The following is a 59,524-nucleotide window of genomic DNA, read 5'->3' as shown; positions in this document are numbered from 1 at the left end:
ACCCCTACCTTGCTGTGGTGACCCCAGCTTGCCATGGCATCCCCTCCTTTCCATGTGGACCCCTGCTTTGAGGTGTGAACCCCATCTTTGCTTTGGGGATCCCCACCTTGCCCTGCCCTGAGGAGCCTCCCCTCCTGCATCCCCTCCTGACATCCCCCGAGCTTCCCAAGCCTTCCCAGGGCACATTCCCACCCTCATCCTGGGAGTCTGGTGAGAGGGGACGCTGAGAGGGGACAAAGCCAGCTGGGTTCCGTGCAGAGGAGCTCGGGTTGTCCCTGCACGTCCCCAGGGACGGGCTGGGAGCTGAGCTGAGGCTCCCGAGCTATTTTTTAAGACAAGGTGGGTGCCTCCCACAGCCGCAGCTCCTGCGGGCGCTCGGCAGGGCGGGAGAGCTCCCCCCACAGCCGGGGGGGATGGGAAGCTGCGAGGGGACAGGCTGGGGACACCCTGCCCCTGAGCAGCCCTCCACGGTCCCAGCTGCCCCAAATGTCCCTTTGCCCTTCCAGGAGGGGTTTTTTGGGCACAGCCTAGCCTGGAGCGTTCCTGCCCATGCCATCCCCACCCGTGGCACAGCCTGGAGGGTGCCCAGAGCCACCCCACAAGGACATTTTGTGGGCACCGTGGATGTCCCAGGGACCTGCCAAGAACTCCAGGAGTGCTGGGGGGAGATACCCAGGAAATAAAAACTTTGGGGTGGCCCAGCAGGAAGAGACAGGATCGTCCAAATGCAAAGGAAGCTCCTGCAGGAGTGCCCCGTGAGTGGCAGTGACAGAGCAATCCTGGATGAGCCACAGCGGGTCCAGAGGGAACATGGAAATGCTCAGGGGGCTGCAAGAATCTGGGGAAAGGCTGGGAGAGCTGGGGCCATCCAGCCTGGAGGAACCCTTCTGGCACCCTGGTGGTACCTGAGGGATCTTGGAAGGGTGACAGAGAGAGGCTTTCTCCAGGAACGGTGGAGGCAGAGAAGGGGAAGCAGTTTTCAGCTGGAAGAGGATGCGTTCGGATGGGATAAAAGGAGGAATGGCTCTGTGGGGTAGCTGCAGGAGCTGTGGGTGCTCCGCGGGGCTGCAGCGGCCCGGCCCGGTGTGAGGTGTCCCCGCCCGGGGCAGGGGTGGCACCGGGGGCTGCTGGGGACGAGCTGAAGTTCCGCTCCCTGCGGGACGCGTTTCCCCAGCCCCACCCGAGCCCCCCGGGTCCCCTCGGGGGGGTGGCGGCTCCCGGCCGCCGTGCCCGCGGTCACCAGAGGGCACTGCGAGCCCGAGCATCCCTGCGCGGCCCCGGGCCCAGCGGACACGCAGCGGGCCCGGCGGCGGGGACACCCCGGGGGCGGCGGCACTCGGAGCCCCCCTGCTCCCCAGTGCCACGGGGACAGCACCCTGCGGCAGCCAGCGACAAGGAGGGGACACGGGGGACACAGAGCGCCGGGCACGGCTGGCTGCTCGGGGGGTGCCCAGGGGTGCCCAGCCCCACGGGCTCTCCGAGGGCTGAGGCCACTGCGGGTGCTGCGGGAGCCGCTCCCGCTCAGCCCCGGCTGCCGTGGCTGCTCCACAGGGGCTCCGGGACCCCCGGTGGCCGTGCCCCGGCCGCGTGGAGCGAGGCAAGGCAGGGCTGGCGGCGCAGCTGGTGCCGGGGTTTCTCCGGTAACACCAGTTAAGGTGGGTCGGGGGCTGTGGAGGGCCCGGGGAGCTGGCATTAGGGCAGGCGCTGCCGTGTGCCCGCGGGGGCGGTGGCACCGTGCCCACCTCCCTGCATCCCCTCATGTCCCAAGGGAACATCCCCGCAGGGTGCTGGGCACCCCGCTGGGCCGGGGATCAGTCTCGGTGGGGAGAGGTCCTTGCGTGGGGACAGCAGTGCCTGGTGTCACCCTGCCTCTGGTGCCACGCCTCCCTTGGTGCCTCCTCGCCCCCGGCACCCGGCCAAAGCCATTGCTGGGGTCCCTGCCCAGCTCCGAGCCCAGCCCGTTCCTCACTGTGTCACCGGCTCGGGGACCGTGTCCCCGCCACGCCGGGGTCTCTGTGACCTTCGGGGGCACAGCCAGACCCTCGACCCAGCCACCCCCGGCACACCCCGGGCTCAGCTGCTGCTGGGCTCAGCACGGGGCCAGCGGGCAGAGAGCCGCCCAGCCGACCCCCAGCCCAGCCCCCCGACACCCCGACACCCCGACATCCCGACCCGCTCCACCTTAACCCACTGCCCCTCCGGCCCCTCATTTGCCACGGATTCCAGCAGCATGACTTCTTTCAGCATCATTTCATGGCCGGAGGGCTGTGAATCCTCCTCTCCCAGCCTGCCTCCCCCTCCTCTTCCCCCCTTCCTCTCTTTCTTCCCACCATCCCAATTTACAATCCCTCATTTCCATTCCGCTCCACCCTCTGGCCGGGGACTTTGTTCCCGGCCTGTATCATCCCATCCCAATTGTTCCGTGTTTATTTCAAACATTTTGGCGGGCTGTCACTGGATGGAAACTTAATTAATGGTGGGGTCTGTAGTGGTGGCACAATAGCGGCTGGGAGGGAGGGGGTGGAAAGAAATGCCCAGGTTTGGACGGGGAAATTCGGGGTTCGGATGTGCTTGACCCCCGTGCCAGGCCCGGAGCCACGTGCCTGGGCTCCCCCGGTCAGAAAATGTCTCCGTGGGGAGGGGGACGCTGCTGCTGGTGGGGGGAGGTTATAAGGAGGTTGGGGGGCTGTAACTTTGGGGGTACACAGTTCTGGGGGGTGTAAGGCAGGGGGTTGCAGTGTGGGGTTGCATAGCCTGGGTTGTCTGTAGCCTGGGGTGTGTATGGGCTGGGTTGTGCAAAGGTTGGGGTGTGATAATTTGGGGGGTATAGAGCCTGGGGTGCAGAACTCAGGGTGCAGGGACCCGTGCTGTGTGCAGCTCAGCGCTGGGGGTGTGTGACTTTTGGGGTGCACAGTTCTGGGGTGGGGGTGTGTAAACCAGGGGGGCTGTAGTGGGGGGTGTGCACAGATTGGGGTGCAGCCAGCCTGGAGTGCTCCACGTGTGCATGGCTTGGGGTGTCCGTGACCGTGGGTGTGCATGTCCTGGGGTGCGTGCAGGTCTGGGGGTGCACAGTTCTGGGGGTGCACAGTTCTGGGGATGCACAGTTCTGGGGGTGCACAGTTCTGGGGGTGCACAGTTCTGGGGGTGCACACTTCTGGGGGATGCAGGCTGGGGTGTTCACAGCTCGGGCTATGCCTGTGCCCAGCTGTGCAGAGCTGGGGTGTCGATAGCCAGGGCTGGCTGCAGCCGGGCTGTGCAAATTTGGGGTGCACCTGGCCTGGGGTGTCTATAGCCAGGGGTGTGCACAGCTTGGGGTATACAGTTTGGGGTGCACAGTGTGGGGTGTGCAGAGTTTGGGGTGTGCACAGTTGGGGTGTGCACAGTTGGGGTGTGCACAGTTTGGGGTGTGCAGAGTTTGGGGTGTGCAGAGTTTGGGGTGCGCACAGTTTGGGGTGTGCAGAGTTTGGGGGATGCACAGTTTAGGGTGCACAGTGTGGGGTGTGCACAGTTTGGGGGATGCACAGTGTGGGGTGTGCACAGTTTGGGGTGCACAGTGTGGGGTGTGCACAGTTTGGGGTGTGCACAGCTGGGGTGTGCACATTTTGGGGTGTGCACAGTTTGGGGTGTGCACAGTGTGGAGTGTTCCCGGCCGCTGGGGTGTTCCCAGCCCGGGGTGCTGTAGCCGCGGCTGTGACAGACACGGCCCTACAGAATTCAGGGTGCACCCCCGGGGGCGGATCTGACCCCTGGGGTACCCCAGCCCTGCTCCGGGTCCTGTCCCCCGCCTCAGCCGTGTCCCCGCCCGGTGTCCCCCGTGCCGCGGGCTGCGGAGAAGCCCCGGGGGGCTCCGGGGATGCCGCCGCTGTGGCCGCCGGTGCCCCCGGCGGTGGGGAGGGGGCTCGGGGGCGGCTCCCGTGCCCGCCCCTCCGCCGCCATTGGCGGAAAGTTCGGGGCGCGACGCGGGGTGGCGGCCGCGCTCCCCCGTCCCCGCGGCCCCGGCCCCGGTGCGGGCAGCGCTGCGGGCAGGGCCGGGCCGGGCCGGGCCGCCCGGGGCCGCCGCGGGCGCGGCCATGTGGGCGCTGCGGGCGCTGTGCCTGGCCGGGCTGGGGGCGGCCATCGGCGGCGGAGCGGCGGACCAGTGCAGCTGGAGGGGCAGGTAGGCACCGGGAGCACCGGCACCGGGAGCACCGGGACCGGGAACACCCCACCGGGAACACCGCACCGGGAACAGCGGCCCCGGGGGCGGCGCGCCGGGCGGGCGGGGGTGGCACACGCTGGTCCCCGGATCGGGCAGGTTCATGGGGGAGGGGGAGTCTGCTTTCCCACCCCCCCCTTCCATCCTCAGGGCTGAACCCCTCCCGTATCCGTGGGGAGGGTACGGGTGGGACGCTGGGAACCTGCGCCTGCCTCAGTTTCCTCACCCCTGGGTGCGGCTCCCCCCCGCTTTCAGGGATGCTGGTCCCCCTGCGGGGCTCCGCGCCTCTCCAGGACCCCGAGCCCCCCACCCGTGAAACCCATCCCCGCGGCCGGCGGGACCCCCGGCCCCCGGCCGGGCCCTAAGCATCGCCCGAAGGCGCCGGACTCCGAACAAAGAGCCGGGGCCCGCCAGAGGGGCTGCCCCACGCGGGGGCCTGGGGGGACACGGGGGCCACGCAGCCACCAGCGTCCTGTCAGGGACAAAGCAGCCCCCGACTGTCCCCGCTCCCCCCAGGCTGGCGTCCAGGCCTGTCCCCCCCCAGTGCCGCGGGAAAGGAGCGGCTCCAGGCATCGTGTGTGAGAGTGGGACCCCAGCATCCCCCGGGGATCCCCAAAGTGGGAGCAGGTGACCCCGAGGTTGTGGCACTCTGGGGGTGCTTTGGGAGCCCGCGCTGGGTGTGAAGGGGGCTGTGCTGCTGCGCCCCTCGCCCCCCCCCCCAAAAGGTGCTGGGGGAACACAAGCACCCCAAAACGTCGTGCTTGAACCCCAGTCCAAGTCATTGAGGGTTTGGTGCTGTTCCTGCCTGTGGCCATCTCGCACACCTCTGTGGAGGGGCTGCTCGGGAGCCGCTGTGCCGGGGGACACGGGCTGGGGGCTCCCTGTCACCTGGGGGTCCCGGCTGACGAGGAGCTGTGCCCCACAGCGGGCTGTCACAGGAGGCTGGCAGCGTGGAGCAGCTGTCCCTGCACTGTGCCGAGGGCTCGCTGGAGTGGCTGTACCCCACGGGGGCTCTCCGCCTCCGCCTGGCCCCCCGCCTGCCCCCCACCAGCGCCGCCGTCAAGGGCAGGAGCCCCCCGCACGTCACCGCCTGCATCAAACCCACCGGCACCTTCCGGGGGGCTCAGCTCTACCTGGAGAGGGAGGGGGGGCTGGAGCTGCTGCTGCCGGAGGCCCCCCGGCCCCACGCCCGCTGCTTCAGCTGGCTGCCCCAGGAGAAGGTGGCTCTGTTCCTGCAGGCCACCCCGCAGCCCGACATCAGCCGCCGCATCGCCGCCTTCCGCTACGAGCTGCGGGGGGACTGGCTGGCCCGGCCCGCGCTGCCCACCGCCAGCCTCGGCGCCGAAGGTGAGCGCCTCGCCTGCCTCAGTTTCCCTGCCCCTGCCGCGTGCCCGCAGCGGTGAGGAGGGGCTGGGTGGGTGTTGTCCCCCGGGGGGTGACAGGCTGTGCTTGGCCTCGCAGGTGCGTGCCGGCCGTGCAATGACACCGAGATCCTGATGGCCATTTGCACTAGTGACTTTGGTGAGTGCAGCCCCGGGGCTCGGGGACCGGGGTGGCCCCGAAAGTGGCACTGGGACAGCTGGGCTGGCTGGGCCGGGCTGGGCTGGGCTGGGCTGGGCTGGGCCGGGCTGGGCTGGCTGGGCCGGGCTGGGCTGGGCTGGGCTGGGCTGTGCAGAACACTGCTAGGGATGGGGAAGGGGGATGGGAAATGGGAATGGGATGGGGATGGGATGGGATGGGATGGGATGGGATGGGATGGGATGGGATGGGATGGGATGGGATGGGATGGGGATGGGATGGGAATGGGATTGGGATGGTATGGGATGGGGATGGGATGGGATGGGATGGGATGGGATGGGATGGGATGGGATGGGATGGGGATGGGAAATGGGATTGGGATGGGGATGGGGATGGGGGTGGGAAATGGGGATGGGGATGAGGATGGGGATGGAGATGGGGATGGGGATGGGAACAGGAGTGGGAGTGGGAATGAGACAAGAACGGAGACAGGGATAAGGATGGGAATGAGAATGTAGGTGGGGACAGGGACTGGGATAGGGATGAGGATGGGAATGCACACGGGGACAGTGATGGAGATGGGGATGGAGACAGGCACGGGGACAAGACTGGGGATGAGGACGGCAGTGAGGACAGGGACAGGGCCATGCTGACGCCCCTCCCTGCCTTCCCCCCGCAGTCATCCGCGGCAGCATCCGGAGCGTCTCCAACGACGCAGAGCTGCAGGAATCCATCATCGGGGTGAGCGCCACCCGCATCCACCGGCAGAAATTCCCACTCTTCCAGGCGGGCGGGCGGCCGGGGCGGCCGGTGGGCAGCATCCGCACCCCGCTGCGCTGCGGGGTCAAGCCAGGACCCGGCACCTTCCTGTTCACGGGCTGGCTGCACTTCGGGGAGGCCTGGCTGAGCTGCGCTCCCCGCTACCGGGACTTCCAGCGCATCTACGAGGGGGCCCGGCGCACACGCCAGAACCCCTGCGAGTTCCCCGTGGACTGAGCGGCTCCGGGAGCGCAGCCCGGCCCCGCCGGGGCACCACGCTCCTGCCGCCACCGGCAGCACCCCCGGGGACACGGGAACGGGGCCCGGAGGGAGCGTGGCACACGGGCCACGGGTGTGGCAGCACCCGCCGGCGGGCTGGGGGGGTTCTGGGAAAATCCTGCTGGAAGGGAAGGGATTTTCCCAGGGCGTGCGTGCCCAGGGTGCCCAGGGAGCCGCCTGGGTGAGGGGTGCAGCAGCGTGGGGTCGGGGCTCCCAGGGGACCGGGGTGCTGCATGCTCAGGGGGTGCTGTGGGCACAGTGGGTCTGGCACCGGGGGGCAGCCGCACCCCCGGACCCGGCAGGGCTCGGGGGCGGGTGGCCGTGGTGGCCGGTCCGGGGACACGGTAGGCACAGAAGGGAGTGGAAGGGCCAGGAGATGGATCTGTAAGGTTGGGGGTGGAAGGGGGAGCAGGCAGCGGTGAGCCTGGCCCTGGCACGGGCAGGAGCTGCGGGGCGGATGCCGAGGAAGAGGAGAGAAGCTGAAGGGAGCGAGGGGAGCGGTGAGGTGGGAGGAAGGCTGGCGCGGGGGGCAGAGGTGGCCTTGGCACGGTCAGGGCAGGACCAAAGCGCCGAGCAGGGAGGTGCCATGGGAGCAGGGAGGGGTGACCGTGCCACCCAGCCCTCGGGTGAGCGGGGCAGGCCGTGCCAGCCGCGGGGAATCTTTGACCGTGGGGGTGGGGGGGCATCGTATGTGCACTAAAGTTATAACGATACCAAATTTGTGACTTCTTTTTTATAAACTGAGCTGTATTTGTAGCGTGTGCCTCCTGTTTTTAGCAAGCCGAGCAGCACGGTCACCGACAGGCACTGCTCCCCCCTGTGCCAGCTCCAGCTGTGACCCTGCCTCCCGCGGGGCTGGAAACAGCCCTGATCCTTGGACATCTCTCTCTGTGGAGAGATTTATTGCCGTTTGCACGTTCTGCACCCCAGTGCTCCCCAGCATGGCTCACTGTGGGGTCCCTTTCCCTGGGGATCCCCGGGTGTGGGGACCAGGGCCGGGTGGCCCCGTGCTGGGTGGGTGACCCTGCTGCTGCAGCCGCTGTCAGGACTGATTCTCGTCAGAGCCACCGGCCACAAGGCCTCATTGTGCCCGACTGTGCCGCGCCAGCATCCCAGCCCTGCCCGCCGCTGCCCCTCCGGCCCCAGCAGCGGCCCTGCTCCCCTGGGAATGCCGAGGGGACGGGACTGGGACAGGGAGGGGACGTGGGAATCCTGCGTGGGGACGGGGAACAGAACCCTCGGTCAGGGGAGGGACACGGGAGCCCCAGGCAGGGATGGGACATGGGGCACCCATGGGACAATGGGGCTCAGCACCCCCAGCCGGGGACCTTCCCTCCCCACCAGTGAGGCCACAGGGCTCAGCACAGGAAATCTCAGCCCCTGAGCCCCCCAAACCCCTCGAGCCCCCCAAACCACTCAAGCAAAGCTCCTGCCACATGTCTGCTTGTACTCAACACCTTTCCCATTTTGTTTCAATGACACCTTTTCAAATAGCACCAGCCAGGATGAGCTGCTGCTGAGTGTTCGGTGCCTCTGCTGACCACAATGTGCTTTTCCTTGCCAAAAAAAAAGTTTCCAAAGAATGCCGTGGGCTTTGGAGCATAATTAAATATAAATATCTATATGTGTGTGTGTATAGAACGATCTGGCTGTGATAAGATCCTGGTGGGTTTGATACACAACACATGTTTTCCCTTGAGGAGAGTTTGCTGCTTACTTTATGCTTTACTGCCAATTTTATACTTGGATATTTTGATTTTATCCTTTTTACTGCCCCATTTTGGGGCCGGCCTGGGCTGTGAGGGCTGGATCTGGCCCTGGGGAGGCTGAAGCTCCACGCTGGGCACTGGAGGATGCCAGCATCCCCCTGGATTTTGGCAGCAAGCAGGAGCCAAGCGAGGCAGGGGGAAGGGGGAAGGAGTGGGAAACCCAGCGGAGGAGGAAAAATGAAGCTGGAAAAGCAATAAATGAGGTGCAGAGGGAATTGTGCTGCCCACGGCATCCTCTGTATGCGCGGGGGTAAATCACGGCTGCTCCGACCCCGCCGCAATCCAGCGCATTCCTCCCGGCTAAAAGTCGCCGTTTAACGCGAGGCATCCGGCACTTCTGTGTCCAGCAGCAAAACCTCTTGTTTTTCTTCCCATCTGTTTGTTTGGCCAAAGCAGCTCGGTGCGCTGCTGCGGAAGGGCTGTTACTCCGCTCGTGTTCTGGCACAGAGGTTTTCGGGCTGTTTTTGGTGCCCTCTGCCCCCTGTCAGGTTGGGTCGCCCGCCCTCGCTCCCCCCGGCTGGCGCTGGGCCCCGGCCAGGGCACCGACACTTCCCGTGGGATCATCCCACGGGACACCCTGGCAGCCCGTGCCTCAGTTTCCCCTCTGTGAGACGGGGCTAACAGCCCTTCCCAAGGGAAGCAGATGGAATCCCACAGCTCTGGGATCTCTGCCGTTCCAGGACCGGCCATCCCAGCGTTTCCCCGAAAGCAGAGTCCGGCCCCGGCCGAGCCAAATTCCTGCCCGGCCTCTTGGCACAGAGCAAGGCCACGAAGGGTGAAAACACAATGAGACAAACTCCATCCCGGGGAATATTTCCTCCACAGGATGGAAAATGTGGTGGGAGGCAGCGGGGTGGGGACACCGAGTGGAGCTGGGGGGGTCAGGAGGGGCTCGGGGAGGGGCTGTGGCAGCCCCCGGCAGGACAGGGCAGGGTGGCCCTGCCTGTGGGTGCCATGGTGGGGATGATCCAGCCAGACCTGCTCCAAAAGCCCCCCCGGTCCCCAGCCTGCCCACCCGGGGTGGGCTTTGGGGGAGCCCCGGAGAGCAGTGCCCCAGAGCAGCTCCCTCGGTGTGGACGTGCCCAGGGATGCCCCTGGGGCTCCTCATTCCGTGGGATCAGCCCCACTGTGGCCCCAGACACCCCGGGAACCTGCTGGGCACTGCGGAGCCCTCCAGCCACGCTGTGGGTGGGCGTCCGCCTCGGGACGGAGCGGTGGCAGCGGCGGGTGTCCGCGGTCCCTGTCCCCGTCCCTGTCACACAAAGGGAGTCGCCGTTTCCCGCCATTTCCCCCCTCCAGCCCCTCTCCCCCCTCCCCTGCTCCCTTCGCCTCCTCCTCCCCGGCTGCCGGATGAAAGCCCGAACGTGTGAATCGCGGGGCACAAAGGGGAGGCACAAAGGCGGCCGGGCCCGCTCAGCCCTCCCTGCGGCCCCAGCACCGAGTGGGGACCCCCAGGGACCCCCGGGCAGCCTGCCCAGCCCGCCGGCAGCACCCCAGAGCTCCGGGCTGCCGTGGGGCACGGGGGTGGCCCTGAGACCAGGGGACCCCCACTGGGGTCAGGGTGATGTCCCTGGGGTTCAGGGAGGCCCTATAGGGCCAGGATAAGGTCCTGGGGTTTAAGGATGCCCCATAGGGTTGGATGATGCCCCTGGGACCAGGGGAAGCCCCATAAACTCAGGATAAAAGCCCCGGGGCTCAGGGGTACCCCTTAGGGTCAGGATGATGCCTCTGGAGTTTAAACTCAGGATGAAGCCCCGGGGGTCCAGGATGAGCACCTTGGGGCCGGAGGAAGCTCCACCCCACAGCCCTCGGCAAGAGGAGAAGCGAAAACCCGATAATTCTGAGGACACCCCCACAACTCTGGGGAGCTGTACCCCAAATCCTGACACCAGGTCTGCTTCCAGCCCCATCCTCTGACCCGGACAAAGGCAAGGCAGCGCCATCCCAGCGCGGGGAGCGATGCTGGGGCTGCAGCCGGACCCCGGCCCGCAGCGGGGCCCCCTCGGCCCCTCACCCCGTCCCCCGCGTCCGGCTGCCGACAGCTGGTGGGAAGCGGCTTTCCCAGCACATAGCGACAAATTCCTGGCGGTCGGGGCTGCTTTGCAGCCGCCGCGGCCCCGGCGGGGGAAGCTGCCCTGGAAAGAGGAGGATTAAAAGCTCTTCGGCTCCAGTGACACATCGCAACCGGTCCCCTCGCACGGCCACCTGCTCGAGATGCTGCGGGCACCCGGGGCAGGGGCAGGAGGGACCGGCCACCCCCCTGCTAAATCCCAGGGGCCCGGCAGGGAGGCTCAGCCCTGCCCGGGCACTGCCCCCCGATTGAATTCGCTCTGCAGCACCGCAGGGGCGCTCGGGCGCTCCAGGAGCTGCTCATCCCCACGGACCATCCTCCTCCTCCGCAGCCCCCGGCCCCCGGCTCCGGTTTCCCTGGATTTTCTGCTTTAACCAGCTCCACCTGCCAGCGAGAAAGAGCAGAAAGCGGAAAATCGGGGTGATCCCCGCAGCCCCGCTTTGGCCACGCCGGGCCCTTTGGGGCGGCAGGGGAGGGAGCAGCCCCGGGCTGTGTTTGGGGGCGGCTTCACCCCCCGCTGGAGCCCCACTGCTGCTCCCGGGAACGTGATTAATGGGATCTGGCGTTGTCAGTGCCCTGAGCTGTGTGTCTGGGGGTAGAACACGTGTGTGGGTGTGTGTGCATCCTCATCCCGCCCGGTTCCCACAAATCAGGGGGAGGCGGGGGCAGGAACACTCCTGCCCTTGGCTCATCCCCAAAGAGGGGCTCCGGGGGGCTGGGCCTGTGCCGGCCCCAGCGCTGAGGAGTGGGAATCCCAATTCTGCTTCCCTGCACCCCAAAGCCATTCCCAGCACGGGCTGGGGTCTCTCCTCCGCTGGGAACGGCCCCAGAGACACCGAGGGACGTGATGAGGCTGGTGGTCCTGTGGCAAGGACACGGGGGCCACCAGACCCCCCAGGCCCTCAGGGGACACCCCAAAACGCCGCGGGAGGAGGACACCCTGCAAAGCCCACAAATGCTGACCCAAGGCTGAGGAGAGACGGGGGGAGGTGACAGCAGTGGCATCCCCGGTGACATGTGGCCGTCCTGGCAGGGGGCTGCGGCCCTTTGTGCCTTCTGAACGGGTGTTGTTCCCGCGTCTGGGCTGCTTGGGAGGGGGGGGTCACTAATTGGGGCTGGGCAGGGGCTGCGGGGCCTGGCTGCCCCCCCACAACGCCTGGAATTTTCCCACAGTCGCTGCTGCCTCGCAGCAGGAAAACCCCGGCTGAGGCAGCAGGGCCCCAACAGCCCCAAACAGCCCCTACAGCCCCACACGGGTGTGCACAGCCCCTACAGCCCCCAACAACCCCTACAGCCCCACACGGGTGTGCACAGCCCCAAACAGCCCCTACAGCCCCACACGGGTGTGCACAGCCCCACACGGGTGTGCACAGCCCCAACAACCTCACACAGGGCTGTGCACAAAAGCAGTAGCCACACACAAATCCATGCACAGCCCAGAAGGAGTGCCAACACCCATGCAGGACCCTGCACAACTGCACACAGCTGGCACAGCTGCCCATGGCAATGCACACACAGCCGTGCAGAGGCGGTTGTGCACAGCTGGGCACCACTGCACACAACCCTGCTCACCAGGACAGCTGCAACAGCCCTGCAGGACCCTGCTCAGCTGCACAAACCTGTGCACAAGCACACACACTGCCAATCACAGCCCTGCACAACAACACCCACAGCTTCACACGGCCGTGTTCATCTGTGCAAACCTGTGCACAGCCACGTGCAGCCATCAGAACCCTTCAGACAGGAGTGCACAGCCCTGCACAGCCACACAGAGCGGTGCAGCAGCGCACAAACACACAGAGCTGTGGGTCACGGTACAGACACACAGCCACGCACAGCTGAACCTGGCTGTGCACGGCTGAACCACGATTCACCGCCACACACAACCGTGCTTGGTCACACACTGTGCACACACACAGAGCTGCAGGCACTGAGAGCCACACACACACTGTGCACACACACACACTGTGCACACACACACACTGTGCACACACACACTGTGCACAAACACACACTGTGCACAAACACACACTGTGCATGCACACACACACACACACACTGTGCACACACACACACACACACACACTGTACACACACACACACACTGTGCACACACACACACTGTACACACACACACACACTGTGCACACACACACACTGTGCACACACACACACTGTGCACACACACACACACACACACTGTGCATGCACACACACTGTGCATGCACACACACACACACACTGTGCACACATACACACTGTGCACACACACACACACACACACACACACACTGTGCACACACACACTGTGCACACACACACACACACACACACACTGTGCACACACACACTGTGCACATACACACACACACACTGTGCACACACACACACACTGTGCATGCACACACACTGTGCATGCACACACACACACACACACACACACACACTGTGCACACACACACTGTGCACACACACACTGTGCACACACACACACACACACTGTGCACACACACACTGTGCACACACACACACACTGTGCACACACACACACACACACTGTGCACACACACACTGTGCACACACACACACACTGTGCACACACACACTGCACACACTGTGCACACAGACACACACACACACTGTGCACACACACACTGCACACACTGTGCACACAGACACACACACACACTGTGCACACACACACTGCACACACTGTGCACACAGACACACACACACACTGTGCACACACACAGAGCTGTTCCCCAGAACACACACTGTGCACACACACACACTGTGCACACACACACACACACACACTGTGCACACACACTGTGCACACACACACACACACTGTACACACACACACACACACTGTGCACACACACAGAGCTGTTCCCCAGCACACACAGCCCATCGTGCTCAGCACACAGCAGCACACCCCTGCACACAACAGCCGTGCACAGCCTGCACAGACAGACACAGACACACACACAGCAGTGCACAGCCATCCACCACTCACAGCTCCACCCAACACCAGGGCAGTTCTGCACACCAACCGTGCAGAACTGCCCTGGAGCAAAAACAGCTCTGCACAAACACACAGAGACACACAGAGCTGTTATCACACACACACACACACACACACACACACACACACACACACACACACACACACAGACACACACACACAGAGCTCTTATCACACACACCCCGCTGTGCACACTCGCACACAACCACGCCGAGTTCTGCCTCTCCTGCAGCCCCGGGGCCGTGTCACTCCCGTGCCCTCCCCGTGTCCCGGTGTCCCGGTGTCCCCGCCGTGTCCACCCCGTGTCCCGGTGTCCCGGTGTCCCGGTGTCCCGGTGTCCCGGTGTCCCGGTGTCCCGGTGTCCCGGTGTCCGGGGCCGCTCCCGGCGGAAGGCTGGGGCCGTGCTCCCTCCCCTTCCGGCGGCCATGGAGCCGGGCTGGGATGCGGCGCTGGAGCCGGGCTGGGAGCCGGGCGAGCCGGGCGAGCCGAGCTGGGCGCGGCCCGGGGGCGCGCTGGGCGGCCGGGGGCTGCTGGCGCTGGCCGTGGCTAGCGGGGCGGCCGTGTGGGCCACCTGGGCCGTGCTGCTGATGCCCGGCTTCCGCCGCGTCCCGCTGCGCCTGCAGGTACCCCCAGCCCTGCCCCGGCACCCCCAGCCCTGCCCCGGCACCCCCAGCCCTGCCCCTGCCCCCAGCCCTGCCCCCTGACCCGCTGTGCCCCCCAGGTGCCCTACCAGCCCTCCAGCCCCCGGCAGGTGGCCAACACCCTGGCGCTGCTGCGGGGCCGCGCCGGCAAGACCGTGGATCTGGGCTCCGGAGATGGACGGCTCGTAAGGCTCGGGGGGCTTGGGGTGTCAGGGGGGCTGCACGGGAGGGTGGAGGGGAGACCCCCGCCCTGCTGCTGCCTGGCTTCTGGCTGTGTGTCTGCTGATCCTCCTGGCTACGGTGCAGGACCATCCCCCGTGGTCCCAGAGGGTCCTCGATGGTGTTAGACAGCTGTAGGTGGTTCTCGATTGTCCTGGGTGTCCCTTGGTGACCTTGGTGGTCCTAGGTGACCCAGCATGGTCCTCGGTGGCTCTGAACAGCCCCAGGTGGTTCTAGGCAGCCCCAGGTGGTCCAGGGTGGCTCTAGATGGCCGTAGGTGATCTTTGGCAGCTCTGAAGGACACGTGCAGGGAGCAGGGTGGGAATGAGGGAGTGGGTGGTGCTGAGCTCCGAGCTCACCCTGCCCTGAGCCAGCAGGATGGGGTGAGTGGGGTGGGCAGCAGCCCCTGCCCACCCAAATCCTGCCCTCAGCACCGAGGTGCTTTGGCTTTCAGCCCCCCTCTCTCCCCCTCCAGGTGCTCGAGGCTTACAAGCAGGGGCTGAGGCCAGCCCTGGGCTATGAGCTCAACCCCTGGCTGCTGTGCCTGGCCAACTACCGTGCCTGGAAGGCTGGGTACCACGGGAAGATCTCCTTCCTGAAGAAGGATCTGTGGAAGGTAACAGCATCCCGAGGGTCTGGATGCGCTCAGGGCAGGGCCAGAGCTCTGTTTGCCTCTCCAGGATGGATTTGCTGATGGCTGCTTGCTCCTTCCCCATCCCACACTGCTCCTGAGAGGTGGAAATCCATCCTCCTTTCCAGGGAATGCCAGGTGGGAGGTGGAAATCCATCCTCCTTTCCAGGGAATGCCAGGTGGGAGGTGGAAATCCATCCTCCTTTCCAGGGAATGCCAGGTGGGAGGGGGAAATCCATCCTCCTGTCCAGGGAATGCCAGCTGGGGCAGCCCATGGCCAGTTCTGCTGCTTGGAGCAGCTCTGAGGAGAGGTCTGGGTGCTGCTGACAGGCTCACCTGCAGACATGAGCTTCTCAGGCTGCCATGAGGTATTTGCAGCCTGAGCAGAGAGAATCCATCAGGGAATGTGGGTCTGGGATGGTGCTGGAGGCAGGTGTTTCCCAAGAGATGCTGCTTTCACACCCACACTTCCCCATCCCACATCTTTTGTGGCACCTTTGCTCCCTGCAAGGTTCCAGAGATCACCCACAAGGTTTGGACACTCACACAGTTGTTCCTGCTCTGCCTGCTGCTCGTTATTCCCCTTTTCCTTGTGTGTTCAGGTGAATCTCTCAGACTGCCACAACGTGATCGTGTTCCTGGCCCCCAGCGTGGTGAGTCAGCCCCTCACACCCCGAGTTCTTCTGGGCCAGCCCGAGGGGGCTTGTCCTGGGAAACAGAGGGGGTCTGGCATGGGTAAGGCCAGGTGGACATCCCTGTGGCTCAGTGGTTTGGTGCCACACAGCATTTGGATTTATGGAATCATGGAGGTTGGAAAATCCCTCTGGGATGGATTGCTGCCATTCCCCCAGCAATGAGTCGTGTCCCCAAGTGCCACATCCACGTTAAAGCCCTGCAGGGATGGTGACTCCACCACTGCCCTGGGCAGCTGTGCCAGTGCCTGACCACCCTTTCCATGAAGGAATTCTCCCAATATCCAACCCAAGCCTGCCCTGGTGCCACTTGAGGCTGTTCCTTTGTCCTGTTGCTCATGGCTTGCTCCAAGTCCCAGCCTCACCCAGGGCCAGTAGCAGCCCTCAGCTCTGAAGGGTCGATGTCCCAGGAGCTGCCCCACGGTCCCTGGTGGCACTGCCACTGTGTGACCGTGTGCTAAGGCTGCCTGTCCCGGCTGTGTCTCTCCCCAGAAGCCTCCCTTGGCCAGCAAGCTCCTGGCAGAGCTGCCCGACGACGCGCGGGTGGTGGCGGGACGCTACCCCTTCCCCAGCTGGAGCCCCAGCAGCACCCTGGGCCAGGGCCTGGACCAGGTCTGGGCCTACGACATCAAGGAGGTGCGGCGGGAGGTGCAGGGCAGCGCCCAGCAGAGCCGGCTCTGACCCCAGCCTCGTTAAGCCCGGGTTAACAGCAGCCTCCTTAAGCCTGGCCTTAAGGGTCAGAGCCACTCCAGCCCTTGGCTCACTCAGGACAGAAGTGCTTGGCCAGCATTTGCCCTGGGGACTTGCAGGGTGGCGGATCTTCATTTTTCCAGAGTGTGAGCAAAGCAAGGGAGGAGGGAATCAGACCTGGAAATCCTGGGATTAACGCAGGATTGAAGGGATGACGCTCCAGTGCCTCTTTTTGGATGATTGCTGCTTTATTTCAGTTTAAGTTTTAAATTAAAAACTTTAAAGTTTTGGTTGATTATTCCTCTGAGGTTTTTGCTTTGTCTTTGAGCTGCTGGATGGTCCTGGAGCTGGAGCAGCTGCTGCTCCTGGACTTGGGCTTTGCTCTGCCATCTTTTCCAGCTCATCTCTGTGCAGGATCAGTTTGGCCCTGCTTGTCAATATAATATTCTATTTTCCATTCAAACCCAGAGGAAAATGGGGTTTTCCCACCACAGAATCACAGAACCATAGAATGGGTTGGGTTGGAAGGGACCTTGATGCTGCTCTTGTTTCATCCCTGCCATGGCAGGGGCACCTTCCAGGCTGCTCCAAGTCCTGCCCAGCCTGGCCCTGGGCACTGCCAGGGATCCAGGGCTGCTCTGGGCAGCCTTTCACCACCCTCCCAGTAAAAGAGCAGCTCATCCCTTTGTCTAAGCCCAAACAAATCCTGGTCTGAGCCAGCCTTGGCTCTGTCTCAGGGGTGAGGGGAGCGAGGCAGGAGCAGCCCTTGGTCCAGCTCCAGGTCTCATCCAGGAAAAAATGTTCCAGCAGGAGCAGGAACCTGTCCGTGCAGCCCAGCAGTGAAGAGCTGCCTGGGATCCTGCCCTGTGTCCGAGGGGTGCTCAGGGAAGAGAGAATTCCTGCAGCCTGGCGGGTACAGACAGACGCCGTGGTCTGGTCTCGTTTACTCCTGTGAATTTAAGAGCAGAAACACCCACATGGTTTCTCTCGCTGTTCCCACCTCCCAGCCCGAGAGGGATCCTTGCCTGGCACTCCATGAACACTGACCTCCCAAGGCTGGGGCTGCGCTGGCTCGTGGCTGGCACGGGGCACTGCGGGCACCTCGCTGCCCCCAGCGTTCCTCAGCCGCAGGATCTCCTGCTTGTACCTGCAGGGGAAGTGCCACTGTCACCCTCACCATGAGCAGTGGAAGTGCCACTGTCACCCTCACCATGAGCAGTGGAAGTGCCACTGTCACTCCTCACCATGAGCAGTGGAAGTGCCACTGTCACCAATGACCATGAGCAGTGGAAGTGCCACTGTCACCCTCACCATGAGCAGTGTGGAAGTGCCACTGTCACTCCTCACCATGAGCAGTGGAAGTGCCACTGTCCCCAATGACAATGAGCAGTGGAAGTGCCACTGTCACCAATGACCATGAGCAGTGGAAGTGCCACTGTCACTCCTCACCATGAGCAGTGGAAGTGCCACTGTCACCAATGACCATGAGCAGTGGAAGTGCCACTGTCACCAATGACAATGAGCAGTGGGAAGTGCCACTGTCCCCAATGACAATGAGCAGTGGAAGTGCCACTGTCACCAATGACCATGAGCAGTGGAAGTGCCACTGTCACCAATGACAATGAGCAGTGGGAAGTGCCACTGTCCCCAATGACAATGAGCAGTGGAAGTGCCACTGTCACCAATGACCATAAGCAGTGGAAGTGCCACTGTCACTCCTCACCATGAGCAGTGGAAGTGCCACTGTCACCAATGACCATGAGCAGTGGAAGTGCCACTGTCACCCTCACCATGAGCAGTGTGGAAGTGCCACTGTCACTCCTCACCATGAGCAGTGGAAGTGCCACTGTCCCCAATGACAATGAGCAGTGGAAGTGCCACTGTCCCCAATGACAATGAGCAGTGGGAAGTGCCACTGTCCCCAATGACCATGAGCAGTGGAAGTGCCACTGTCCCCAATGACCATGAGCAGTGGAAGTGCCACTGTCACCCCTCACAGTCCCCGGGCAGTGAGCCATGCCAGGAGCCGAGCCTGGCACGCAGATCCCATGGCCTTTCCCAGAGAATGGGCATTCATGGGCTGTGCCAGGTGAGGGCAGAGCCTGACCCAGCCCACGGCTGGGGGCACGGCAGGAGCAGGGGATCAGCCCCTGACACACCTGCCCTCCTTGTCCTCTCCCTCCCCTGCTGCTCTCCCTGCCCAGAGCAGGATGAGCCAGGGAGAGGGGAACACAGGTCAGGGCAGCTGGGACGACTTGGGTTAGAACCTGTGAATAAAAGAACTTTGAAGGTTTTAGGCTTTAGATTTTAGGTTCCAGTGAAGGTTACAGGGAAACCTTAGAGCACCTTCCAGTGCTTGAAGGGGCTCCAAGAGAGTGGGGGGAGGACTTTGGAAAATGGCATAAAGTGGCAGGGCATGGGGAATGGCTTTAGACTGGCAGAGGGCAGGGCTGGATGGGATATTGGGAAGGAATTGTTCCCTATGAGGGTGGGCAGGCCCTGGCACAGGGTGCCCAGAGCAGCTGTGGCTGCCCCTGGATCCCTGGCAGTGCCCAAGGCCAGGCTGGGCAGGGCTTGGAGCAGCCTGGGACAGTGGAAGGTGTCCCTGCCCATGGCAGGGGGGCTGTTTGTGTCACTTCCAACCCAATCTGTGACTGTGATTCCTCCCAAGGATGGGTGAGCACGCAGGGAAGGACGCCTGTGGTGTGTGAGGTGTGTCTGTCCTGCTGCCCCGTGGCACAAGAGGTGGTGGCAGCTGCCTGCACAGCTGGAGGAGCAGTGGGACATGGGCTGTGCTGGCAGGCTGTGGCAGGGCTGGCAGTGGGCACGGGGACAGCGCTGGCACCAAGCCTGGAGAGGGATCCCCTCTCACCTGGCAAGGTGCTGGTCGATGTACCCCTGCAGCTCCAACACCTGCTCCTCTGCCCCCACAGCCCGAGCCAGCAGCTGGCTTCTCTGCTGCTCCAGGTGCTCCTGCAGGGGCACAGAACATGGAGAAAATGTGGAAAAAAGACATCTGTGCCATGGGATTGATGTTGCTCAGGGATGATGAGTCCGACCTTCTGAACACTTCCCCACCAGTCCAGCCTCTCCACCATGACATCTCTTTTCTTTTGGCCACAGAGATAGGCCCTATGCAGGTGTGGAGCTTTACATCCCAGGGAGTGAGCTTTACATCCCAGGGAGTGAGCTTCACATCCCAGGGAGTGAGCTTTACATCCCAGGGAGTGAGCTTTACATCCCAGGGAGTGAGATTTACATCCCAGGGAATGATCTTTACATCCCAGGGAATGAGCTTTACATCCCAGGGAATGATCTTTACATCCCAGGGAGTGAGCTTTACATCCCAGGGAATGAGATTTACATCCCCAGGGAATGAGCTTTAATTCCCCAGGGAGTGAGCTTTACATCCCAGGGAGTGAGCTTTACATCCCCAGGGAGTGAGCTTCACATCCCAGGGAGTGAGCTTTACATCCCAGGGAATGAGCTTTACATCCCAGGGAATGGTGGAGCACTCCCTCAGGTTGCTGTGGACAGGGAAGGGCAGGACATGGAAGTGGATATCCCTGCAGGCAGCAGGAACCAGGCTGGGAAGCTGATTCAGATTCAGCCTAAACTAGAACCAGGTTGAATAGAATCAAAAAACTGTGGAATTGTGTGAATTGGTTGGAAAAGCCCACTAGAATCCAGGTGTTAACCTGACACTACCAAGGCCACCACTGACCCATGTCCCCAAGTGCCACATCCATGTGTCCTATAAATCCCTTCAGGGGTGGTGACCCCACCACTGCCCTGTGCAGCTGTGCCAGTGCCTGACCACCCTTTCCATGGAGAAATTCTCCCAATATCCAACCTAAACCTCCCCTGGCACAGCTTGGGGCCGTTCCCTCTCCTCCTGTCCCTGTTCCCAGGGAGCACAGCCCGACCCCCCCGGCTGTCCCCTCCTGTCAGGAGTTGTGCAGAGCCACAAGGTCCCCCCTGAGCCTCCTTCTCTCCAGTCTGAGCCCCTTCCCAGCTCCCTCAGCCCCTCCTGGTGCTCCAGCCCCTTCCCAGCTCTGTTCCCTTCCCATGACCCCCTCCAGCCCCTCAGTGTCCTTCTTTTCTTGAGTGGCCCAAAACTGCCCCCAGGACTGGAGGTGTCCCAGCAGTGCCAGCACAGGGCAGCAATCAGCCCCAGTTTATTCCAGAGATGCCAAAATGCTTTTTCTGAAACGTGGGCAGGAGTGACCAGGGGCTGCTCTCCTTGCTTTAGGAGCAGGGACAGTAAAGCCTGGAGCCCCCAGCAGCTGGGACCTGCCAGCATTGCTTGGAGGGGTGAGCCTCAGCAAGGCTCCATGGAGAGTGATCCCCAGGGAATGGGCACAGCCCCGAGGCTGCCAGGGCTCCAGGAGGGTTTGGACAATGCTCTCAGGGATGCCCAGGGTGGGATTGTTGGGGGGTCTGTGCAGGGACAGGAGCTGGGCTGGATGATCCCTGGGGGTCTCTCCCAGTCAGGACGTTCTGTGACTCCATGGAAGTTCCCCCCTCCAGGCTGGAGCAGCCCCAGGGCAGGGGCTGAGGCAGCACATCCCTGCTGTGGGTGAGAGATCAGCCTGGCCTCCAGCGGGCTGTGCCAGAGCTTTACCTGGGTGTTGAGTGTGAATTCCCGGAGCCTCCTCCTGAGCTCTGCCCAGCCCTCCTCATCCAGCTGCCTGCGACAGAGGAGTTCATGTGGGTGGTGCCCAGACACCAAACCCAGCCCTGCACGGATCACACAGCTCCACACAGCCAGAGCCCATCCCACCACGACCCCCAGAACCAGAACCTTCCCTCTCCCCGTGCCCAAACCTCCTCAGGGCAGGCAGCAGCAGCGGGCAGCCACAGCCCTGCCCACAGCCTGGCCCTGTGCCTGTGGAACATGAGGTTACACAGGTCAAAGCAAGGTTTGCTGACCCTCCTGACCATCACTCAGAGCTCTGCTGTCATGTCGTCCACCACACTTTCCAACTTGTCTCTTTCCAGAAGTCTGGAATATTTTCCTTCTACATATAAAAAAGCCTTACCCAAGATAAAACTTTTTAGTAAAAAGTAATGACAGAATGACATTTCCCCTTCCTCTTTATGTAGTTTAACACTGGAAGAACATTCTTGATTGTGTCCTTAGGTGATCCCCAGCCACAGCCCGGGGCAGTCCAAGGCACAGCAAGGCAAAGAGCCCTGGAGCTGCCCCTCAGGGTGGCTGTGATGGAGCCCTCAGTGCCAAGGCTGCTGCTGGCCCTGCTGGGAGCCAGGACACCGAGCAGCAGGACAGCTGAGCTGTCTGCAAGCCCTTCCCACCCCGTGCCAGCCTCGGGAGGAGAATCCCAGTCACGGCAGGTGCTGGGGGAACTGGGCTGCGTGGAGGCAGGAGTGCACTGTGCTCCCCCCAGTTCCTCCAGCACCAAGCTGGGCTCCTGTGGGAGCCCGAGGAGAAGGGAAGGACCAGCAGGGCACTGGTGCAGCTGGTAACCCCCAGGGAGAGCCAGAGCTGGGCTCTGGTGCCTGCCAGCCCAGCCCAGCCCTGGCAGAGGCAGCAGGAGCTGGAGCTGCTCCTGTCTGCAGCTGGGGAGCCAGGTAACAGCACACGGGTTAACCCAGCAGAACTGGCAGTTAAAAAACCCCAAATGATGAGATGCATCACTGAAATTCAGGTTCTGGACTTTGCCTGCCCTGCTCCTGTGCTGTCTGCCCAAACTGCTGCATTTACTCACGGAGCACTGCTATTTTCAGTGTGGAGCACGTGGCAGAGGCTGGTTGAGGCTCAGGCTTGTGCCTGAGACACCCCTCCAGAGCCAGGGGCTCTGGCACTCACCCACTCCTCAGTGCTGGCATCCAGCTAATGGAATAGCTGACATGTTTTCTAGGTGACCACGTCTTTTAGAGAGCTGGAAAAGCCCAGCTCAGGTTTCTCCTGTGCTTTGTTCCACCCCTCCACAGCTATAGCTGGTTGAGTTTTGCAGGGTAATGGAGCAGGGGGAAGAGACCCATCAAAATTTAGCAATTTCAGGGTTTGTTGGTGTCCTGGTTTAGGGAGTCACCCAGGACAGCTGGGAAGCCTGGGAGGTGTCAGCACAGTGCCAGCAAAGGATTCCAGACAAACTCCTGCACTGGGAAGGAGGAAAAACGGGACCATCCCAAACTGGTGGTGTCTCACAGGCCTCTCTCACGTTGTGATCCACCAAAGCACTTGGGCGTGTGCTTAACTTCAGCTTTTAAAGAGGTCAGTGGGGCTAAAAACATGATTAAATCAAATATGTGCTTAAGAGCTTTCTTGGATCAAGGCCCAGTGACCAAATCTTCCTGCAGGAAGAGGGGACAGCTGCCTCTTCTTCCCAGAGCAGGCCCAGCAGCTCCCTTTCCCTGCCTATTGCTGCCTCCAGCCAGGCAAAAAAAGATCCCTCAATCCACACAGCCATGGGAATGTGGAATGGCAGATATCCCAAGAAAGAAACAGCACTTACTGCTCCGGAGGTGCTGGGAAGGCAGAGGCTCCTTTCAGGCTTTTCTGGAGGCAAAGGGAGAACAGAATTCCTGTAAACACGAACCCACTGCAATCCCAGATCCTGCCACTCTCAGAGAAATCCTGCCATGGAATGGGTGAGGCTGGAAGGGGCTTTAAGGCTCATCCCATCCCACCCCTGCCATGGCAGGGACACCTCCCACTGTCCCAGGCTGCTCCCAGCCCTGCCCAGCCTGGCCTTGGGCACTGCCAGGGATCCAGGGGCAGCCACAGCTGCTCTGGGCACCCTGTGCCAGGGCCTGCCCACCCTCACAGGGAACAATTCCTTCCTTACATCCAACCTAGATGTCTCCTCTTTTAGTTTAAATCCATTCCTTTTGTCCTTTCACTGTCTGCACACGTAAAAAGACATTTTCCCTCTTTTCTGTAAGGCCCCTTGGAAGTGGCACAAGCTGTCCCAGCACTCCCACAGCCACCAGTGCCACGGCAAGGAAACCATGGGCTGTACAATCTGAAGGTTTCAGGTCTCCCATCCTCTGAATTTTTAAATAAATGCATCCTGTGCAAATCAAGACCCACATTTGCCCAATGGGAGGACATTTCCCCATCCCTGGCAGTGCCCAAGGCTGGGTTGGATGGGGCTTGGACCCACCTGGGACAGTGGAAGGTGTCCCTGCCATGGCAGGGTTGGAACAAGATGAGCTTTAGGCCCCTTCCAACCCAAACCATTCCATGATTCCATCATTCTGTCACATGGGGATGACTGTTGTGTCCCCTGCCTGTGCCCCAGGCATGGCAAACCCTCAGGGAGAGCATGGATGTGGCCCTTGGGGACACAGCTCAGTGGTGGCCTTGGCAGTGCTGGGGAATGGCTGGACTGGATGATCTGAGAGGGCTTTTCCAACCCAACCAGTCCTACAAATGCCTCAAGGAAGGGGCTCATGGAACTCTTCCCAGCAAGGCCAGCTCTCTCCCCTCCCTACCTGCAGCTGCATCTCCAGCTTTGCCTTCTGCTCCCGCAGCCGGGCCAGCTCCCGGGAGCTGCTTGGCAGCAGCTCAGGCTCTGGGATGGACAAGTGGAGCTCGGCAGGGCCACAGTCCACGGTACTGCAGCCCAGGGACCGGATCTGCTCCCGCTGCAGCCTGAAAGCAGCACGGGGTCAGTCCCTGCCCGCCCTTCTGGGGACACCACCGAGCAGCCCTGCTGCTCCTCAGGGTGCCACTCACTGGGACCTGCTGCTTCTGGCCGCCTGCAAAGGAAAAGTGGGGAAGTTTCTGAGGGGAGCTTGTCCTAGAGCTATTTGTGGCTCTTTACCACAAGTATTTCTGCTGCTTCCCACAGCCCAAGCTGCCGAGAGAGCTGAGAGCGCTGCAGGGACGGGCTGGGAGGTGGAGCTATTTGTGGTACCTCTGCATTTCCACACCATCCACCGCGGGATCAATCTCTCACCCTGCGCTTCAAGTGGGAGGAACATATGTGCAAAGCAGCTCCATGGGGTCCAGAGCACCCTGACGTGCAGCTGGAGGCAGCTTGATGCTGGGTTGCCAGGAGCAGGGAGACAAACGTGCCTCCAGACCCTGAGCTCCACCCGGGAGCCGTGCTCGCCTCCTCCCGGGGCAGGGCACGGCTGCTGTGGGGCTTTTCCACCTGGCCCTAAGGAGGAGGTGCCTGAGGTTTACCCGTAGGCAATCAGCAGGTTCTCGTGCTTCTTGGCCAAGTCCTTCATGCGTTTCCTGTAGGCCCGGGCTGCCCGAGCCAGCTGCTCTTCCCGGCACTTGTAGGAAGCCCGGATGTCCCTGAGCATCCTGTCCACAAAGTTCTTCATGGCAGCGTGGCCAGCTGGGGCTTTGCCGTGTCCTGTCACGCTGCTGGGTTTGCTGTCCATGTAGTTCTGTAAATGCACAGAGAGGGAAATCCAGGGGGAATGGCTTCCCGCTGGGTTAGAGGGGATATGGGGAAGGGATTGCTCCCCAGGAGGGTGGGCAGGCCCCGGCACAGGGTGCCCAGAGCAGCTGTGGCTGCCCCTGGATCCCTGGCAGTGCCCAAGGCCAGGCTGGGCAGGGCCAGGAATCACATGTTCAGTGGAAAGTGTCCCTGCCCATGGCAGGGGGTGGCACTGGATGATCTTTAAAGTCCCTTCCAACCTATTCTATGGTTCTATGGCACTCCCCAATACAGATTTCCTGTATGGCCATGCAAAATTATGGGTGAGCTTCTGCTGGGACTTTTCTTGGTCAGATAACAGGGATTTAAAAAACCCTTTCTTTATGTAATTACTCTAATTTATTGGCAGCAGCCTACAAGAGGAGGGTGCCAGTATGGAGACACCTGAGGGAACGGCTGGAGCTGTGCCAGGGCAGGGTCAAGTTGGATATCAGGGAAAGGTTCTTCCCCAGAGGGTGCTGGCACTGCCCAGGCTCCCCAGGGAATGGGCACAGCCCGAGGCTGCCAGAGCTCCAGGAGGGTTTGGACAATGATCTCAGGGATGCCCAGGGTGGGGTTGCTGGGGGTCTGTGCAGAGGTCTGTGCTCTCTGTGGGTCCCTTCCCACTGTGGCTATTCCATGGTTCTGTGGCACCCCCCGGGCCAGGAGGGCTGGGTACCCACTGCCAGGTCCCGGGCGTGCTGCGCCAGCCGGGAGCGATATTCCTCGTTCAGCTCCTTCAGCTGCAGCTGCAGCCGCGAGTTCTCCGCCTCCACCTCCTGGAGCTGGCCCTGGGACGTGAGCAGCACCTGGCACACAAACAGAAATCCTGCTGGCCTGCTCCTCCGGCCGGGGAGCGGGAGCTGAGACACTTCTAAGAGCTGAGGGGCTTCATTTCCAGACATCTGGCTTCACTGGAGCTGGGAAGGTCCTGGATTTCCACACGAACCCACTGGAAATGTTTACAATCCCTATTCCCCTGCTACTTTCTGTCATTTGCCACCCCCCACCCCGGTGATTCCACCAACTCCTTCTGCAAACCAGTGAGCAAAATTCCTCCCACCAGCTTTGCAAGCAGCACTTCCACCACGTGCAGGAGAAACTGCACGGGGACAACCTCGGTGTGACAAGCTCCCTGCAGAGGGAGCGGTGCTGGAGCACCTGGATGGAAGGCTCCCAGCCCCGGGGGAGGGCTGGTGGCAGCCCGGGCTCACCGCTGCTCGCTCCGCCTGCCCCTGCCCGCCGGCCCCCGTCGCTCCCTTCACCTCCTGCAGCTCCTTCCCCAGCGCCAGCCTGGACACACAGCGGGAAAACGGGTTTGTTTGAACTGCCCGAACTCCTTCTCCATCCCTGCAAGGGTCCGAGGCCAGGCTGGATGGGCTTGGAACAGCCTGGGGTATTGGAAGGTGTCCCTGACCATGGCAAGGGGTGGAATGAGATGGGCTTTAGGGTCCCTCCCAACCCAACCCATGCTGGGGTTCTGTGATTCTCCACAGGTCCAACACAGGCAGCTTTGGGAAGAAAATCACTTTGGAATGACAGAAATCTCCCAGCAGCAGCTGCCAGCCTCCAAATGTGTGTGTAAACCTGTGCCACAAAATCTCTCCCCACCAAAGATGAACATCCTCCACAGCTCAGAGGGTTGAGTCTGTAGCATTCCTGCTGGGGCAGCCTTTCCTGGGACATTAACCCCATTCCAAGGTGATGGAAAATCCACTCTGTGGGTAAGGGCTGGGCTGGATTAATCTCTGGGATGTCACAGTTTGCTGTGTGTCACAGACAGTGGATTTTCAAGGTGTCCCTGAACACCACCAACTTCCATCTGACAGCTCTGAAGAGCCTTGAAAAATCAGGTTTTCCTTCCAGGCCTCATTCCTTCCTGTCCCCCCCAAAGGCAGGCTGCCTCCTCTCCTGCTCCCATGGGTCAAATCCAGTCCCACAAACACCTGGCCAAGCAGAGGGACACTCACACTCGCTCCTCCAGCTTCTGCTGCTGCTCAGCATACGTTTTCTTCAGTTTTTCCAGCTCCACTTTTATGTGATCCTGGTTTCCAAGCAACTGAGGGACAAACGAAGAGGAAGAGGAGGCAGAAGGCTGAGTGAAGAGAGGACAAAGTGAGGAGAACCTCGAGCTGAGCACTTGTCCAGCTGAGCAGTGCCATGCTGGGGGAAGGACTGCTTTGACTGGGAGGGGCTGGTGCACAGCCAGGGCACGTGGAGTTACACATGTGTCACCCTCCCCAGGGAAACGCTCACGTTGAGATTCCCAGCAGGAGCCGGTGGCGGAGCCCAGGCTGGTTCTGCAAGGGCTGCAGATGGGGAGGAGGCAGGGACCATCTCTGTGCTCTCAGTTTTGGGTGCTTCATCACCCCCAGATTTCTCAAGTGTGAGAAAGAAGGGAAAAAATTCTCCTTTGCACTTCTTGGCTTCTAAGCTCCTGTCTGTGTTCCCCCTGCCAGGGCATGGACCCAGGGAATCACCTCTGCCCTCCTCAGCTCTGCCTGCACATCTGGAGTTATTCCTGTCTCGTTTTGCAACTGCGGGGTTTAAAAAAAGGATTTAAAATGATTCAAGGCATCAGCTGATCCACAAAACTCAAGTCAGCAGCAGGAGGTGCCAGCCGCAGTTGGAATCAATCCCCTCTGCTTCCCAAGGATCCTGCAGCAGAGCCCCTCACACTCACGTTTCTTTCCAGCTCCTGCTGCTCGTGTTCAGGGGCAGCTGCATCCTCGGGCTGGTTTGGGGAGAGAGAAGAAGGGGCCTGGTGGATCCCTGCTCTCCGAGGGGCTGGTGGAAGGGCAGACAGTCCCTCACCTTCCCCCTCTGAGCAGAGCGGGGCTGTCCTGCTGCTCTCCCTCTTCCCAGCCCTGGGGAGGATTGATGGGCCATGCCAGGGGGGAGGCTGCTCTTTTTGGCCAGGCTGAGCAGCTCCTGGGTCAGCTCCTCATTCCTCATCGCCTGCAAGGTCAAACAAGAAGGAGAGAACTTCTGAAATCCCCCTCTGGTCAGCACATCCCTGCTGCTCCTGGTGTGTGCTCCAGGCAGGCACCCCCTCCTCAAATCAAGATTGAATTTTAGTTCTGTCTCCTATATCCAAAGATCCTGGCGATTTTCTGCTTCTCATGGAATGCACTGCCAGGCAGCAAGGTTGTTCCCAGGGAATGTTATCCCTCTGCACATCCCACACTCAAATCCAGACCTCAGTGCCAGCCCTGGCACAGCTCTGCCACCACCTCTGCAGGCTCCAGCTCCCTCCTCGCCCCCACCCTGCACCCTCTGTTCAGCTTCCCAGCACTTCAGGAACGTCCTTCCCCATGGATCAGCTTTGAGCAGTGCTGGGCTCCACAGGGCAAGAAGGGCCAAGTCTTCTCCATCCCTCCATGGATCCATCCATCCATCCATGGATCCATCCATCATCCATCCATCCATCCATCCATCCCTCATCCATCCATCATCCATCCATCCATCATCCATCCATCCATCCATCCATCCATCCATCCATCATCCATCCATCCATCATCCATCCATCATCCATCCATCCATCCATCCATCCATCCATCATCCATCCATCCATCCATCCATCATCCATCATCCATCCATCCATCCATCCATCATCCATCCATCCATCCATCCATCCATCCATCCATCCATCCATCCATCATCCATCCATCATCCATCCATCATCCATCCATCATCCATCCATCCATCCATCCATCCATCCATCCATCCATCCATCCTCCATCCATCATCCATCCATCCATCCATCCCTCATCCATCCATCCATCCATCATCCATCCATCCATCCATCCATCCATCCATCCATCCATCCATCATCCATCCATCATCCATCATCCATCCATCCATCCATCCATCATCCATCCATCCATCCATCATCCCTCCATCCATCCATCATCCATCCATCCATCCCTCATCCATCATCCATCCCTCATCCATCCATCCATCCATCATCCATCCATCCATCCATCCCTCATCCATCATCCATCCATCCATCCATCCATCCATCCATCCATCCATCCATCCATCATCCATCCATCCATCATCCATCCCTCCATCCATCCATCCATCCATCCATCCATCCATCCATCCATCATCCATCCATCCATCCATCCATCCATCCATCCATCCATCATCCATCCATCATCCATCCATCATCCATCCCTCCATCCATCCATCCATCCATCCATCCATCCATCCATCCATCCATCCCTCCATCCCTCCCTCCCCCTCTCCAGATGTCCCATTCCCAGCTGGGTTTGGAGCCTCCCAGCAGCAGCCCACAGCCCGCTGTAGGCAGCGTTCAGAGCGGTGCTGCTGTGAAGTGACACATTTCCAAAAGATAAAGAGGATCTGAAGGAGCAAAGCTCCGTTCCAGGTGATCTGGAGGGAACGCTGGGGGAATTCATGTCTCCCAGGAGGGTTTCTGTGTAGATAACAAAGCTCTGATGGGGTTTATGGCTGGGCACAAGCTTGAGTAATTGTTACCATGGCAGTGAATCGGGAGGATGGCAGGCAGAGGTCATCTGAGTCATCCGTGGAGAGAATAGCTTATCAAAAGATAGCACGGGGTGGGCTGGGGGAGAGCGAGGAGAAAGGAAGCTGACAAAGAGGTGAGATCCACAGCTGTGGAACCTGACAGCTCCGCAGAGACAGCTCCGCTTGTTCCCCGGCCCGCGCCATCCATCCGCAGCTGTCAGCCCTGACAGTTTGATCGCGGGGGTCACAAGGACCGGTTTAGCCGAAAAAAAAGGGACAGTCCCCGGTTTGAGTTGGGCTTCGCTGCCTTTCCTGAGCCCCCGAGGCTGGCGTGGCTCCAGGGAAAACCCCGGTGTGGAACCCAGAGCAGCCTGGGTCCCCTCGGGGGCTGCCGCCGCGAGCCGGGGGGACAAAAGGAGAAGGAAACGCAGAGCGAGGAAAGGTCAGAGCCTTGAAAAGGAAGAATTTACAGCGAGTCAGAAAACAGGCACCGAGTGCCCGCCTGGCATCTCCTGCGGGGCGCTTCCCAAGGCCGGGCAGGGCCGCTCCGCGGCCGGGCAGGCGCGGAGCCCGCGGACAAAGGAGCCGCCGCAACCCGGAGGCTCCGCTGCTCCCGGCCGAGGGGCCGTGAATGAGCTCGCCGAGCTGCTCCTGCAGCGCCAAGCAGCCATGACAACATATTGGCAAGGTCACAAGTGGCACTTGTAATTGGGAATGTGTAAAAGGTTCATTGTCTCCCCCAGAAGAGCGCCGGGAAGGGGAGGGGGCAGAACCGCAGGCTGCTTTTCCCATTTCCTTTGGGAAAGTCCGCACTGGGAACATAATGAGCAAGAGGCCCATGTCGCGACAAGCCCCGGGCTGCCAAGTCGGAGCCTCGCTGGCTTCAGGCAGGGATTTTTGGGAGTCGGAGCCAAGGAACTGGGATAAACTCCTCGGCATATGGAGGGCATCCAAGGAATTCACCTCTGGCTTCTGGCCCCGCTTCAGCACTTCTTGGAGCAACCTGGCCTGGGGGAAGGGGTCCCGTGGCAGGGGTGGAATGGGATGGGTTTTAAAGTCCCTTCCACCCCAAAGCATTCCTCGACTCTGTGGTTCCTCAGGATGCTATCTGGCACAGAACTGAACCCACGTGCCTTCACCCTCTGAACCATCCCAGGATCCATGTGAAACTGTGTGATATTACCTCTACCCTGCTAAACGCATCACTTAGAGATGTCAGCTGCCTGCAAATCCAGCTTTTGACAAACACACTGCACCCCCTTGGGGACAAGAAGCAGCTGAGAGTGCTGATGGCTGAGCTGTTCCTCCCTGAGCCCGGCACGGCCGGGAGCAGAGCGGCTCTGCCTCGGGCCGCAGCGGGATCGCGATCCCTCCTTGTGAGAAATCCCCATTTCGCAGCTTCTGGGAGACAAACGATCGCTCCCCGAGGTCCCTAAATCGCGGGTGACCATTGTCCTGCTCTGCCAGAGCCCATCCGGGCACACTGCAGCGGAGCAGCATTCCTGCTCACATCTTCCCAGCACGGCTCGCCATGGAAAACCAGGTCAGCGAGCCGAGGCAGCCAAATATCTGCTGGGGGAGGGAGGGAGCAGGAGCGCGTCACTCATTGCATCCCCTTCAAAAAGGAGCAGAAGCGGCAGGGGGGAGAGGAGGGGACAGAGGAAGGGCTATTGAAGCAGCCAAAGAAATACACAAATCTGGGTCCAAAAGGCTCTGGTCAATCACTGCTGAGCTAGCAGTCAGCGGGAAGGGGTCTGTCTCTCAAGGAACCATCAGAAACTCGCTTGAATTCGGTGTTTTTATGAACTTGTCGACCTCAGAGCTGCCAGGCCCCTTCCCGCCGCCCGAAATGAGAGCGGCTCCAATCCGTTCACGTGCGGGCTGCGCAAGCCAAGCAGAAAAAAGGGAAACAAAGCGCGCTGGCAGCGCCGGGGGAGCGGCCCCGGGCAGCCCCGCCGTGACCCCCGGGCAGCGCCGCGGGAGCGGGGAGCGGCAGGGCTCTGCCCGCGGGGCCGGGGACAGCGGCTCGGCACTGCCCTGGCCCCAGCCCTGTCCTCAGTTCTGTCCCGAGCTCTGTCCCCAGCCCTGTCCTCATTTCTGTCCCCAGCCCTGTCCTCAATTCTGTCCCCAGCCCTGTCCCCAGCCCTGTCGCCACCGCCCGGGCAGGTCTGCAGGCCCTGTGGGAAGGAGCTGTCTTACATCAAATCCCCGGGGACAATCCCACGGCCAGGCTGTGCCTGTCCCAGCTCAGAGGCTGGACATGTCCTGGCCGTGTGTGCTGGGACCCTGAGCCCCCTGGGTTGGGCTGAGCCCCAGTGTGGGCAGCAGGAGGGGGGATTCTGCCCCTCTGCCCCCTCAGGTGAGACCCCACCTGCAGAGCTGCCCCAGCCCTGGGGCCAACAGCAGCAGGACCTGGAGCTGCTGGAGAGAGTCCAGGGGAGCCCCTCTGCTCTGGAGCCAGGCTGGCAGAGCTGGGGGTGCTCACCTGCAGAGGAGAAGGCTCCAGGGACACCTCAGAGCCCCTGCCAGGGCCTAAAGGGCTCCAGGAGAGCTGCAGAGGGACTGGGGACAAGGCATGGAGGGACAGGACACAGGGAATGGCTCCCACTGCCAGAGGGCAGGGCTGGATGGGATATTGGGCAGGAATTGTTCCCTGTGAGGGTGGGCAGGCCCTGGCACAGGGTGCCCAGAGCAGCTGTGGCTGCCCCTGGATCCCTGGCAGTGCCCAAGGCCAGGCTGGGCAGGGCTTGGAGCAGCCTGGGATGGTGGGAAGTGTCCCTGCCCATGGCAGGGGTGGCACTGGATGTTTTTTGTGGACTTGGTGACCTTTAAGAAGTCCCTCAACAAGAACATTTGTACAACTGCATGAGAAGCCTCCCCAGAGCTGAGCTGTGGTCGGGATGCACAAACGAAAGCCAAGCAAGGCCCCTGCACAGCGGGATCTGAGCTGGATCTGTGGAATAACCCCTGGCACGAGCTCTGGGATGAGCCCTGCAGCCTCTCTCACCTCCTTGTCCAGCTCCCTGCCGAGGGCCAGGTAGTTGCTCTTGAGGATGATGAACTCCTCGCCCAGCTCCTGCCGGCTGCTCTCCAGGCGGCGCAGGCGCTCCCGCAGGGAATCCCGCTCCTCGCTGAGCCCGGCGCTGCCCTGCTCCAGCTCCAGCTGCTGCAGCCGCCGCTGCAGAGCCCGCATCTGCACGGGCAGAGCTCAGAGAGCACCGCCAGGGAGCATCCCGAGCTCCCGGGGCTGGCTGCCGAGGGAATCCAGCTCCCTCGGAAGCCCGGAGGAGAGGGCAGGGGAAGGGTGGGTGTGCTAGGGGCTGCAGAGCTGGGGGAAGCACTGGCAGGGCTGAATTGGGGCTGCAGAGCTGGGGGAAGCACTGGCAGGGCTGAATTGGGGCTGCAGAGCTGGGGGAAGCACTGGCAGGGCTGAAACGGGCAGTTCCCAAATTGGGTACCATCGTTTTCAGCTGGAAGTTCTCGGTCTCATAACGCTCCTTCATTTTGTTTGTCTCGATCTGCAGATCCACGAGGTCTTTGGAAATCTGGGAGAGACAAACTCGGTGAAGCCATGGTTGGATTCTGAGGCCAGGGTGATGTTTGAGCACAACACAGCACCCCCCTCCAGAAGGAGGAATTCCCCCCAGATTTCCCACTGGGGATCTACTGGCCATCACAGCTCAGTTCTCTCCAACTCCCAAAGTTTTACCTTCAGTTTTTCCTCCTCACTGAGGACCATCCTGGCTGGGAAGCCTGTCCTGGAGCCAGGCAGTTTCCCCATCTCCTCCCGCGGGTCTCCAGGCTGGTGCATCTCCTGGCTCCTGTCCTCCAGCTGCCCCTGGAGGCACAGAGCAGCTGCAGGGCCCTCCTCTCCCCCTGCCCCAGCCCACCCTGCTGCTGGAGGAGCTCTGCAGAGCCTGGACAGATCCCAGCCAGCCTTTCCAGCAGCCATTTCTCCCCGTGGTTAGGATTCCCTTGGCACAGTGCTGCTGGCAGGAGCTGGGGAGGGGCTGCAGAAATTCACAGCTGGATTTTCGGGCAGCGAGGCGCTCTGTCAGAATACTCACACTCTCATTCTCTGCAATGATCCCAAGGTCCATGTGCTCAGGGGCTCTGCTCGGGCTGGGCAGGCAGCGACGGAGAAGCCCAGGAGGGATCTCTAAGGAGATCCAGTGCTGTTGCTACCAACTCTGGTTGCCAGAGGCTTCCACCTGGATTTTAAGGTGGCTCCAAAGCTGCCAGCCCTGGGAGCTGCTGGAGGGAGAGCACTGGCACTTCCCAGGAGGATTCTGTGCTCCCAGCTCGGCCCACAGCAGAGACTGGAGCGAGCAGCTCAGGAACAGCCCGGGCAGGCAGGGAGGGGGTACCAGCCCCTGCACGGACCCTTCCCAACCCTGGCTGCAGGGATGGCTTCCAGCTCCAGTGCAGGGATATTCCAGTGCTCTAGGGGCTGACAGGAAAGAGGGAGAGGGACTTTTTACAGGGGCTGACAGTGATAGGACAAGGGGGGAGATTTTAAAGTAATAGAGGAGAAATTTAGAATTAATAAAGAGCAGGGCTGGATGGGATATTGGGCAGGAATTGTTCCCTGGGAGGGTGGGCAGGCCCTGGCACAGGGTGCCCAGAGCAGCTGTGGCTGCCCCTGGATCCCTGGCAGTGCCCAGGGCCAGGCTGGGCAGGGCTTGGAGCAGCCTGGGACAGGGGAAGGTGTCCCTGCCATGGCAGGGGGGGAACTGAATGGGTTTTAAGGTCCCTTCCCACCCCAACCATTCCATGATTTCCAGGGCTGATTAACTCAATAATTAACCCACTAATCCAACCACCTGCTCCACGCCCATCCCATAGTATTTGATTTTCTTCCAGGAAACTTCCTCTTGATCCCTGCAGTCCTTGAACCTCCCCTGCCAAAGAGCTGCTCCAGAGGTCCCAGGATCTCTGAGTTGTGGTGCAGCAAAGACTTTTCCCAATTCATCCCTTCACACCAGAGTTGCTGTGTGGAAAAATAATGTTTTAAAGCAAAGCATGCACTGAAACAAGCCTGGATTAGCCTGGTCTGGGTGCTGCTGCTGGCTCCAAAGTGGGAGCTGCCAGGCTGGAAGGGGACAAATCCCACAGCCAAAAGTGTTTGGAGAATCTCCAGGGTCAGAGTGAGGGTAACAGGGAGTGCAGGGCAGAGGGGATAACCTGGAAAACCTTGAGCAGGGGTGAAATCAGATGGACTGGGAGACCTTCAGAGGGCCCTTCCAACTCAAACTCTTCCATGATTCTAAAATGAATTCCAGCTCTTTATCTCCTCATTTCAGGCTTATTATTGCTGCTATTTCTGGAGAGTGGGTGAGTTTAGGTAAGAATCTGTCTCCCACAGAAAAAAAGCTTTGACAATATAATGTTCAAAAAAGCCCAAAGCTCTGAATAACTCCTCAGGATCTGTCAGAGCCAGCAGATGAGAGGGAGAGGGGCCATCCTGACGGGCTCCGTGGCAAGCAGAGCTCCTCACCTGTCCAGGTGCTGAGGAGAGCCCAGACCCCCAGGGAAGGTGCACGGAGCCGGGGGCTGAGCCCTTCGGGGGGTCGGGGGAAGGAGAAGCCAGCAAACCGTGCAATTACGGCTTGTTTTTCTGCAAAAGAGCTTAACAGACCTGAAGTAATTTTATTAAGGTAATGGAAGTGTTGATGAGAATTCACAGTCTCTTCACACCCAGCGTTCACACCCTGCCCACGGCGGAGCCGAGCAGCAGCTCCGCTCCCCGAGGGCACCCCGGGGGTCTCAGCCCCACCCGGGCACCCCAGGGATGGGCACCCCCATCCCACAGCCCCCGGACGCTGTCCCGGACCCCCAGACCCTGATTTGGGGGGGATCAGCCGCACCCATCACACGGCTGCTCCCTGAGCCGCAGCGAGCCCGCTGCAATTAACGTAATTAACATATGCAAACACGGCGTTATTTGTGCAATAAATAACCCGGCTGCCAGGTGCCCTCCCGGCACCAGGAGCGACAGTGACCGCTTCTCCCAGGGGCTGGGACTACAACGCAGATTTTGTGTCGGGCAACACCACAGAAAGCAGATTCGGGCTGAGAAATTAAGTTTTGGGGTGCCACTGAATCTCCACCACCGCTCCGGACGAAAGCACACAACCCCACAGAGCCAAATCCCGGCTCTGCCTGAGGGGTTTCACCCGGGTACCCCTTAAACCCAGCCCCGGAGCGCGGCTTTGGGGGATGGAACCGCTCCTAAACCCACGGAGCTGCAGGGTGGGCAGTCCCCGCACCGAGCCCTGCCAGCCCTGCCAGCCGTGCCAGGGTCACACACGGCCCCGTGCCCCCCAGGGGACCCCGGCGGAGCGGGGGAGCAGCCGCCCCTCCCCAGCTCTGGCAGAGCCGCACGGGCTCGGCGCAGTGATGGCTCCATCTGGCTTCCAGCGCCAGCACAGGGGCTCCGAGCCCGCTCCGGGACTGCCACGTTCATCCCGGGATGCCAGGGGGGCACACAGACACACGGGATGCCAGGGGGGCACGCTGCCAGCCGGGATGCCTGAGGTGCCCGAGCCTCGCTGCCCCGGGATGGGGAATCCTCTGGGCACTCACCGATCCCCCCCAGCACATTTTCTCTTTATACCCAGCCTAAATCCACCCTCTCTCCGTTTAAATCGCCACCGTTTCTCCTTGAGGAACAGCTTTCCTGTGCCACTTTTCCAAGCCCCCAGGCTGCCACAGGGAATTGTCCAGGCTGGACAGCCCCAGCTCTCCCAGCCTGGGCAAGGGAGAGGAGGAGGGAGCCGCAGAACCTCTCTCACCACCCCAGGAAGAACGGGAAAGGTTCTTCCAGCCCCCAGCCATCTCCAGGGTGCCCTCGGGATCTGCTCTGGCCCGGCCAGGTCTGCCCTGTCCCGGGCTCCATCCTGGGGTGGGTTTGTGAGCTCTGGGGGGCTCAGGGGGGAACATCTCCCTGCCCTGCTGAGCACCCTGGTGATGCACCCAGGGGAGGTTTGGTTGTGGGTTCTGTGGGAAACGGATGTGTAGGGAGTTTTTAGGGTTTGACAGAAGGTTTACAGGTGTTTGTATGTAAAATTTGAGATCAGAAACGCCTCTCAGTAGCCCCATCCCTGGGTCAGAAAAGGGTATTGTCCTACAGGCTGCCAGCACCCACTGCCACCCCACGTCCCCTTTGTCACCCCCAACACCTCCAGGCGCTTCCCTGCGGGGCTGGGAGGAGATTTGGGATGGGGCAGGCGGGGAGGCGCTGGAGGATGGGGTGGGGCTGTGATGTCGGGCAGGAGGAAAGCTCTGCTCCCTCTGCTCCCTCTGCTCCCTCCCACCCCATCCCAGCAGGCTGCTCCCTCGGGGCCGGCTCTGGAGAGCTGACATGGCACACGGAGAGCTGACATGGCACACGGAGAGCTGACATGGCACACGGAGAGCAGCACCCCCCGTCCCTGCCCGCCCTGGCACTGCCCTCAGGGTGGCTCAGGCACGGCCGTGCCTCCCTTCCCTGTGCTGTCTCCAGTTCCACTGTGCCAGCCGCTGCCCTCCTGCCCTTCCTGCCCCGTGCACCTCCAAACCCCGCTCCCAGGGCCCCTCTTCCCCACACCTCAGAGTCTGGGAATTTCCCCATCTTTGCCTCCAGCAATGGCCCTGACCACCCTGAGTCACATCCTGGGGACGGCCTCACCTCTCCAGTCCAACCAGTCTGGTGCTGGTGACACGGTGGCCACGTGGGCCACCAGGGCAGTCACTGCCATCCCTGGAGCTCCAGCACATCGGGCACCGTTCCCAGCCTCCCACACGAGGCTCTGCAGCCGGGGCACTCAGAGATGCCCACGGGGACCTTTACCAGCAGCAGGGACCAGGGTGAGCGTCAGGCACAGTGCCACCCCTGGGGCTGGGTCCCTGCTGGTGTCCCCAGCAGATGGCACGAGCCCTGTGGTGCTGCTGTCACCCCTCCCCTCTCGCTGGGCACGGTTTTGGTCCTGAACGAGGAGCAGGAGCGCTGGTTACCCTGGCAACACGAGATGCTCTCCTCCAGACAGGGACAATATTTGGCAAGATCTGCTAAAAATACTCCCTAACTCAGCAGTGACAGTGCCACACGTGTCACCTCCCTGCTCCCCAGGGCTCCTTGCTGGGTGCTGTCCCTGCTGGTGTGCAGAGTGGCCCTGGTCACTCGCCCTGCCTGGTGGGGACCTGCCGGGCTCCCACAGCAGATGTGGCCCAGCACTGTCCCCTCCCCAGGTCGGCCAGCCCGGGGACAGAGCAGGGACAGCAGGGACAGCTGGTGGCATGTCCCACCCCTGGGGAGGGACCTGCAGGAGCTGCTGGGGAAGGTAAATGATTCCTTAGAGTTTAAATAGGTTTAAAAACTACTTTTTAATGATTTTGCTGCTTTTCCTAATACCATTACAGCCTTCTCCATGGCAACCAGGGAGGGGCTCAGACTTTGGCCCGGGCTGGAGTTTATCTGCAGGAGCTGGAGGGGTGGGGGGTCACACAGGGGGTCCACACCAGCCAGGGACATGCTGGGGAGGGGACAGGCGTGGTGGGGACCCAAAGCCAGGTCCCCACGGTGGCACGCGGGCTGCAGGAGCAGCAGGGTCCCAGCACCTCCTGCCACAGGACCCATGTGGGGACGAGGCTGCCAGGGAGGTTTAGGGGCACAGACAGGCCTGGAGGAGATGCCTCAAGGATCTCTAAAGGTGGAGATGGGCCCAGCTCCTCCCTGCACCACAACCACTCTGGGAAGGGATTTCCCTGTTTCCCTCCTCAATTTCCCATTGCATTTCATTTGATATTTCCCCGGGGAGGGTGCTGGAGGCAGGGATAAACCTGCTCCCAGCTGCAGGCAGGGCTTGTTTAAACTTCCCAACGAGGTTTTGTGGGTTTTGGCTGGCTGACCTGTGCTGGTTCAGCTCTTTTTGGCTTCCAGATTGATTACACCTTGTGTCAATATGTGCTCAGTGCCTATTAGTGGGTGCATGTATCCCTATCTCTCATTTCTCCCTCCTGATCTATAAATTCCCAGAAGACAGGATTAAAATAGAGGGGGAGGAGGATTCCACTCGGGGCCAAAAGGGAAGAGGGAAAGCAGAGCCTGTGGGAAAGTTGGGCAGTGAGGCTGGAGCCTGGATGTCTCTCCAGTTCCCCTTCTTTCCATGGGCATGGCAATGCCGGGTGAGGAGCTGAGGTGTGGCCTGGGAGCTGGGGAAGTGCCAGGCTCCCAGGGGAAGGGGCATGGTGGGGTGCCCGTGGTGTGGGAATGGTGGGAGTGAATCCCTGCTCCTCGCAGAGCAGCCTGGGGAAGCAGGGCTGGGAAGAGCAGCTGCAGGGCAGAGGTTGCTGCTCCTGGAGCTGAGGGTGCCCGTGGTGCCAGCCTGGTGCAGCTCCAGGGAGGAGGGGACAGGGGAAGGCTCAGCCATGGCTTTGCTGTCTGCCACAGGGCTCCTCTTGCTGGGGCTTTTTCTTTCTGTTTCTTTCCTGGAAACTGGTGAAAGATTCCTGTGTTGGAGCCTGGTGGGGAAATAACCTGGGACACAGGATGGGGTCAGCGGCCTCCCAGGGTGGTTTTGATGAGCTGCCAGGGGCAGAGTGTGACCTGCCAGCCCTGGGGCATCACCCGCCCTCATCCCACTGCCTGGGGGCTGGCAGAGGAGCAGGGGACCCCCAGGGCCACCACCCCAGCAGGGGGACCCTGGCTGTGCTCTCAGTTTGGCACAGAAGCACTGGGCACAGCAGGGTGTAGAGCTCCCAGCACCATTCCCACTCACAAGGCAAGACAGGAGGGAAAATGGGAAAATGCCCACGAGGGGCTGAGGGTTCTGCCCTGAGGTTTTTAGTACCACACAGGGAAGTTTTTTCCCTTTTCCCAACTCATTTCCCACTTGCATCACCATAAACCCTCAGGTGTTTCAGCCCACCCTGCACTAAGGCTGGTCCCCAAACCTTTAATCCCTGTGTCCTGTGGATGCTCCAAACCCCAGAGTGTGGTTTTTGTGTCCTGATGGAAAGTGAGGACCAGTGCCAGGGCTTACCCAGGGCAGGGCAGGGCAGGGTCCGTGCTGCTGCTCACACCTTCCAGGAGCTCAGGGCACGGAGCTGGGACACCCTCTGAGCTTGCCCCATTCCTCCCTCCAGGCTCAGAGCCCACACAGACCCCACCTCTGGCAGGACCCCCCTCTGCAGGGCCCCCATCAGGGTCGGGACATCTCGTTGCGTGTCCTTGTCCCGAGCTGCCCCAGGGGCAGTCCCGAGGAGCCGTCCCGGTGCCACTGCCCCGGCCGGGCCAGCAGCAGTGGGGTTAAGCCCGGCCGGGCGGGTGGCTGGACAGGCGTCAAGGTGGTTGCTCCATCCATCCCTGCGCAGTCGGAGGGGCCGGAGAGCGGAGCGGGAGCCCTGCCCTGCCCGCCGCCATGAGCGCAGGCAAAGGTGAGGCTGAACTGCCCGGGCCGGGCTGGGGGGACACGCGGGGACCGGGGGGACACGCTCAGGCTCTGCCCGGGCTCCAGTCACCCTTTACTCTGCTCCTCCTCCACTGCTCACAGGACGTTTTGGGGCCCCCGAGCTGCCTGGGGGGCTGCAGGCACGGCAGGGCAGAGCCCACACCTGGCTGGGGAGCGCAGGGATGGGCAGGGACCGTGGGACCGGGACCCTCCGGTGCCGAGCGAGCCCCGGGGAGGAGCGGGGACAGCGGTCTGGGGGCCTTTCCCCAGGACAGGGAGAAGCTGCCGCTGCAACATGGAGATGAATTTCGGGGGGTCAGAGCAGTGCCAGCAGTGGGCGGTGATCTCGGGCCGTTTCCCAAGGGATCCAGCCTCTGGAAACTCCCGCAGCTGCCCCGTGTGCGCAGCGGGCCGGGAGTGACCCCTTCATCCCCCCGGGCCCCGGCGGTGCGGGCACCAAGGGTGTCCCAGGGGTGTCCCAGGGGCGTCCCAAGGGTGTCCCCTAGAGCAGCCACAGCCCGGCACTGACGCTGTCCCCTCTCCCCCACCCCCAGCAGGCATCCCCCTCGTGCTCCCCCTGGCCCTGCTGCTGGCTGCCGCCTCGCAGCCCCCCGGGGGGGACCCCCCGAAGGAGCCGGGGGAGGGCGAGGCTCCGCGCTGCCCCAGCCCCTGCGCCTGCAGCCTGGACGATTACAGCGAGGAGCTGAACGTCTTCTGCAGCGGCCGCAACCTGAGCCGCCTGCCCGAGGACGTGCCCCCCAACGCCAAAGCGCTGTGGCTGGACGGCAACAACTTCACGGAGCTGCCGGCTGCCGCCTTCAGGAACCTGTCCGCGCTGGACTTCCTGGACCTGCAGAGCAGCCAGCTGGGCTCGGTGGAGCAGCACGCCTTCCACGGGCTGCGCAGCCTCTACCACCTGCACCTGGAGCGCAACCGCCTGAGGCACCTGGCCCCGCACACCTTCCTGCACACGCAGAACCTCGTGTCCCTCAGCCTCAACAACAACCACTTCAGCAAGGTGGAGGAAGGGCTCTTTGCCGGGCTCTCCAACCTCTGGTACCTGAACCTGGGCTGGAACTCGCTGGTGGTGCTGCCCGACAAGGTGTTCCACGACCTGCCCAACCTGAGGGAACTGATCCTGGCGGGCAACAAGCTGCCCTACCTGCAGCACCAGCTCTTCTGCAGCCTCACCGAGCTGAAGGAGCTGGACCTGAGCGGGAACGCCCTCAAGGGCATCAAGATCAACGTGTTCGTCAAGCTGCAGAAGCTGCAGAAGCTGTACCTGAACCACAACCAGATCACCGCCATCGCGCCCCGCGCCTTCATGGGCATGAAGTCCCTGCGGTGGCTGGACCTGTCCCACAACCGCCTGGTCTCGCTCTACGAGGACACCTTCCTGGGCCTGCTGAGCCTGCACGTGCTGCGCCTGTCCACCAACGCCATCACCAGCCTGAGGCCCAGGACCTTCAAGGACCTCCAGTTCCTGGAGGAGCTGCAGCTGGGGCACAACCGGATCCGGGGCCTGGCGGAGAGGACCTTCGAGGGGCTGGGCCAGCTGGAGGTGCTGAGCCTCAACAACAACCAGCTGCAGGACATCAGGGCCGGGGCCTTCCTGGGGCTGCACAACGTGGCCGTGATGCACTTGTCTGCCAACTGCATCAAGGTCCTGCCTGACTTTGTCTTCAAGGGGGTCACCAGGCTGCACAGCCTCCACCTGGAGCACAGCTGCGTGGGCAGGATCCGGGCCAACAGCTTCTCTGGGCTCTCCAGCCTGCGGCGGCTCTTCCTGCAGCACAACAGCATCTCTGTCATCGAGGACCAGAGCTTCAGCGACCTGCACGAGCTCCTGGAGCTCGACCTGAAGCACAACAGGCTGAGCCACCTCTCGCCCCGGCTCTTCACAGGGCTCAGCAACCTGGAGTACCTCTTCCTCTCTTCCAACCAGCTCCTGGACATCTCCCAGGACACCTTCAGCCCGCTCCAGAGACTCTTCTGGCTCGACCTCTCCCACAACCAGCTGGAGACACTGGACAACAGCGTCATCTCCCCCCTGGCCAACCTGCGGCACCTCAGCCTGAGCAACAACTCCCTGGAGACCTTCTCGGTGGCATTCCTGTGCCCCCCCTTCACCCTGGAGCAGCTGTGGCTGGGGGGCAACAACTGGCACTGCAACTGCTCCCTGAAGGGCCTGCGGGACTTCTCCCTGCAGCACCCGGCCGTGGTGCCGCGCTTCGTGCAGTCAATGGCCGAGGGGGACGACAGCCACGTCCCCGTCTACACCTTCAACAACCTCACCTGCCTGCAGCCCCCGGGCCTGGCGGGGCTGGACCTGCGTGACACTGCCGAGGACAGCTTTGCTCACTGCTGAGCCGGGCTGGCCCTCCCAGGGACCCTCATCCCGGCCCCGTGGCCACCCCGGCCAGAGCACGGATTTGCCACCGCCTCCAGCAGCCGCCCTGCTCAGAAGATGCTGGATGGGCAGCAGCCCCCTGGGCTTCAAACTGAGTCTTTCAGTCCTTTAATATTTAAATAGCAGCCCCCAGGGCACAGCGTGGTTGCTCCCAGCTCCCAGCAGGAGAATCTCTGGCTGGGGGAATGCTGCACCCCCAGCCCTGCAGCCACAGCAAGGGGCAGCCCTGCCCAGGCCAGGACTTTTATGAGACAAAGAGTTTTCCTGCCATGGAGCAGTGGAGAAATCCTAAAAGCCCCCCCGAGCTTAGGGAAGGGGCAGAGGACTTGCTGCAATGATTCCTTGCAGCAGCAGGTGTAGGCAGGGCACAGAAAGGCACTGGTTGCTCACCTGATACATGGCAGCAGACAAATAAACCTTTGGAGCTATTGCAACCCACATTGTAAGTTACGTTTTTTCCAAAGCTTGTGCTGCCAGTGGCTGGGATTTCTCCCCAGAACCCCTCAGGGTGAGGGATTCAGGATCCCAGGGGGCTCCCAGCATTTCCTGCAAGCCTGGGGGGGTGGCTTGTTCCCAGGGAGGGAGCAAGAAATACCCAGCTATCCCACAGAAGCCAACAGCCCTGACAGATTCCAGCTACTGCCCAGCTCTCCAAATCCCAGATAAGTGTCCAAAGGTCAGACAAAATTTTCCTGGAAAATTGCATGAGGGGAAACCTGCTCGGGTGTCCTTGTGCAGTGGGAGCAGGGCTGGGTGCTGCTCCTGCTCCTGCCTGCTGGAATCCTGGCTCGTTAGTGGAAATCCAGGATTTCCCTGCCTTCCCAAAACCTCACTGCGAGGGGGAGTCCCAAAGGCAGAGAGGGAGGCAGGCAGGAGCAGCTCAGAGAGTCTGTGAGGGAGGGAGGTGAGATGCAAGGCCACCACCTTCATGGCTTCCCCAGCTTAACTCAAGCCTGCAGGAGGAGGGCAGCTCCCGTGGGAGCAGCAGTCCATGGGAAGAGGGGCAGGGAACAGGACACTGGGAAGTGGAAGAGGCAGGAACCACCTGGGGACACAGAGGAGCCCCAGGCTGGGGCTGGAGAACAGCTCCATGAAGGGCTGCCAGGGCTGGCTCACAGCAAGACAAGGGACAGGCTGGATCCTGAGGCTGTTATAGGAGAGATTTAGCTGAATTCCATCAAGGAAACCAGGGAACAGCAGGAAGCACCTTGATGTATGTGAAAGGCCAAGACTCAGAGACACAGCGAGGCCTGAAGCCATGGAAAAACAGAAGTTTTGCAGACCTGCATTTTAAGAAAAGGGTTTACTGCCTGGAACCTTGAAAAATATTCCTGAGTCACAGAAGCCCAGCAGGCCTGAGGGCTCCTTCCCAGCACGATGGGATGCAGCTCCTGAAGGTGTTTCCTCAGCCCAGCCCACGCTGTGCTGTGCCCTCATGGCCCATCAGGAACCAGCCAGCCGGGAATTCCGAGCTCAGGGGCCTGGCCTGGCTCCACATGGGAGCACCCAGCACGAGCCAGCCACTGAAGCAAGGCCTGTGTGATCCATCAGGCAGGGGCAGCAGAAGGCAGCAGCACATGGAGCCATGATCCAGGTGACCAGAACCATGTGGGAATGCTCAGGGAAGAACAGCCTGGACACTGCAGCTCCAGAGTCTCTCTGAGTATGAGGGGATGTGGCTTCTTCCCTCTGGGACTGCCAGCAGCAGCAGGAATCTGTGCTCCCCCCCTCACACCCCAGCTTGAGTTGAACAGTTCCTGCATCCCCTTCCTGCTGCTGGGCTGCCAGCCCAGTCCAGCTCCACGCCTGCCTCAGGAGCTCCTCTGCGATGTGTCCAAGATCTGCTGGGCAATGTGAGTCAAGGCAGGGAAGGCAGAGCTCTTGGGAAACTCCTGGATGAAGTCTCTGCCTTCTTCCAAGCTCTGGCTGAGCTGGGGGTCCAGGGGGACGCAGCCTGTGGGACAGGGGAGGGAGAGTGAGAGCTCGCTCCCTTTAGGGCCCAGGTCTGCAGCCAGGGATAAAACACACACTGCCACAGTCAACTCCAGGGACAGTGGTAGGGAAGAGCCCCCACTGCCCTCCCTGGGCTCTCCAGGAGATAATTCTCACCTCCAACCACTTCCTCTGCCTCCAAGACCCCGCCCCACCCTGGTGCTTCGTGAGAGGGGCTCTCCCACCTGATCCCAGCCCTGTCCAGGGATGGGTTCAGCCCTCAGCCCCATTCTCAGGAAGGTTCCAGACATTCCAACATGGTTCTCATGCATCTCCAGGCCTGTTTATACCATGACCATGATGTCACCAGTCAGAGCACGCTGCTGGCATCACCACCTCTGCCCCAGCAGGGCCAGGGGCCCACTGTGAGAAGTTGGGACGGCAGAAAAGCAAAGCACAAACCTCAGCTCTGCCCAGGTGCCTGGGGCTCACAGCCCAGCGCCCCTGCCCCCGTGCTGCTCCTTCCCTTTGCTCAGCCCTCCCAGAGCACCACGAGGGCAGCCCTGAGCAGAGCTCTGCTGCACAGCCACTCACCCAGGAAGGGCACCCCGGCGTGCTTGGCCAGCTCCTCGCCTCCCCCTTTGGAGAAGATGTTTGTGCATTCCTGAGGGAGGAAGAGCAGTGAGTCAGGAAGGCCAGAGCCCTTGTGACAGGGCAGGAGCTGAGCAGGGCCAGCTCCCCTCCACCCTGCAGCCCCAGGCACGCCCTGTGCCCTGCCCTCTCCCTCCCCTCAGGACAGCAGAGCCCAAAGCTGGCAGCTCTCCCCTCCCTGGCTCACAGCACCACCCTCATGGCACTTCCCAATTCTCCACCCCACCAGCACAGGGAAGGGCCCAGAGCAGCCCCAGGGCTGCACAGGGAGGTCAGGAGGGCTCACAGAGCAGTGGGGGCACACGAAGCCGCTCATGTTCTCCACGATGCCGAGGATGTGCAGTCCTGCCTTCCTACAGAAGGTCAGCTCCCGCCTCACGTCCCCCACGGACACAGCCTGAGGGGAACAGCAGCCATTGGGGTCCCTCTGGCCACGCCGACTGTGCCCCCAGAGCACACGTGTACAACAAGCATCCACAGTCAGCCCTGGGCAAACCTGGGGTGCATTTTCCCCCCTCCAAACGTGCTGCCAGCCCCGTGTCCCACCTGAGGTGTTGTGACCAGCACTGCCCCGAGCAGCTGGAAGGGCCTCAGGGCCTCCACGGTGGAGATGTGCTCGTCGGACGTGCCCGGTGGTGTGTCCACAATGAGGAAGTCCAGCTCCCCCCAGGCCACGTCGGTGACAAACTGTTTGATCAAAGCTATGGAAATAAAAGGGGCAGATAAAAAACCCCAAACCACAACGGGCTTGGGAGGTGTGGGACAGGGAGAGGGGACAAGGCTGTGCTGCACTGTCCCCATCTGAGTGACTTCAACCCATCCTCATGGAACAGCAGCTTCGTTCCCCAGGGAATAAGCTCTCCAGGAGGCAGCAGCAGCTGCAGCAGGGCTCACAGGAGGCTGCCCAGCAGCAAGCCCCAGCGTTACCGTTTTTCTTGGGTCCCCTCCACACCACGGCGTCGTCCGGGCGCTCCAGCAGGAAGCCGATGGACATGAGGGCGAGGGCCTTGTCCTGGCCCACGAAGACGGGCACCCAGCCGCTGTCACACTGGTGCACAGCGCTGTCCTGCACCCTCAGCATGCGCGGGATGCTGGGCCCGCACAGGTCCACGTCCAGGATCCCCACCTGGGGACAGGCACGGCCTTCAGGGCGGGCTCAGGAGCCCGCGGGCACCCCGATTTGGGGGTTCCACAACTGCCACCTCACTTCTCTGCACACAGAAAAGGCACAGTTCTTCCCAAGAGTATTCCTGGGTTTTGTCGGAACCCAGAGCATCTCTCTGGATGCCCTGGATGTCTCAAAGCCCTGGCAGGGGCTCGGAGACCCTGGCAGGAAGCCAAAGACACCTGGAAATTCAATCTTAACTCATGGAGCAAATTGCCAACCTGATATGAAGAATTACGGGCCACAAAAGTTTAAGTGGCACAGTAGTAGGAATCACAGGGTGAAGGAAAAAATTTTAGAGCGCTGCACAGGGGGGTTTTGTGTGTTGTACAGGGGGGTTTGAAATTCTGTACATGGGGGTCAGGGGTTCTAAGATGGAGGGATTTGGGCGTGCCCTGTCCTTCTTTCTTCTCCTTGGCATCCATGTTCAGGATGATGTTGGCATGTGTGGATTGGTTCATAGGGAAAGTGCACTTGCCAACAAGAGCGAAAAGGATTGGAAATTGAAGGTAAATATCTTATACGTAGTTTTCACTATAAAAGAGACAACTGCCCCGTGGGCAGGAGAGAATGCCCTTGGCTGCCTTGCTGATCAGACCTCGGCTGGACAGACAGAAAAACTTTGTAGATAAGGAACAATAAACCCAACTGAAGACCAAAAGCAAGAGTCCAGACTCCTTCTTCAGAGTGCAGCCTGCCCAGAACCACCTTTTCCTGTGCTGGGGCAGAGACCACTGACAGCCGACCCCGGCAGGGTTTCACATTCTCTGAACATCAGAGAAAGAAAACACAATTCTTACCTCGCTTGCCTGTGTTGTGCCAAAGCAGAATGCAATATAGAGATTGTTTACCCACAGTGATGGTGTTTTGTTTCCTTGGCCTGTCAGGGCCAAGTGTGTGTGTGAGTGTTGGGTCTGTGGGCTGACAGTCATGAGATTCTGTGCAGTTGTGTGCAGAGTTGAGTGCTTGGCAGATTCAGTTTAGATGAAATGTAATTTAGTGTACCATAATATAGTATAATAAAGTAATTAATTAGCCTTCTGATAAGATGGAGTCAGATGCATCATTCCTCTCCTTCTTGGGGGTGCCCTGGATCTGATACACAACAGCCACATTTGGAAAACAAATGCTTTAAATTTCATATCCCTCCTGACCTCCTGCTCCCCAAGGAGCATCCCCTGGGTGTTTCCAAGTGCTTTATGCCAGAACCCAATTGGCACAGGCTGCACAGAGCCTTTAAAAAGGTCCTCAGGGAATTCAGTCTGTCCCCTGCACACACATTTCCTTTTTATCCCCATTTAACAGTCCTTGAGCTCACCCACTTCACCCCGCAGAGGGAGTGACACCACAAAGCAGCAAAGTCATGTCCCAGTGCCAAATTCAACAATAAATATTGGGTGATTTAATAAAATAGACAAAGGAGAAATGAACTGCAGTACCTGAACTGGATCACACTATCACAAATCACATTTTCACAGAGAATCCACACACCAAGGACATGGAAAGGCTGGGCAAACCCAGCCCAGCTGAGGACAGGGAGGGAAGGGCAGAGCCAGCTCCCCAGAGGCTCACTCACCCTCTTGCCGGCGTGCCGCAGCGCCAGGGCCAGCTCAGTGGAGAGGGTGCTCTTCCCAACGCCGCCCTTCCCCGACAGCACCAGCAGGATGTGCCGCACCCCCGCCAGGTTGGCTCTCTCTGCAGGGAATAACCACAGAACCTGAGTGGGGAGGGAGCCAGGGATCATCCAGGGCAGCCCCTGGCCCTGCACAGACCCCCAACAACCCCACCCCGGGAATCCCTGAGATCATTGTCCAAGCTCTCCTGGAGCTCTGGCAGCCTCGGGGCTGTGCCCATTCCCTGGGGAGCCTGGGCAGTGCCAGCACCCTCTGGGGATGAACCTTTCCTGATATCCAACCCAAACCTGCCCTGGCACAGCTCCAGCCGTTCCCTGTCCCAGGATCCTGCTGGGGAGGAGCTGCTGAGCTCTGCCCTCAGTGTGAGGCAGGGGCAAGGAAGAGCTGGAGGTGCCACAGGCTTTTTGTCATCACAAGCAGGACACAGAACAATGGCAACGATCACCGTGTGCGGGGAGCAAAGGCTGCTCCCGATGACCTAAGTGGAAATCGGGCAGCAGAGCAACAAACACGCGCGGGGCTGGTGAGGCTGAGCGGGCATGGCCCGAGGCTCGGTGAGCTCAGGCCCTCGGCGTTTCCTCCCTCCGTGCCACACCAGTCGCTTCCTGCCGGCCCCACGCTCCTCTCCAGCCCTCCCCGCTGTGCTGTCAGCGCTCCCGGCTCAGCTTTGGGCTCAGCTCCGCGGAGCAGGCAGCGCTCGGCACCGGAGCTCCCGGCCCGGGGCAGCACAGGGGCGGCCGGGCCGCTCCACCACAGCCTCGAACGCCACCGACCCGACCGGGCACGGACCCAACGCGCCGGGGCTGGCCCGGCAGCGCAGCGGCGGCATGGAGCCCGCACGCACCATGGCAGAGCTCATCCGCACCTCCGCCGACGGTAAAGGGCACGGGCCCCAAGCGGGGCGGGGGGTCAGGGCCCGGGGAGGGGCAGGCGGGGCCCGGCCCCGAGGGGCTCCGGGGACACCGCCCGGCGACAGCGGCAGCCCCGCGCCGGGCCCGCTTACTCGGCGTTGTCTGCCGCGGGAGCCGGGCCCGGGCTCCTGGCAAGGCTCAGCGTCCCTCCCGATCAGCGGTGGCCACCGCCCACGGGAGCCCGGCCCGGCGCGGCCCGGCGCGCCCCTCACCAGGAGCTGGGCCGAGCACCTCGGAACTCCGCGGAACCGGGCCCTGACCCCCGCTAGGCCCGGTCATTCGGCTGGGACGTCCCCCGAGAGGCGGGCAGGACCCCCCCGGGCCGAGACCCCGGCTCCCGGTTCCCCCCGGCCGCAGCCTCTCCGCCGCTCACCCCCAGCTGTCTCCTCCATGTTGCCTCCCCGCACCACCCGCTTCCGGCTTGCGCCGGCCCACGGCCCCGCCCTCCAGACTGACAGGTGCTGTATCCAATCGCAAGCCGCACTTTCACCGGAGAGCCCGCCCTCCAATGCTTTGCAGCCAATCCACTTCTCGTGCTCCCTTCGCACCAGCCAATGGACTTAGTGCTTTCCCTTCGCGAGCGGCCGCCCAATGGCGCCGCGCTCTGGCGATTGGCACACGAAGTAGCCAATAGCGCCAGGTTCTCTCAGACCCCGCCCCCTTCCACCCCCTCTGCCTGTGAGTGACAGATGACTCAGCCAACAGCGGAGGGGCGCGGCGCGGCCGCAGCCAATGAGCGCGCGGAGGCGGTGCCGGGAGCGGATTGTTTATGTCCCGGGAGAGGAAAGTAGGTCAGAGCGGCGCGGGCCGGGCCGGGCCGGGCCGGGGCAGGGCAGGTGGGCCGGGGCTCGGGGGACCGGCCATAGGTGCCAGCTGGGCTGGGGTGTGGCTGAGGGCGGGCCGGGGTTCTGCGACCCGAGCGCCGTGGCCCGGCCCGGCCCGGCCCGGCCCTGTCCGGCGGGCCTCAGCTGCCGGGACAGCCGGGCTCCGCTGCCCGCCCCCGGTGGAGCCGGGCCGGGCCGGGCCGGGCCGGGCCGGGCCGAGCCTCCCCCCGTGGTCCCCCCGCGCCGCTCGGTGCGGGGCTGTGCGGGTCACGCCGCAGCGTCGCCTCGGGCCCTCAGCGGCAGCGCTGCCGTGGCAGCAGGAGCGGGACAGGCCCGTCCCCGCTGCTGGCAATGCTGGGGCTGCTCCAGTGCTGGGGGCCGGTCTGTCAAGCAGGACATGAGGGGCTGGAGGGTGTCCAGGGAGGGAAACAGAGCTGGGAAGGGGCTGGAGCCCCAGGAGGGGCTGAGGGAGCTGGGAAGGGGCTCAGCCTGGAGAAAAGGAGGCTCAGGGGGGACCTTGTGGCTCTGCACAGCTCCTGACAGGAGGGGACAGCCGGGGGGGTCGGGCTGTGCTCCAGGGAACAGGGACAGGAGCAGAGGGAACGGCCCCAAGCTGTGCCAGGGGAGGTTTAGGTTGGATATTGGGAGAATTTCTTCATGGAAAGGGTGGGCAGGCACTGCACTGCTCCAGGGCAGTGGTGGGGTCCCCATCCTTGCAGGGATTTAGAAGCTGTGTGGATTTGGTGCTTAAAGACAGGTTCAGTGCTAGGGGAATGGTTGGACTCATTGGTCCGAGAGATCTTTCCCAGCCATAACAATTCCATGTCTGACTGTGCCCTCAGTGCTGGGATCTCTGTGCTGGCTCAGGGAGGAGCAGGGCAGCTCTGTTGTGCTGCCGTGGGTGCTCAGCAAAGCTGCAGAAGGGTTTCTGCCGTGGCTTTAGGTGCTTTCCCAGCACGGTGGTTTCAGCAGGTGGGATTTCAGAGCCCTTCAAAGCAACCATGGGCAGCTGGCTGTGGCTTGGCCTGTCCTGCTTTTCCAGGAGCTGCTGTCCCACTGGGGACTGAGGCACGGGAGGACCTGGGCCAGGTGCTTCATGGCAGGCTCTGGCTCGGGGCTGAGCTGAGGGACATGGTTCAGGGGTTACAGTCCTGAGGCTGCCTCTTTGTGGGGAGTAGAAGCCTGCAAAGATAAACTTCAGGCAGATGAGACTGGAGCTGAGGTTCCCTGTCACATCCAGTGCAGTGGCCCTGTGTGGGAGCTGGGAGCTGGTGTGCCTGTCAGGCTCTGCCCAGGGAAGGAGCCTCAGGAAATCTGAACAACATCCCTGCTGGGCTGGGAGACAGGCGGCTGCTTCTGATGCCCTGTGCAGGCTGCCCTAGAACAGAGGCTGGACAGAATAAAGAATAAAGCAGGGATTTATTAAAAGGATCTCCTCAATGGATCCACCTTGGGCAGCACAAGAGCCCAGCCAGGGCTGCACCCAAAATGAACCAAAATGGTCACAAAATGCATGACCACTCACGGGGTCTCTCACTTTTATAAGTTCTGCTCATTTGCATATTGGAGTTAATTGTCCAATTACAGCCCCAGCCCATGCAGTCCCATCCTCCTTGTTTTTCTGTCTTCAGTCCATGCTGTTTGTGCTCTTGGGCCTGAGATTTGGATCATTTGTCCTTGGCCCCCAGCTAGAGAAGGAATTGTTTAGTCTCCCTACTCTGTGCAGAGAGCTTACCATCCCCTAGTGTGAAGCTCAGAAGTTCACACTGAAGCAGCACAGAATCTGAAAAACTGAAAAGCCAAAACCTGAGGCATCACTTCCCTTCTGCCTGTTGTCCTTGAGGCCAGCTGGGACAGGTCTGTCACAACCCTGGTTTCCTTCCAGTGGGCAGGAAAGTGGTTTGTGTTCCTCTCCAAGCACTGAGAGCCAAGTCTTCCATCCGAGGGCAGTTGCAGGTGGAGACAGCTGGGCTGCAGGGGCTGGGGTGGTGCAGGTGGCCAGAGCCAGGACAGCTGCTGGAGGGTCCCTGGGCAGCAGGGAGGCTGTGTCTTGGAGCAGCAGGGGCTGGAACGAGATGAGCTGGAAGGTCCTTGGATTGGACTTGGGGATTCTGACAGCCCTGAAGCTCCCCAGGCCAGCTGAGAGGTGGCTGCTGGAGGCAGTTCCTGCAGAGGGGCACCACAGCTGGATACTGGGAGCGTTCCTTGGGCCAGATGAACGCATGGCTCAGGGAGAAGTTCACCCTGGGTGGAGAAGGAGGTTGAAGTTTGGGGAGGCTCTTCATGCGCGTGATGTTGTGCTGGTGACTGGGGCGTGGCAGGGGTGTAACGTGTGTGTGTTCCCCCATCCCTGGCGTGTTCCCTCACGGCGTGTTCCCCCATCCCTGGCGCGTTCCCTCACGGCGTGTTCCCCCATCCATGGCGTGTTCCCTCACGGCGTGTTCCCCCATCCCTGGCGTGTTCCCTCACGGCGTGTTCCCCCATCCCTGGCGTGTTCCCTCACGGCGTGTTCCCCCATCCCTGGCATGTTCCCTCACAGCGTGTTCCCTCACAGTGTGTTCCCTCACGGCGTGTTCCCCCATCCCTGGCGTGTTCCCTCACGGCGTGTTCCCCCATCCCTGGCGCGTTCCCTCACGGCGTGTTCCCCCATCCCTGGCGTGTTCCCTCACGGCGTGTTCCCCCATCCCTGGCGCGTTCCCTCACGGTGTGTTCTCCGCAGCGTACCTGCGTGGGGCCGGCATGGCGCGGCGCCCTCGCAGCAGCCGGGCCTGGCGCTTCGTGCTGAGCGGCGTGCGGCGCGAGCCCGAGCGCGGCGGCGCCCGCGCCTGGGGCTGCGACTCCGACGGACAGGTACGCTGGGCTGGGGGCTGGGGCCACAGGGGCGGGCGTGCTCGGGGTCCCAGGGAACAGGTGAGACTCTTAACTCTGCGTTTCACAAGGCTATTGTTATATTCTGATATTATATTATGTTAAAATGCTATACTAAAAAGAATAGAGAGAAAGGATCCATCAGAAGGCTGGAAAGGAATGAATAACAAAATCTTGTGATTGCTCACTGCCTCAGCACGGGTGGCTGTCATTGGTCATCAAGTAAAAAACAATTTCACATGCTGGGTAAACAGTTCTCCTCTTGTTTCGGCTGAGACCCCTTGTGTGAGGACACGAGGCTTGACTCCATTTTCATCAGAAGGCTGATTTATTATGTTATATATTATATTAAAATACTACATTAAAACTATACTAAAAGAACAGAGAGAAGAAGATCAGAAGGCTACAAAGACAAGAATAGAATCGGAATCAATAACAAAATCCTGTGACTGCTCACAGCCTTGGCACAGGTAGCTGTGATTGGTCACTGATTGAAAACAATCCACATGGACCAATGGAAGATGCACCTGTAGCCTTCCACAGCAGCAGACAGTTATTGTTTACATTTCTTTCCTGAGGCTCTCAGCTCCTCAGGACAGGAAAAATCCTAGCAGAGGTTTTTTCACTAAAATATCATGGCTACATTCTCCAAATTATGTTCCAAAGCAGCAAAACATGGAGAAGCTGAAGCTCCCCATCTTCTCAGGAGAAAAGATCCTGGCTAAAGGATTTTTCATAAAATATGTCTGTGACAACAGGGGATGTTTCCTGTCCCTGATATCAGGTGTGAACTGGCCAAAAGCAGGAAGGGTTTAGTAATGGTCAATATTGATGCTAAACTAAATGCTTTTTCAAGCCTAGAATGGGTGTGTCATACATAAAGTACATACAATATTTTTATAAATTTGGTTTTGGAAGCAGAGCTCTAGATAAGTGTTTGAAGTGGATCAGTTCCCTAATCTGGCTGGCTGTGCTTCCTCCTGGGCTGTGAGGGGCTTGGAGATGGTGGTGGAGATTTCAGGGCAGTGTCTTCAGACCGAAATTTCCTCACATTTCCTGCTCTGCAGCATGACCCTCAGCTCTGAACCTGGTCCAGGTGTGCTGGGGATGGGAACACAGCAGGGAGAGCAAGAGTAAAACACTGCAAGGAGTGACTGACTCACCTCTGCCATCCTTCCCTGTTTTCCTGATTCTTGAGAGTGTGAGTTGAGTTCCCTGTGCAGTGGTGGGGACTCAAGGAGCTGCTCCAGGAGCTTCAGAGCGTACACTGAAGCCAGGAGGCTCTCCAGAGCACAGTGTCCAAACCCAGGCACTGTGCTCCCAGAAAATGAGCAGTTTTCTGTCCCTGTGGCCAGGGGAATGACAGGATTTCTAGGCAGCAGTGGCTGGGAAAGTTAGAAGTTAGGAAAGACAGAAGGCAAGCTCTTGTGTCTGCAGGCCAGAGAAGGAGGCTGGGCAGTACATATGTAAGCCCAAGTAGTTTCAATTCCCTGTCTTACACAGCTGCAAGAACACGAATTTAAAGGATTTTTGTCATTAAATACTCCTGACCATAGGGGTGAATAACAAGCAGGTTAATTAATAACAAGTAGGTGCACCTGAGCAGCATGTAAACCTAGAGTAACTGCAACCAGTGATGAGAGAATCCCTTAGGCAGCACCATAACACAGGAGTGAAACTGGGCTGTGACTCTCACCATGTCCAGTCTAGGATCACTGTGGTCTCTTGGCACTGGGGAACAGTAAATCAGGTTTTTGTGTTTATGGAAGTAAACAAAAGCCCTTTACTCCTGCCCTGGTTCCCCATGGGCCTGTTTGCAGCTCTGCCCTGAGGGGCTGCAGCCATGCTGCTCAACTGGCTCCCTTTGTTCTGCCCCCTCTCCCTTCTCCTCCTGTGCCTCCCAGCCTCTTCACAGCCTCTCCAGAGCAGTGCTTGGCTCTGCTGTGGCTGGAACCTGGCTGGTGAAAGCCAAAGCTTTAGCACAGAACTTCCTTCAGAATGTGTGTGTTCCACACTTGGGCTGCCACCCTGCTGTGACAGCTCCGTGTCCCTGGCAGGCACACAGAGCATCCTGCACCGCAGAGTGCTGAGAGGTCCCTGCAGCTCAGCAGGCTGTGTCCATGTCCCGGGGCAGGGTAGTTCCATGGGCACAGCCTCCCTGTGTGACAGGAGCCTGGGGATGTCCCAGCAGAGCGCGCAGGGAGCTCTGCCAGCCCCGCTGCCGTGCCCAGCAGTGAGCATTCCTGTTCTCCCCAGCAGCACAGCGACTCGGATTCGGAGCCCGAGTTCTCCTCCCTGTCTCCCTCCATCCCAAGTGCCATCCCTGTGACTGGAGAGTCCTACTGCAACTGTGAGAACCAGAGTGAAGCTCCCTACTGCTCCAGCCTGCACGCCCTGCACCGCGTCCGCGACTGCCGCTGCGGCGAGGAGGACGAGTGTAAGGGGCTGGGGATGGGGCCCTGCAGTGTCCTGTGCCCAGCATTCCTTGGTTTGCATCCTGAGGCACAGGAGGGTTTCCAGCCCCTGCCTGCTGCCGTGTTTCCAGGGTCAAGGCTCACCCCTGGCACCTGCTTTCCAATCCAGCTCAGGCCCCAGTGAAACAGAGCTGGTGCTTAGGGCCCTGCTGGTCCTTGTTGGGGCTGGCAGCGTGCCTGGCTCTGAGCACAGGCTGGGCTTGGGCTGGGGGGAGAGCCTGTGGCAGGGCAGAGTCACCCCTTGATCCCATGAGGAATGTGGGGAGAAGGGAGGCTGTGCCCGGTGCCAGCCGGAATTTGGCCTGGTGAATGCTGACAGCTTTGGAGCACTGATCCATCCCTGCTGGGACACTGCAGAGTAGTTCAGGCCTCAAGCAGGTCTCTGATGTGCACAGCTGAAGATTTATCCTCTTAAACAATAAGAGAAATAGAAACAAACCCACTGGCAGGCCTTCAAAACAAACATCTGGCTGTGCTTTGGCTTGGGGCTCGTTCCCTGAGGGTCTTTGCCACTCTGTGCTTCCTCAACAGATTTTGACTGGGTGTGGGATGACCTGAACAAGTCGACGGCCACGCTGCTGACGTGTGACAACCGCAAGGTGAACTTCCACATGGAGTACAGCTGTGGCACGGCCGCCATCCGCGGCAACAAGGAGCTGGCAGAGGGCCAGCACTTCTGGGAGATCAAGATGACCTCCCCGGTGTATGGCACTGACATGGTAGGTGTGGGGCACGCAGAGATGCCCAGGAGTTTGGACAGGGTGAGGTTCCATCGTGGCAGATGAGGTTTGAGGCTGGCTGGGAGTGCACAAGTCCATGGGGAGTTGATGAGATGCATCCCTGGGATCTGAGGGAACTGGTGGATGAGGTGGCTCAGCCACTATCTGCTGTGTTGGAGAAGCTGTGGGAGTCTGGTGAAGTTCCCAGTGACTGGAGAAAAGGAAATGTAGCCCCCATTTTTAGAAAGGGAAATAAGGAACATCTGGGGAAGTACAGGCTGACCAGTCTCACTTCTGGGCCTGGCAAACTTGGAGCAGATCCTTTTGGAAGCTATGAAAAGGCACATGGAAAATGTGGATGTGATTGATGACATCCACCATGGCCTCACTAAGGGATTCAGTGCCCTGTGATGGGGTTGCAGTGTTGGTGGAAGAGGAACTGATCTCATCTACCTGAACTTGTGCAAAGCATTTGTTGCTGCCTTGCTTGGCATCCTTGTCTCTAACCTGGAGAGACATGGATTTGACAGAGGGACCACTTGGTGGATATGGAATTGTCTGGATCATCACATGCAAAGAGCTGGGAGTCAACAGAGACCAGTGACAAGTGACATTGCTCAGGGGCTGGCACTGGGGACATGGACAGTGGGACCAGGCACCCCCAGCCAGCCTGGAGCTGACAGCCAGCTGTGTGGGGAGGTGACAGCCTGGAGGGGAGGGCTGGGGCATCCAGAGGGACCTGGACAGGCTGGAGAGCTGGAGCCATGGGAAAAATGTTGAACAAGGCCCAAGTGCCAGTGCTGCACCTGGGTCAGGGCAATCCAAGCACCAATCCAGGCTGGGCAGAGATGAGGAAGAGCAGCCCTGGGAGAAGGACATGGAGTGTTGGAGGATAAGAACTGGACCTGCCCTGGCTGTGAGCACCCAGAACCCGCCTGTGCTGGGCTGAGCCCCCAGTGTGGGCAGCAGGAGGGGGGGATTCTGCCCCTCTGCCCCCTCAGGTGAGACCCCCACCTGCAGAGCTGCCTCCAGATCTGTGGCCCAGCACAGGAAGGACCTGGGGCTGCTGGAGAGAGTCCAGAGGAGCCCATGGTGGTGCCCCAAGAGCTGGAGTCCCTCTGCTCTGGAGCCAGGCTGGCAGAGCTGGGGGTGCTCACCTGCAGAGGAGAAGGCTCCAGGGACACCTCAGAGCCCCTGCCAGGGCCTAAAGGGGCTCCAGGAGAGCTGCAGAGGGACTGGGGACAAGGCATGGAGGGACAGGACACAGGGAATGGCTCCCACTGCCAGAGGGCAGGGCTGGATGGGATATTGGGAAGGAATTGTTCCCTGGGAGGGTGGGCAGGCCCTGGCACAGGGTGCCCAGAGCAGCTGTGGCTGCCCCTGGATCCCTGGCAGTGCCCAAGGCCAGGCTGGGCAGGGCTTGGAGCAGCCTGGGACAGTGGAAGGTGTCCCTGCCATGGCAGGGGTGGGATGAGATGAGCTTTAAGGTCCCTTCCAACTCAAACCATTCTGTGACAGGACAGTGACCTCCTCCAGCATTTTAGGAAAGGAAATCAGAGCTGGGAGTCTTTAGTTCCACCCTGAAACCTCTGACTTGGCTTTAAGAACCCCTCTGGCTGCTTTGGGCTGAGCCAAGAATAGGAGGGAATATCTGGAGGTGGAATTGGTTGTGTATTGTTGCTTGAAAAGGCAGTGAGCTTGTGTTCTGCCTCCCAGATGGTGGGGATTGGGACGTCAGACGTGAACCTGGACAAGTACCGCCACACCTTCTGCAGCCTGCTGGGCAAGGACGAGGACAGCTGGGGCCTCTCTTACACAGGTAACATGGCCAGGGTGGCTGGGTGGGCAGCAGTGGCACAAGAGGTGCCACCAGGCCTGTGAATCCCTTTAAGGACACCAGAGCAGCTGCTGGCAGCTCACAGCCCTTGGAGTGTCTCTCCTGACCCACTTTTTGCAGAGCCCTCAGACCTGGTGTGGGACCCTGCCAGGGCACTTCTGTCACATCAGCACTTGGGGGTTTCAGTGCTGCTCCCTGTGCTCTGGAGTTGTAAAACCTCACTTTTGCCTTTCCACCAGCCACTCTGGGAGGGGAGGACAGGGCTCAGAAATGCAGGGATGTTTTTGGCACTGAGCGAGGCTGTACCAGCAGCATGGGAGTTGGGATGAATTGCTGGAGTGCAGGTTTTCCACAGAATGCCATTTTTTGGGTGTGTTTTCAGGACTGCTGCATCACAAGGGGGACAAAACAAACTTCTCCTCAAGGTTTGGCCAAGGCTCCATTATTGGGGTGCATTTGGACACGTGGCACGGGACACTGACGTTCTTCAAGAACCGCAAGTGCATAGGTGAGAACCAGGGATGGGGTGGGAGCAACTCGAGTCTGGCTGCAGCAGAAAACTCTGGCAAAGCAAGGTGTGAAGTGAGTGGGAGGAGGGTCACGTTTCTTGTTTAATAGATGGGGATTTTGGAAAGCTTTTCCCAACAGCTTTGCAGTTAATGGCTTTGGGGTAGGTGGGAGGGGGGAGATTCCTCTGTCTAAACTAACGCGCCCTCTCTGGTTCTGTGCCCTGGCAGGGGTGGCAGCCACAAAGCTGCAGAACAAGAAGTTTTACCCCATGGTGTGCTCGACGGCGGCCAAGAGCAGCATGAAGGTGATCCGGTCCTGCGCCAGCCGCACGTCCCTGCAGTACCTGTGCTGCTTCCGCCTGCGCCAGCTCCTGCCCGACTACGTGGACACGCTGGAGGTGCTGCCCCTGCCCCCAGGACTCAAGCAGGTGCTGCACAACAAACTGGGCTGGGTCTTGAGCATGAACTATAGCACATCGAAGCCTTCCTCCTCCTCATCCTCGGGGAGCGACTCGGACAGCTCGTGCGGCTCGGATGCCGAGGCCTGCCAGAGGAAGAGGTGCAGGAGGACATGATGGCTCTGCACACCACCTGGGTGGGGGTTTCTTGTGTTGTCTGCAAGGGCCAGTCAAGCCTGATGCACCTCTTCCTTCTGGGGACATCCATTTCTGTGTGTTGGCAAAGATTTCTTCAGTGCTGTGGAAATCTTTGGCCTCGACATCCATCACAGGCACTTAGAAGAGCTGCTGCTCCAAGAGATGCCAGTTCTGACACAAGAAATTTGTGGTGAAATATCTGAGCTTCATCTCCTGACTTGCTATGGAGGCCAGCACCTCTTCCTGAAGGATCTCTCTTCTCCCTGTTGGCACAGACAATGTTTAAGAAATTTGACTTGATGACAGGAGTTGGACTTGATAATCTTCATGGCTCCCTTCCAGCTCAGGATGTTCAGGCAGTCTCCTGGCTGGAGTGTGCTGGATTCCAGTCAGACACAGGACCTGACTCACTGAGCCACAGTCCCAGGCCATCCTCTCCTCTCTGTGTGTGTAGGGTTGGTGTCTGCCATGACCTCGTCCCACTCTGGGGCACAGTGGAGCAGCAGCTGCAGGGAAAGGGCCCCCAGAGACACTGCTGGGAGCAGGGACAGGAGCTGAGCTGTGCCTGGTGTTCCTCGAGCCCCTGGGACTTTTAATTGCTTTGCATGTTGGTTTCTGCTCTTCTCCTCTGTCCAAGACTGTGCTAAACTGTAACAATAAACGTAGAAGCTGTCTCTTGTTCCTCTTGGGGCCCTTGAAGGCAGGAGGCTGCAGGTGCTTGTCAAAACTAGCCTGGGCAGCAGCGTGGAGGGCAGGTTTTGGGTGCAGCAGTTGTGTGTCAGAGCTGCAGGAGGTGAAGGCAGCAGAGATGTCCTTGTCTCTGCCCTCTGCAGGGCTCTGGTGCTTCCCACTGAAGCAGAAGTCTGGCTGGGGGGATGTTCAGTGGAGCCAGGCTGCTGCCTGTGGCTGTGCACTGGAAGGGAGGCTGCAGGGGTTATAGTGCCTGTCCTCTGGCAGGCCATGCTGGGAAAAACACCCCAAACCCCCACCCCAGAGCCTGGCAATCAGAGCAGTCCCTCCACGACTCTCTGGTCCTGCTGAGGAGAAGTGCTGGATTAGGATCTGGACAAGTGATTTACTGTGCTGTGGCCTGATGCCACTGCCAGGGAATGGGCTCTGTGCTCCCACAGGGCAGGTGCCAATGCAGGCCAGTCCCTGCAGGGCCTGTGATCAGCC

The 59,524-nt window shown here is 60.7% G+C and overlaps 6 protein-coding genes across 21 annotated transcripts; 4 read left to right on the top strand and 2 right to left on the bottom strand.

The window, feature by feature from the left end:
- The first annotated feature begins 3,952 nt into the window (after positions 1-3,952).
- METRN (meteorin, glial cell differentiation regulator) lies at positions 3,953-8,368 on the top strand. Its single transcript, XM_064390579.1, has 4 exons — positions 3,953-4,156; positions 5,121-5,542; positions 5,657-5,716; positions 6,393-8,368. Exons 1-4 carry the CDS (start codon positions 4,071-4,073, stop codon positions 6,707-6,709), a joined length of 885 nt encoding a protein of 294 aa, XP_064246649.1. The 5' UTR covers positions 3,953-4,070; the 3' UTR covers positions 6,710-8,368.
- A 5,651-nt stretch (positions 8,369-14,019) lies between these two features.
- Positions 14,020-16,778, top strand: ANTKMT (adenine nucleotide translocase lysine methyltransferase). 2 transcript variants are annotated; one of them, XM_064390583.1, is made up of 5 exons: positions 14,021-14,242; positions 14,341-14,445; positions 14,955-15,095; positions 15,713-15,763; positions 16,295-16,778. In XM_064390583.1, the coding sequence occupies exons 1-5, from the start codon at positions 14,045-14,047 to the stop codon at positions 16,481-16,483; spliced, it is 684 nt and encodes a 227-aa protein (XP_064246653.1). In that variant the 5' UTR covers positions 14,021-14,044; the 3' UTR covers positions 16,484-16,778. The 2 variants fall into 2 exon arrangements, with proteins under 2 accessions (XP_064246654.1, XP_064246653.1); XM_064390584.1 differs by lacking the exon at positions 14,341-14,445 and having other exon boundaries at positions 14,020-14,242.
- Positions 16,720-36,685, bottom strand: CCDC78 (coiled-coil domain containing 78). Of its 7 annotated transcripts, XM_064390572.1 has the most exons (18): positions 33,456-36,685; positions 33,098-33,226; positions 32,847-32,933; positions 32,396-32,581; positions 27,709-27,852; positions 27,578-27,628; positions 27,375-27,431; positions 27,151-27,273; positions 26,865-26,953; positions 26,109-26,187; positions 25,578-25,703; positions 24,651-24,862; positions 23,954-24,113; positions 22,972-23,015; positions 21,117-21,183; positions 19,365-19,465; positions 17,540-17,639; positions 16,720-17,441 (listed from the first exon to the last, which is right to left on the bottom strand). In XM_064390572.1, the coding sequence occupies exons 1-18, from the start codon at positions 33,486-33,488 to the stop codon at positions 17,436-17,438; spliced, it is 1,794 nt and encodes a 597-aa protein (XP_064246642.1). In that variant the 5' UTR covers positions 33,489-36,685; the 3' UTR covers positions 16,720-17,435. The 7 variants fall into 7 exon arrangements, 6 of the variants coding, with proteins under 6 accessions (XP_064246642.1, XP_064246640.1, XP_064246641.1 ...); XR_010348184.1 differs by lacking the exon at positions 33,456-36,685 and having other exon boundaries at positions 17,540-17,656; positions 33,098-33,444; XM_064390570.1 differs by lacking the exon at positions 33,456-36,685 and having other exon boundaries at positions 33,098-33,442.
- Positions 36,686-39,383: 2,698 nt separating this feature from the next.
- On the top strand, positions 39,384-42,915 carry IGFALS (insulin like growth factor binding protein acid labile subunit). The gene is made up of 2 exons (XM_064390442.1): positions 39,384-39,804; positions 40,373-42,915. Exons 1-2 carry the CDS (start codon positions 39,789-39,791, stop codon positions 42,184-42,186), a joined length of 1,830 nt encoding a protein of 609 aa, XP_064246512.1. The 5' UTR covers positions 39,384-39,788; the 3' UTR covers positions 42,187-42,915.
- Positions 42,916-43,484: 569 nt separating this feature from the next.
- Positions 43,485-48,957, bottom strand: NUBP2 (NUBP iron-sulfur cluster assembly factor 2, cytosolic). Of its 3 annotated transcripts, none has more exons than XM_064390452.1 (7): positions 48,734-48,815; positions 47,553-47,671; positions 45,739-45,937; positions 45,358-45,512; positions 45,098-45,208; positions 44,755-44,824; positions 43,485-44,182 (listed from the first exon to the last, which is right to left on the bottom strand). In XM_064390452.1, the coding sequence occupies exons 1-7, from the start codon at positions 48,798-48,800 to the stop codon at positions 44,040-44,042; spliced, it is 864 nt and encodes a 287-aa protein (XP_064246522.1). In that variant the 5' UTR covers positions 48,801-48,815; the 3' UTR covers positions 43,485-44,039. The 3 variants fall into 3 exon arrangements, with proteins under 3 accessions (XP_064246522.1, XP_064246524.1, XP_064246523.1); XM_064390453.1 differs by lacking the exon at positions 48,734-48,815 and adding an exon at positions 48,895-48,957 and having other exon boundaries at positions 43,513-44,182; XM_064390454.1 differs by lacking the exon at positions 45,098-45,208 and having other exon boundaries at positions 48,734-48,845.
- A 275-nt stretch (positions 48,958-49,232) lies between these two features.
- On the top strand, positions 49,233-59,022 carry SPSB3 (splA/ryanodine receptor domain and SOCS box containing 3). Of its 7 annotated transcripts, none has more exons than XM_064390444.1 (7): positions 49,233-49,308; positions 52,065-52,195; positions 54,473-54,650; positions 55,219-55,406; positions 57,123-57,225; positions 57,626-57,751; positions 57,981-59,022. In XM_064390444.1, the coding sequence occupies exons 1-7, from the start codon at positions 49,254-49,256 to the stop codon at positions 58,325-58,327; spliced, it is 1,128 nt and encodes a 375-aa protein (XP_064246514.1). In that variant the 5' UTR covers positions 49,233-49,253; the 3' UTR covers positions 58,328-59,022. The 7 variants fall into 7 exon arrangements, with proteins under 7 accessions (XP_064246514.1, XP_064246520.1, XP_064246513.1 ...); XM_064390450.1 differs by having other exon boundaries at positions 54,470-54,650; positions 55,219-55,286; XM_064390443.1 differs by having other exon boundaries at positions 54,470-54,650.
- The last annotated feature ends 502 nt before the right edge of the window (positions 59,023-59,524 follow it).

The sequence above is a fragment of the Passer domesticus genome, chromosome 15 (assembly GCF_036417665.1).
Source record: "Passer domesticus isolate bPasDom1 chromosome 15, bPasDom1.hap1, whole genome shotgun sequence".
Classification (NCBI taxonomy): Eukaryota; Metazoa; Chordata; class Aves; order Passeriformes; family Passeridae; genus Passer; species Passer domesticus.
This window is presented reverse-complemented; position numbering and strand designations above follow the sequence as displayed.

Coding starts and splice junctions, on each gene's coding strand:
- NUBP2 (XM_064390452.1), bottom strand. CDS start 48,800: ATGACCGGGCCTAGCGGGGGTCAGGGCCCGGTTCCGCGGAGTTCCGAG. Junction 47,672..48,733: donor GGTGCTCGGCCCAGCTCCTG/GTGAGGGGCGCG, acceptor TATTCCCTGCAG/AGAGAGCCAACCTGGCGGGG. Junction 45,938..47,552: donor TGCGGCACGCCGGCAAGAGG/GTGAGTGAGCCT, acceptor GCCTGTCCCCAG/GTGGGGATCCTGGACGTGGA.
- ANTKMT (XM_064390583.1), top strand. CDS start 14,045: ATGGAGCCGGGCTGGGATGCGGCGCTGGAGCCGGGCTGGGAGCCGGGC. Junction 14,243..14,340: donor GCGTCCCGCTGCGCCTGCAG/GTACCCCCAGCC, acceptor TGTGCCCCCCAG/GTGCCCTACCAGCCCTCCAG. Junction 14,446..14,954: donor GCTCCGGAGATGGACGGCTC/GTAAGGCTCGGG, acceptor CTCCCCCTCCAG/GTGCTCGAGGCTTACAAGCA.
- SPSB3 (XM_064390443.1), top strand. CDS start 49,254: ATGAGCGCGCGGAGGCGGTGCCGGGAGCGGATTGTTTATGTCCCGGGA. Junction 57,226..57,625: donor CTGGGGCCTCTCTTACACAG/GTAACATGGCCA, acceptor GTGTGTTTTCAG/GACTGCTGCATCACAAGGGG. Junction 57,752..57,980: donor CAAGAACCGCAAGTGCATAG/GTGAGAACCAGG, acceptor GTGCCCTGGCAG/GGGTGGCAGCCACAAAGCTG.
- METRN (XM_064390579.1), top strand. CDS start 4,071: ATGTGGGCGCTGCGGGCGCTGTGCCTGGCCGGGCTGGGGGCGGCCATC. Junction 4,157..5,120: donor CAGTGCAGCTGGAGGGGCAG/GTAGGCACCGGG, acceptor TGTGCCCCACAG/CGGGCTGTCACAGGAGGCTG. Junction 5,717..6,392: donor CATTTGCACTAGTGACTTTG/GTGAGTGCAGCC, acceptor TTCCCCCCGCAG/TCATCCGCGGCAGCATCCGG.
- CCDC78 (XM_064390570.1), bottom strand. CDS start 33,340: ATGGCTGCTGGAAAGGCTGGCTGGGATCTGTCCAGGCTCTGCAGAGCT. Junction 32,582..32,846: donor ACTTCCAGCTGAAAACGATG/GTACCCAATTTG, acceptor CTGCCCGTGCAG/ATGCGGGCTCTGCAGCGGCG. Junction 27,853..32,395: donor GCAGGGAGCTGGACAAGGAG/GTGAGAGAGGCT, acceptor TTGACCTTGCAG/GCGATGAGGAATGAGGAGCT.